The sequence below is a fragment of the Lissotriton helveticus genome, chromosome 3_1 (assembly GCF_964261635.1).
Source record: "Lissotriton helveticus chromosome 3_1, aLisHel1.1, whole genome shotgun sequence".
In the NCBI taxonomy this organism is placed as follows: domain Eukaryota; kingdom Metazoa; phylum Chordata; class Amphibia; order Caudata; family Salamandridae; genus Lissotriton; species Lissotriton helveticus.
Genome location: NC_136061.1, coordinates 750,302,157 through 750,374,245, shown reverse-complemented (window position 1 = coordinate 750,374,245; position 72,089 = coordinate 750,302,157).

Genomic DNA, 72,089 nt, shown 5'->3' with positions numbered 1-72,089 from the left:
TTTGATTCTGTAGCATGCTGTACTGAACCCATTTTAGCTTTCACCTTTTTTTGTTGTTTCTTCAAATTCTTCTTTGCTCTCCTCAACAGCGGGCTACTGACAAAACTGGGTCAAGCCCTTCTACAGAGCTTCGGGAAGGCTTCATGGCCAGCTGCCCTCCACCTATTCTGGTCCCCTTGTTGGGGCTGGAGCTCTTCGGTTCTTGCCGGATTATGTCATTTGAACCCAACCTTATCTTCAGGCTTGGCTTAGACTTGTCTTTTCCACCTACATCTGTTTGAGTAAGAGTCGATGTGGTTGGGCTAACTGTTTTCCCTGCATCTAGCAAAATGTCCGACTTGCTCTTTGATGTCTCAAATAACTCTTCTAGAATCTTGGGGATCTCTGCTCATTTATCAATGATTTCTGCACATCCACAAGTGCACTTACCTTCGGCTAGGTTGCTAGATAGATTTGCCTCCATTGTCTCCACCCTAGCACTTTGGTTCAGTATGCATTGTGTTATAGCTTGTAGTAAATCTATTTAGACAGCCATTTTAGTTGACTGCCATACTAGTGCTTTTGTGCGTCTCTTGTTGCTATCAAATGGGAGTCTCCCAACTCGTTCTTTAATGAGTCCGCCGATTGTATGTCTTTTGCCTCCTTTATTTTTTCAAATAGTTTGGTTGTGAGCTTCAATGTTCTTTCAATTTTCATCTCCAGATTTAAGAGGAATGGGGCAGGAAGATCGTCCGCCTCCATACTGCCGGGCCTCTGTATGGGAGCTAATCTAGGGGTGAATGTCATACTCTCCAGTAATTCTTTCAGGTCAGGATCACTTTGCCAGTGGGCTACCGCTTCGACCATATGAGGGACATTTTCTGAGTGTTGAGCCTCTTGTGAAACATTAAATCTTGTATGGTCCTATTCTCTGTCGTCTCATGGACATTACTTTGGAAGGTGGATGTGTTGGTGCACTCCGTGGTTCCTTCTGAGACCAGGAACATGCGCTCTTCTAGTGCTCCAGACTCCCCTGCTCTCCAGGGCTAGAATTAATTCTACATTCTTGAGTGGATTTACTGAATTTGCTGGGTGTATGGTTGGTGTCCTTGCTTGGGATTGCCTCTTGTGGAGACTTTTTTAACTCTTCCTTTCCTCTCTCCATTGGGTTGGCAGCTGTTACAACTTGACTACATGGCGTATGAAAATATTGGGTAATGAGTCACTGTGTGGGGCAAAGCCCCTTGGCATTCTCTAACAGGAGTGACTGAGTGATACTTCTTGTAATCATTGCCTGTGATGCTAGAGGGTTGTTTTGTATTACTTCAACTGCTTCAGGGCTTTGTGAGCTCTTCTTTCTAGCTGCCACGTTTTGTTGGTATATTTTCCTAGGTTGGAATATAAGGGCTGCTTGGGCTGGACTGGGTAGGCGCTTAAGGTGGCTGAAGCAATGTGAGGCAACTGGCTACAGGAGAGGCGCAAACTGCCCTGATCTACTTCTATGCCACGCCGGCCTCCTGCCACTGCCAGCCAGCCAGCCAGCCACCTGAAGCCTCACTAAAACCTCAGTAGCCAGTGCCACCTTCCACAAGTATCTGGCGGGGACGCCCAGCCCTGTGCTGATAGAGGCACTAAAAGAGGCCCCTGCACAACAGCAATTAGTTCAGTCTTAAAGAAGTCGGAGAGGAAAAGAAATTTCCAAACTCACCAAAAGCAGTGCTGTAATGATACAGCAGTCCCACTGGCAATCCTCTTGCTCCACCTGCACCTGCCCCCAAACTTGGTTCTGCAACGTTGGTCAGTTGAGAAATTCCACTGCGACCAAAACTGGAGAAAACTCTGCCAAACTCTCAAGACACAGCTACGTGGCTCGCCCTCTAAATTGCACCTCACACCTGGCGCAAGAGGCAGCAGTGTAGATGCCGTTAATAATGGGCGACCAGCACCAGGGGGAGCACCCAAGCCTGTAGGGGCTTGTGTAGCCTGCTGCCTCACCCACAGGGGGCCCACTCTGGTTGCAGTGGCATCCGCATCCGCAAGGTCTGTGGAGACGGTCGGCCCAGTGGTGTGGGCGCCCAAAACGGAGGTCCTGGTTGGCCGCATTGAACTCCAATCTGTCACCAATCCACTTGCGGGTGGCAACTGGCGATCAGGCAGTGCCAGGCAGGGCCACGGAACTGGCTGAGCCCACAGCAACTTTGCCTGCCTTGCAAACACTGGAAAACAGCGTGTGACATTACTGGAAGAGAACTGGCCTGGAAGCGAAAGGAACGGTGACCAACCTTTGGGACATGCACTATGAACCATGGGCAGGTGCGTAGGTCGGTGATCTCCAAGGTGCTTATACAAAGCTAAGACCAATATAATATGACTGTGTAGTATTCTGTGAAGTATAATGTGACTGTGTCATGTAAGAAACCAGGAGAGATAGTATCTCTTGGCTCAGAGCGTAACGAGTTGAGTTAATGTAAATCCTGGTGTTATGGAACATGTAATCAATTATGTTTTCAAGCTGTAAAGAGGAGGGCGAAGGCAGATGACAAACACAACACGAGGGAGGGATTATGTAGATTATACCGGCGCTAGAGTAATGTCTGGATTGCATAAACTGCATTTTAACCAATGCAAGTTTTAGTCAACATTTCCTACATCTGATAATTCTACATCTGACATTTACATTTTAGTGACAACAAAAGGGGGTACAGTTTGCCGTGAGTAGTATATATAAATGTTGGTGCAACACTGAACTTGCACCAGTGTATCTAATGTGGAAATGCTGGTGCGAAATTATACGACTCAATCAAAGTAATTCACTTCACCTGGTTTAAACCTCACGTTGCGAACTTATGTTTCTAAATGTATGTTCTCAACGCCCATTTCAATGAAGCATATCACTCCATGGTAAAATGCTGCTACGGTGAGAATTTACTCCTACACAAATGTGACAATAACAAGCCAAAGCTTCGTATTAACATTTGAGGAATATGTCCTGCTTATTTTTTTTTTAACTTTTTGACGATTTAGAGATCCACATAAGCCATTTTGCAATCTGCATAGAATCCTGCTTTTTTCTACATGAAAAGGTTAAGACTTCTCTCTGGATGTACTCATTTGTTCTTACATTTGAAGATTTAAACTGCTGCGACCCTAGAACTGTTCTCTGTAATTACATGCTGCCAGCAGCCTTTCCTTTAAATAGAGTATTATGGAACTCGGTGTGCAATACAGAACATAATTATGAAGCTGATGCTGTGCCTTTTATCTCATAAGAGTCTCGTTTATGTTCAGCTTCAACACCCACTGCCCTGAAATAATACAGAGAAAAACACTAACACTGCATGACAAGACAGATGAAAGCTCCCACAATCTTTAGAAAACTGCCCTTGATCTCTACTGTCATGTAGCTATTAATTTGTTATCGGGTGTGTTCTTCCCCTTTCAGACATCATGTGTCCCCGTACACTAACTGCACGTTTTAAAATGCCACTTTCCTAAAGATAACTGCACCAGAACCATCAATTGGAGGAACAAATTATGCTTTTCTCTGTTTGACGTCATCGGAAAAAAGGCTCCCTAACAATGGCTCCTTGCTCATTAAAAAGTTTTTAAAACTGACAATTCGTTCGTTCGTTCATTTCTTTATTCATCTATCAATAGATAGTCATAAAAGTACATCATAGTAAGAAAAAACATTTTGTTATATGGGTACATCAAATTAATAATAACATCATGTATTTCTTAAATTAGAACCGTAACCTTCGAATTCATAATAATACATCACCTAAGGGTCAAATCTTAAAAATTACACATAAGGATATAAAACTAATATTTTACGTTCCATAGTCATGTGATTTCCTTTTGCTAAATACTCAAAGTTTTTCTCATTTGGATTGCTTGTAGGATAAATAGGGCAACACTAATACAAGTCAAGGGGTCACACAGTGTCATCAGGAATTTCATTGCTACTTTATATGAACTGATATGATGGGTGTTAAAAAGTGGCTTCAGATAAAATCATCTAAAATTCTTATAAAAATTACAAAATGGCAAGAAATGCATTGTACTTACTCCTGTTGTCACATGGACATAACATCTCTTCAAACGAATAAAAACCGCATTGTAGGGAAAGCTACAAGATGATGAACAATGCCACATCTAATCTAATTAACACATACATTAGGTCTCAGTTACAGCCGAAGTTCTAGAAAGGGGTTTTTAATATCTTTCTTTGTATGTATCAGTGTTTTAGATTTTTCTGACCATATTGTTTCCTTATACACGTCCTTCAATGCGGAATTAATATATGACAACCATGGTATTTTTAGTACATATGCAGTTTAAGACATTCTAAAAGAATTTATTTTGTAAAAGCAGTATCTTCCCTTGTCCATACTGAGTCCCAGAATACTAATGGTTGTACCAATATTAGGTGTTCAATAAACTGAAGGACCACCTCATGATGTGCAATGGTATTTGATGCAGATGATGGTAAATAAAGCAGGCGTTTCAGGAAGAGGTTTTATTGTATTTGCAAGACCTTGTTATTTGTGTAGCCCCATAGTCCTGCCCCATAAAGGGCTGTACTTGCGGCTTTGACTTTAAATAAAGCTACCATCCCATAGATCGGCCGGTTCCCTAGTTTGGTAGAAAATTTAAAAATAGCCTGGGTTGCCATTTTCATTTTGGCTCTAATAATAATAACATGCTGAGACCAAGAGCCAGTATCATTAAAAAGAATACCTAGATAGCAAAAGGATGTGACTGTTTGGATAGTGCTTTTTTCAATGAAGAAAGAATTGGGTAGTTTAGGTTTGGGCCCACAGATCATGGTGTATGTTTTGGACTTATTTATAACCATTTTCGTCTGTACCATAAAGGTAGAGAATGCGTCCATTAGTCTCTGTAGGCCTATCCCAGTTCTTGCTGGCAATATGACATCGTCCGCATATAAAAGAAGGCCCACTTTAAATTTGGGTGTACATTCTCCTTGGGGGCCAAAGCGGATCTGACAAAATAATTTCTCATACAGCCGGGAAAGAAACCCTACAATTGCCCTTGGTGCTCCCATTGAAATTAGTGTTGTCCAAAGCAAATTGTGGTCCACCAAGTCAAAAGCGCTGCTTAAATCGGCAAAGCACAGGTATAGAGAACCTGCCTTTGCTTTGGTATATTTGCCGATAAGCAGCACTAAATTTGTACATTGCTCTGTGGTCCCTATTCGCTTTCTGAATCCATACTGCACTGGCGTTAAAATTGAGTGTTCGGTTGCCCATTCTTCTAGCCGCGTCAATAGTACCCTACTCATCACTTTCATAGATGTGTCAAGGAGTGAGATTGGTCGATAGTTTTTTGGGTCCTCTTTATCCCCCTTTTTGAATATCGGTATGATGGTTGATTCTCCCCATGTCTCTGGGATTCTATCTTTGACAGCTATGTTGAATAACCTAGTTAGGATGGGTCCCCAGAAGGTAGGTGCTGATTTACGTACATCTACTGGGACACCATCCGGCCCGGGGCCCCGACCCCGGCACTTGCATGGATTGCCTGGATGACTTCCTCATTGGAAATATTCATGGGGAGGTTTTTTCCATTACTTGACAGACCATCCTGTAGCGTCCTCTGCTCCATGTTACTATTAAAAATTCCGGAAAATGATTTACCTATTTGTCTGCAGAGACAAAGGAACACAAATCCAGAGTGCTCTCATTCTTTAAAAATGGGGCATTAACTATGTCCCAAAAGAGTTTGTTATTTTTTGTTTTAGCCGCTATGGTAAAATTTTCCCATGCTTCTTCCTTTAAAATCTTTTTCCGGGCAGGGACAGCTATCTTATACTCCCGGCGTAAGGTTTGAATGGTAGACAATACTCTTGGTGATTTAGAGAGAGCATGCTTCAAACCCCATCAAACCATCCCTTTTTTTTACTACATGAAGGTCCAGGGGTTTTGGTGAGGATTGCCTTAATCGATTGTGTAATGGCACAGTCATTTTCTACCAATAACACCGGTATAGTTTCTTCCTGTAGAGAGTATGTGATTTCCCTTCAATTAGAATTCACTATTTTCCACATTATTAAACATGGGACGCCATGCTCATTAAAAAGTTTTTAAAACTGACAATTAATTTGGGATCTTTGCCGTAATACCAAGGTCAGGCTTAATAATCTGTTCAAATATCGACATCACATCACAATATCAGCTTCCAATATCTTGTCAATGTACACATATACAGCGAAGTATGGATGCACATCTCTTAACTCCACATCTACTTACATTTATTACATTGTGGAAAGCCAGGCCGAGGTAGGTGTCTTGGCCCAATGCAGCACTTTCACAGAATACACAACCGGACCAATACTAGTTCTCGGCTGAAGGTTATGTGCGAGCTGGGGCCCATTGATTTATACCCTCGGACCGAGCCCGGTCAGAAGGAGTGCTGCGATGAAACATTGTAGTATAGTGGCTGGAGGGCTCTCTACATCTCTCCTTTCTTTTAGACAGATATACTCAACTGGGGAGAAGGGGAAATAGTGGAAAAGAAGAAAGAAAGAAAAACAACAGAATAATGCACAACTATCACTGTGATAGTTTATAGTCTCTGATCACTAACATGGCTTCAACAGGTGCAGGAGTTGCATAACACATAAAGTCTCTCAATCTTTGGCTGGATACTGGATTGGGTCACAGCCGATAATGTTGGCTTTGGTGATTTGCTTCCTCGAAGTCGTTTGCTGCACCCTCGGGACACCCGCTGATTCATCCCGGGACACTCTTTCCCCTGCGTTGCTTCCGGATGTACTAGACTCGAATTGTGGCGCAGAGGGTGTGGGATTTTGGGGTCTCTCAGGAACGGGCATCACGGTGATGCCCACAGGACCTTCGTCCTCCTCTCGAGATGCACTGTGGAGTATAGGACGACCGGTCAGCTCCTTGAACCAGGACACGTTTCGTAGCACTGTGTGCTCGCTCTTTGTGCCATGATCATGGTGCCATCCATGCATGTTACAGTCCACATCTTGGGATCATATGGCGTGCAAAATTTCCAACCTGGGTGTTGGTCTTTGAGGATTACTTCGGACCCTACCTGCAGTGTTGGAGCCTTTGCTCTGCGACTCTCAATGGCTTTCTTGAAAGTACTCTACCGTTTTTGCTGAGCCATGTCAACATCCAGGCAGGGCGTCACCCATTCTGGGTCCTCTGGGATTAGGTGACCATTTGAGCAGGAGTGAGGCTGGTGCGCTCCCTGTCGTTGAGTGGGGTGTTTGTCGGTAGGCCAGCAGGAACTGATGCAGGCATACTTCCAGGACTTGGTGCTGATCCACTCCAATTCTGAGGGCTCTGCTGAGCATCCTCATAAATCGCTCCACCTCGCCCTAGGCTTGAGGCCATTGAGGTGTGATCCGGGGATGTTTGACGCTCTTTCCGCCAGGAAGTCATGGAATTCCTGACCTTGGAAAGGTGGCGCATTGTCTGACTTGATTTCTTCTGGAAACCAGAACATGGCAAAAGTTTTCTCCAAGGATGGTCAAACGTGGCTGATTTTTGTGGTTGGCACCAGTTCGACAACAGGAAACTTTGAAAATGAGTCCAGAATTACCAGGGTGTGCCGCCCCATCTGGGAAACTTCCAAAGTCAACACTAACCTTTGTCCAAGGTGTGAGGCAGCGGTATTCGGACAGTATTGGCACCGGAGTTTGGTCGGCACCGGTGATGGCACATGGGTGGCAGTGCTTGACCTCTTCGCCCACCATCTTGTTCATATTGGGGAACCACACCTTTGTGCACAATCTCGCCTTTGTCTTGGTGGTCCCTTGATGGCCTTGCTGGGCGAGCGTGTCCATTCGCTGACATAGACTTTTGGGAACGAAGATCCAATGTCCCTGTAGCACCAGTCCCGATCCACTGACACTGAGTTTGTGTCATACCTTCCAGAGCTGTCATCGGGCATTCTGTTCCGCTGCTGTAAGCAACTTGGCTCCTTTGAGGAACTGATGCTACTGCCCTCTCTCCAGGGCTTCCTTCACCTTTCCTAGGGTGTCATCTGTGTTGGTTGCATCTTGAAGATCTTACTTTGTCATGGCCAAGGGGTAGGCGCCGGCTTTAACTATATTCACAAATGCTTCTGTGCTCTCTATGTCATCCTGTACTGTTACGTTGTCCTTTTGACTTCGGTGTCTGGACAGGAAGGCAGCCGGGTTGTCTGGTCTATGGAGCAGCTGGAACAAGTATGCCTGTAACTGGACTGCCCACCTCTCTATTCTTGGGGTTGCTAGGCGTGATGAATCATTAAACAGTGGCAGGAGGGGTTTGTGGTCCGTTATCACTCAGAATGGTTGAACGCAGAGGTACAGGTCTAAGTGTTTGGGCTGGACTGTTCCCATGAGGCACAGGGTCAGACTGATTTGCATATGGCCGTGTCTGAACTGGGGTGGCAGAGTGGGCTAAAGAATGGTGATGGATTAAACCCAGATCAGTTGACTGGGGGTGAGTGCTTGTATTGTCATTGCTCCGTCCATCATTTCCTTTGGTTTTGCTAAGTGTTGGAATGCCCGCCGAAAAGCCAGAGCATCGCGCTCTATCTGCGCGTATATTGTTTCTGTCGGGGATAGTGCTCAACTCAGGTGTAGGCGACGGGGATGCAGATTCCCTTGGTGTATTTCTGCTGAAGGACCACCACTAGCCCATTGGGACTGGGGTCCACCATTAGCTCTGTCCTCCTCTTTGGGTGGAAGTATGCCTTTGTTGTCTGGTCCAGGAGAGCCTTCTGATGCTCTGGAATGCCAATTCTTCTCTGCTTTCCCATTCCCAGGGTGCGGTGGTCTTTGTCAGCTGCTGCAGGGGTTCTGAGATCATGGCGAGGTTTTGAATAAACCTCCCAGAGTATGTCCCCATCCTGAGGAAACTCCTGATTTCAGTTGGATTCTTGGGGACCGGGGTGTTTCTGATAGCCTGTGCTTTGCGTGGGTCAACACGGAGTCCGTCTTGCGAGAAGACGCACATTTTTTGTGTAGGGTAAGCCCACAGTCGGCCAATCTTTGTAGGGTCGCTCTCAGCCGGACATGATGTTCCTCCAAGCTCTGTGAGTATATTAAGATATCATCACTTAGATTGATCACTCCGACCATCCCTGAGAGTGTTTCCTTGATGGCGTTTTGAAACACCTTGGCGGCGAAGGGCAAGCTAAAGCTGAGCCAAGTATAACCTAGGAGGCCGATGTGTGTGGAGAACGTGGTTATGTAGTGGCTTTCTGGCGCCAACTCCAACTGATGATACCCAGAGTTTAAGTCCAGCTTTGAGAACCATTGGGCCTCGTTGAGGTCAGCCACAATGTTATCAATCATCTGGGTCACGTGTCTCTCTCTCCTGATGGCTTGATTTGGGAGCCTCATGTTGACACAAAGCTGAGGTTGCTTCAGTTTTGGTGTGACTACCAGCGGGGACACTCAAGGGATGGGTGCTGACACCATTACAATCATCCCTGAGTCCTCTAGGTCTTGCAGCTCATTCTCCACCAGCGGATGGAGATGGAAAGGAATTCGCCAGTGTTGGAGTGCTCTTGGCTGTATTTTTTTGTCTATATGCAGTTTTAGCTGGTGTCCTTTAAATTTGCCCAACCCCTGGAAGAGCTGTGGAAACTCACTCAAAATGTCCTACGCGTGGGTGTCATGAACTTGCTTGGTGAAAAACAATAACTCGAGATCTTCCACAGTGTGACACCACAGCAGCGTTCCCTTCTTCCCCTCAGTCACATGGAACTTGGTCTTTACGGAGTGCTTGGAGCTTGAGACTTCGACCTCGATCATTCCCCATAGGGGTGTGGGTTCCGTACCTCCATAGGTGTAGATTTTAGCCACACTGGGTGCCAAGAGCCGTTTGGGTGACAGTCTTTCAAATTGGTCTGAGTCCATCACATTTACAGATGCACCCGTGTCTATTCGCACATGCATGGAGGTCCCGTTGACCAATATGTCGCACATTGGAGGGGTATCAACAAAAGGAGGGGAACCGAGGTGGGCTATTTTTAACGGGGTCCAATGTATAAGCCCTGATACTATGTTAAACCAAGAAGATACAGTTCCCCTAAGGAAGGATGGGGTGGTGGTTTAAGCAAACCAAGCGGAAGAGGGGAAATTCCCCTTTCGGAACTAAAACCCTCACACACCCAGCAAGCTAGGTGTCATGCTTCATCATCTGGGTTTTGCTCCTCGTCAGACTGGCGCTGCAATGTCTGACGGGCACCCATGAAGGGGCTCTTTATCGGAGATCTTTTGTTCCTGCCAGTTGGTGCATGTGGGTATGAGGGTTCTAGGTGAGGTGTAGACGTGCAAAGTGAGTGAAGGTTAAAAAAGGTTAGGTAATCCACGAGGCATTTTAATGGTGTGGTTAACTACCTCAGTAAAAACAATGAAGGTGAAAATTACACACTGGTGCAGTGATCCAGTGGTGTATTTTCTTCCTAGTGGTCAACATGTTTCATGCTCTAATCGCAATTCATCAGGACCTAGAAAATCAGAACTGTGCTACACAAAGCGGAAGGGGCAATATTACCTTCCACTGGAAACTTATGGGCAGGCCACAGGGTTCTGCTTTTTCTAGTGAGACCCTACTAAGGTCACTAGCGGGCTTCGACAGTCTTCTCCCGTGTAATGGCACCTTAGTGGTAGGTACCTGTCCGCTGAGTGGGCTACACCAAACACACCGACCCACACGAGGTTCGGCCACCACCCCATCCTTCCTTTGGGGAACTGTGTAACTTCTTGGTTTAGCACATGGGAGGGGGACACTTCTTACGGCCAGGCCTTCCTGCGAACAAGATGACAAAAGTGTTTTTGTCATCCTCATAGTAGGCGGTGGCACCTTGTTCCTTTGTTGTGTATGTGGTGTCTCCCTCTTCGAGCTTGAGGTACCGAAGGGTCGTCGGGCATCCTCTGGCTGTGGCTCCTCTACTTTGGCAGATGCTGGCGTAGTGACTGGCTTAGCTCCATGTCGAGCAGGTTTGTCCTCCCGCTGGACATCGGTCTTATGCCTTGTGGTCAACCCCACAATGTCCACACTTTACACATAGCCGACCCCTGGCGCCCCACCCTGGACCCGGTCTGGGTTGCCTCTGCATGACTTCCACCGTCTCTTCCTTGACGTGGACCATTTTCTGCGCCAGAGCAGCTGGGGTGTTGCGCACTCGAATGGCCTCCATCTCTACTGCCCGCTTGTCACATAGCTTGTGGGAGCGGGCAAGGATGAGCATCTCGTCCAGGGATATTCCAGGCTGGCAAAGCATCTGGCGCCTCAGCGCAACGGATTTGCATCCCTGGGTGATCTGCACCCTGATTTCCTCCTCCTGGTTGATGTTAGTGCACTGGCGCGCCAACTTCCTAAGCCGGGGCGGAGAACATGTCTGCCATTTCTGCATCAGTTTACCGGGTCTGGTGCAGCTTGAACTGCTCGTAATATGGGTTCATTTGCGGATCGAAGTACCTGTTGAGTGCTGCGATATACGCATCATGTTCGTGGGGCGCCCCAGTGTCCGGCAGTGTCTCGAAAAGCTCATAAAGTTCGGCACCCCCGAAGTGCATCAACAGGGAACATTTAACCATCCCATCTGTCTCTCTTGACCCTGTAAGGTCTCAGGTGACCTACCCAGAGCTTCCATCTGGACACGACAGTGGCAGGGTCGGAAAGCTTGCTGAACGGGGGTATTGGCGTCACAGCCGCATAGGATCATGGCGCTGTTGGAGCTTGTGCCTGCTGCTCTGGCAGCGGTGGAAGTCCCATGGTGCACAGGAACCAGTTCCTTCCTCAGATGAGTGTGGCGAGATGTACAGTGAGTGAGGTGTCATTGTAAACCTATGTCCTCCTTCTGTGTCTTGTCGCACTGCTTCTAGTGCTTAGTGGCACGTTCTCTTGTGACCTTGCGTCTGACCTGTGGGTTGCTGGAGTATGACTTCCTGTGAGTGCTCCCTTCTCCTGGCTGTGTGTCTGGTCGTGGTGCACAGTATGGGTGTCTGGCAAGGGTTGCTGCTGGGTGTCCTGCCCCTCTTTCCTTTTTTTTCCTTTTTTTTTCTTTTGTGTTGTTTATTGTCTTATTTTTTGTATGCAGGTTTCACCATGTTTGGTGTGACTTGTGCCTTTTCTTTATTTATATATTTTGTTGTCTTCTTGCACTGACCTTTGCACTGCAGTGAGGCTGGCAGGGGGAGCCCCCGTGTACCTGGGGGCCTTCGCCCGCTCCGAAGCCAGGCCATTTCACTGTGACTTTAGGCCCCACCCTCGCACCACGCGACTTGCACAGGCTGGACCTCAGGAGCACACTCTGCGCATTGTGGAGATCTTACGCTCCGATATATGGGTACGCCAGCACAGATCTTAGCCATGAGTGCTGGCACGGTATACCTCCAGGGTGTGGGCTTGAGTCAGCGATGCAGGCGGGTTGCTCTGTGGCCGCTGAACAGTTGGTGGCTGTGCCGATGATATCACCCACCAGATCAATGCTGTAGCAGAGCAGGGGAGAGAGAGCCAAGGTCCGTACTCCCCTCATCGCCAGTGTGGAAAGCCAGGGCGAGGTAGGTGTCTAGGCTCAAAGCAGCACGTTCATGGCATACACAACTGGACAGATACTAGTTCTCAGTCGAAGGTTACGTGTGACCTGGGGCCCATTTATTTATACCCTCGGACCAAGCCCGGTCATGAGAAGTGCTGCGATGAAACATTGCAGTGTAGTGGCTGGAGGGCTCTCTACAAATGTAGGACCTCATTATGAGGTGCTTTAAGCAGTATCCCCATGGGGATTCCGCTCCAGTCAACTACAAGTGTCCTGGTGTCTTCAGACCGGGAAATGTCATTTTTTGAAAACTCCAGTGCCTATAATTTCAGACCTGCAGGCAACAGGTTTGGGCTTATCATCAGAGCTGGAGGCTGCAGGCAACTACTATACAGAGCCCCTCCCACCTCCTGACATCATCATGGGAGGAGTTGAACATGCTCTTTCAGTGGAAACTAAACCCGCCCTGTCTCCTATCGCCCTATCCCCACCCCCTGAACCATGCCTCAGAAAAAGGCCCCAAACACATTACGACCTGTATCAAGCATGTGTCCAGATTTCTACCAGGAGTGGGTGAAATACACAGAATTGGACCCATTATGCCCAAGTACATGTATATCCATTCTCAATGCAGGGATGCCAGACGAGAACGAGATATGACATTCTGTTCCTTTCGGAATCCACGTTCTTGTATTCTGGGAACTATGTAATACGATTTTAAACACAAAGAGAGACAGGGTTATAGCAATAAGGGATATTCCCTTTCCCCTTGAAAATGATAATATAAACACTAGAAGAAGTATACCTCAGAGAAATCAACAATTAAAACTACAAGATATGACGAGAGTGAAAACAAAAAGGAAAGAAATCTTCCTTTTTTTAAATGAATCCTCACTCCCCAACCTAGTTGGTGACGTGCTTCATCATAGGGGTCCCACCCGAGTAACCGAATGTTACCCGGGTGTGCTTCAACACCTGATTTACAGTGGAGCTGGTTCTTTTGCAACAGTGGTGCTGGTGAATGGAAAGGTGAGTTTAAAATTGTCTTTATTGTAATCCCTAAAAGTTTAATGCGGAGCAATAAGACAAGGTTAAAAAACAGTGTGTGATACCTAAGTATGCTTAACTGACGCGAGGCATCTACAAAGAAGAATGATCATGGTGGTCTACATTTTTCAACCTGTAGGTGGTAATACATGGTTTTCATCAGGACCTATGTGATGGCGAGAGCGGTATGCACACACTAAGGTGCACCACGACTCTGGGTCATACAAAGACCATACCGTGTACTCACAGTATGGTTACCTCTCAGCCTTCTGTGAGAGGAAAGTAATAATACGGTCACCTCTCAGCCTTCTGTGAAAGGGAATGCCATCTGAAAAAGAAAAAAACAGTCATGCATAATATAACTCATTACTGTATGAGGATCAGTATATCTCTCAAGTATTTCGTTTTAGTGTGTTCTATAACTCTGTAGGTGCTCAGTCCCGCATACGCCATGCACCATAGACCATTCGTGCACTAACAAGCCCCATAATAAGGGTGATCGTGTTCAACTAACCAGCAGGAGTGAAAATCACCCCTGATCGTGCATACAGACCCACAGTGAGTTATTTTCAAGTGGGTGTTTTCCTGCTAATCAAGACGTGAGCGTGTTTTTGTTACATCAGAGCTATTCAAAAGCTTCTCTGCACAATTAGTGCAAATGTAATTCGACTTTCATAAAGATTAACAAAGAGAATCAAGGTTGAAACTTACTGGGGGCTAGTGTTAATCTCGCCTCATGGAAACCGTCAAACTCTGCAAGTATTTAAAAACACAAAGTATTACGAATATTACAAGTAATTACCATCGTAAGGGGGGATAAGTGAAAGCGGAGCCCACCCGCGGAGCCCACCCGCGTTAGCCCATTGTACTTACTACATCAAACATTTTATTTACAATAAAAGATGTAAAGTATGTAAATGGAAGACAACAAATAGCTTATGAACTGATCTGACCATGTTAAAGGCAAAATATAAACCCATATCCATTATTGAGAAACAAAATGCATCAATTATATTCATTCACACACATATATATATATATATACATTTATATATATATATATATATTCACTGGCCTTATATAGTTAGGAATTAGCATATAAAAAACATTGAAATTGCTCCTATATAGTTAGTTGTACTAACTATATTTGGCGCACTCGCAATCCACTGCTGATGATGTCACATATTACATCAGGTTTTTTAAATGCTAATTCCTAACTATATAAGGACTGAAACCTATGTTTTTTTCAGTGAATTTGCAAGGTTTTTTAAATGCTAATACCTAACTATATAAGGCCTGAAACCTATGGTTTTTTCACTGAATTTCAAAGGTTTTTCAAATGCTAATTCCTAACTATATAAGGCCTGAAACCTATGGTTTTTGCAGTGAATTTGCAAGGTTTTTTAAATGCTAATTCCTAATTTAGGGGCTCATTAGGATGGAGGATTTTCCGCATCCTCCAGGCCGGCGGAAGCCAACGCCGGCCCGGCGGATGCGGAAAATCCTCTGTGGACCCACCAAAGACCTACCGCCAAATTAGGATGGCTGGTGGGTCCTGGTTTCAGTCCACCGCTTTTCCGCCGCGGTTGGCTTACAACCGCGGCGGAAAAGCTCTAACATGGCTGGCGGTGTCTATCAGACATCGCCAGCCATATTAGGATGGTGTAAAATGTATGCTTTTCCGCGGCGGCTTTTCCGCCGTGGAAAAGCATACGGACCTTCACTTCGGGGGCCCGTTGCGGGCCCCCTGGGTGAAGGGGGGTGGGGGGTGCACATGGGGGGTATCTATGGTACCCCCCTGCATATGCATGAACAAAGCAGCAGGCACCGCGCGGTGCCTGCCGCTTTGTGCACGCACATGCGGTGCATGCATTTTTAACATTGCGGCGGGTGCAGCTTGAAGCTGCACCCGCAGCAATGTTAAAGATAGAGGATGTGGCCACCACCCTGGCGGTCACATCCTAATTGCACTGGAGGGACCGCCGCGGCCCCTGCGGACGGTCCCTCCCCCTCTAGGGTGGCGGACGGACGCAAGTCCGTACGCCATCCTAATGAGCCCCTAAATAAGGCCTGAAACCTATGTTTTTTTCAGTGAATTTGCAAGGTTTTTAAAATGCTAAATCTATTAGCGGATAAAGTTTAAATATGTTAACATCCTTGTTGGACCACCTGAGCAGCCCTAGGGATCCGATTTTTGGACAGAGGCAAGATGCTCTCTGATTGTGCCGTATTTCTTGCCTTCTGCCCCCCTGATTGTGCCGTATTTCTTGCTTCTGCCACCCTGATTGTGTCATATTTCTTGGCTTTTACCCTCCTGATTGTGCCGTATTTCTTGCCTTCTGCACCCTGATTGTGCCATAGTTCTTGCCTTCTGCACCCTGATTGTGCCGTATTTCTTGCCTTCTGCTCCCTGATTGTGCCGTATTTCTTGCCTTCTGCCCACTAATTGTGCCGTTTTTTCTTGCCTTCTGCCCCCTGATTGTGCCGTTTGTCGGGCCTTCTGTCCCCTGATTGTGCCGTTTTTCGTGCCCCTGCCCCCTGATTGTATTATCTTTGCCAGCTGGTATTGCCTTTGCCTGTGTTTCTTTGCTGCCGTTATTGTCTTTGCCAGTGTTTCTTTGCTGCCCTTATTGTCTTTGCCAGTGTATGTTTGCTGCCGTTATTGTCTTTGCCAGTGCTTGTTTGCTGCTGGTATTATCTTTGCCAGAGCTGTGTGGGCTGTGAGAGCTGTGTGGGCTGTGAGAGTGTGAGCTGTGTGGGCTGTGAGAGCTGTGAGAGCTGTGTGGGCTGTGAGAGCTGTGTGGGCTGTGAGAGCTTTGTGGGCTGTGTGGGCTGTGAGAGCTGTGTGGGCTGTGAGAGCTGTGTGGATTGTGAGGGCTATGAGGGCTGTTTGAGCTGTGAGGGCTGTGAGGCGTGTGAGAGCTGTGTGGGCTGTGAGAGCTGTGTGGGCTGTGAGATCTGTATGGGCTGTGAGAGCTGTGAGAGCTGTGTGGGGTGTGAGCTGTGTGGGCTGTGAGGGCTGCGTGAGCTGTGAGAGCTGTGTGGGCTTTGAGAGCTGTGTGGGCAGTGTGGGCTTTGAGAGCTAAGAGAGCTGTGTGGGCTGTGAGAGCTGTATGGCTGTGAGAGCTGTATGGGCTGTGAGAGCTGTGAGAGCTGTGTGGGATGTGAGCTGTATGGGCTGTCTGTGAGGGCTGTGTGAGCTGTGAGAGCTGTGTGGGCTGTGAGAGCTGTGTGGGCTGTGAGAGCTGTGAGAGCTGTGTGGGCTGTGAGAGCTGTGTGGGCTGTGTGGGCTGTGAGAGCTGTGTGGCTGTGAGAGTGTGGGCTGTGTGGGCTGTGAGAGCTGTGAGAGCTGTGTGGGCTGTGAGAGCTGTGTGGGCTGCGAGAGCTGTGTGGGCTGTGAGCTCTGCTTCTTTTGTGTCTCGGTCTACCTAGCACAAGATGAATGCCAACACTTCCTGGTTAGAAGTGTTCACAGCCAATGAGCATGCTGCTTTCCTGTGAAATGCATGCTGATTGGCTGCCACTGTCTGTCAACACTCCAAACCAGGAAGTGTTGGCAGCCATCTTGTGCCTCGGTAGAACCAAGGCACAAGAAAGCAGTGAAACAATGGTGCAAAACATGCAAAGGGGGCAGGGTAGAAGCACCCTGACCCCCTAGGCCTGCTCAGGGGTTCCCACAAGGCCCCCCCGGGCCATTTATTTTTTTTTTAAAATTGAAAAATCGAGAGGGTACGCGCACCGTAAGCGCACCGTACGCGCACCGTACGCGGACGGTACGCGCACGGTGCGTGTACGGTGCGCGTACCCTCGCAATTTGTTTTTTGACCTGGGGCGGGCCTTGTGGGGCCCCCTGAGCAGGCCTAGGGGGTCAGGGTGCTTCTACCCTGCCCCCTTTTTGAGTTCTACACGTTTGTTTTTCTGCTTTCCTGTGCCTCAGTCTACCGAGGCACAAGATGGCTGCAAACAATTTCTGTTTTGGAATGTTTACAGACAGTAGCAGCCAATCAGCATGCAGCTCGTACTTGGGAATGTACAGAGTACAGTAAGCTTACAGTGCATTCACATGTGCCATCTATAGATATATAATTTGAACAAATTCGATTTTCTCAACAACTACTGGAGGGATTTTCACCAAATATACAAAAGGCACTTCTGCATACCAGGCTCTACCATTTTGCCAAGTTTGGTGTTATTCCATTCAGCCGTTCGGGCTGTAGCCGTGCCTAAAGGTCCTATGGAAAATTGCATTGGACTCAATTTCAAAATTCAATTTTCTCAAAAACTACTGGAGGGATTTACACCAAACATACAAAAGGCACTGCTGCATACCACTCCCTACCATTTTGCCAAATCTGGTGTAATTCCGTTCAGCCGTTCGAGCTGTAGCCTTGTCAGAATGTCCCTATGGAAATTTACATGGGGAAAACACGTTTTGGGACCCCCCTTTTTTCTCCGCCCCCGCATGACGAATCCCTCCGAAACTTTCAGGAAAATTACAGGCAGATACCTCAATCGGCGCCAAAGTTATTCCCAATAGAATGTTCAGAATTTCCTATGGTAACTAGGTCCTAACTATATATACCTACTGGCGACCGCCAGTAGGTAATATATAAAATATCCAAAGCATTATCAATCGTCAATAGTTTAGAACAAACCACTTTTATATATAACTACTTTGGGCCCGATTCACAGAACTAATTTAAGAAAAAATCCTAAACTTACTACCATTTTGGTATTCACAGAAAGTACTTACTACTTTTGGCATTCACAGAAGGCACTTACTACTTTCGGTATTCACACAATACACTTACTACTTTTGGTATTCACAGAATGGATTTATGACTACTAAATTTACGTCCGCAATCGGGCCGGATTTTCCGCACTCGGAGCGGGAATACCCGATTCTGTGCAGGAATACCCCCATTTTAGCCTGATGATTGTTTAATGTGCCTACCATCCCCCACCACGCTCCAGCTGAAGCCAATTAACAATAACTGCAAGACCAGCACCACAAAACATATAAAAGCAGCATACATTGAAGGAACAGGTTTGGCCACAGAGAGTTTGTGTTTCCAATCGCTGTACATCGCCAGAGGAAAATGGAACAAATGAGAAAGAAGAAGAACTTTACGACTGAGAAGACCACTATGCTTGTGGAGTTCATGGTGAGGCACCACAAATGCCTATATGGTCTCCCACTCCACTGCACCAGTGGCATACAGAAGGCAGCTCTGTGGCAGCAATTGGCCACTGCTGAACAGGATTCTCCCTGCCCCACACTCCGGAACTCGCCTCCGTTTCACCCAACAAGAGGAAGATATCCTCACCACAATCCACCCCCACATGCTCCATGGGCTGCCTGTGAGTGATGTCCACAACATGGTACCAGGTAAAAGAGATGACAAGAAAAAGTATATCAAAAGATTGTCTGTGTTGCACTGCCATTGTGAGTAAGGAAGTTGTCCAAAGTGTATATAAAAATATAGTCAGTCAGAGACTCATGTGTTACCATCTGTATGTTTCACCCCAAGTCCCAGAATCCTTTATAATAGAAATGGCAAATCCCTCTCTAACTATTGAAAACATGGCCCAGTACTGCTTCAAGCAGGCATAAGGTTTCATCCCAGCGGTGTGTGAGAAGTGACTCAGTAAAATCTCGTAGATTTCACTGCATCACTTTTACGAGGCTATTCCCGACGGAACGCCCACCCTGCTTACATTAAACCTGACGCAGGTTTAATGTTGTGCAGGGCTTTACAATATGACACATCTCCTTGACGCGTCACATTGTAAATAAGTCACGTCGTAGCGCATGGTTTACGCTGCCGCTGCATCACAGAAGTGACGCAACAGCAGCATAAATGTGTCACAAGAATATTGTAAATCAGCCCAAATTATCCAAAAAGTAACTCACCCTGTGCCAGCCAAAATCACAAAGCAGAAGGTGGGAGAATCCTCAGATCAAAATATGTCATTCACATATTCCGTTGTTAATTTCCCACCCTGCCACGCTATTACATCCCAAACGTCCCACTGCTCCTACCTAACACTGTTAGCATGCAGAAGATATGGGGAAATGCCTGAAAAGTTCCACATGTACATTTCCCATTTGGTTACTTATCTCTCTTCTCACCTATTGATCCTTTCAGCCAGAGCGCAGACAACTGCAGTAGCAGAGGTCCCTGAATCTTCTGGGAAGAAACAACATCATCCAGAGCAAGGCACACCACCCTCACTAACTGATAAGTCAAACTGGTCAGGAGATGGTCAAAATGCATACATTGTCAGGAGACAACAGAGGGACATATAGTGCCCAAATATGAAAGGTAGCCAGAGATGAAAAACTAGCTTAATAACTATTGGAGTTGTCAATGGACATTCACCTTTAGCAAATGACATTTGTGAATAGCGGAAGACAAAACATAATATGTCTTGGCTCATCACACCTTTGTAATTGGGGAACGTAACATGTATTCCACCAACAATCCCAGACCTGGGAACTCAATCCTTGGAATCGAGTGCCACAACAAGTCAAAAGTGGGTCCCCACTATATTGTAATAGTTTCTAAAGACCTCATCAAGAAATCCAATGTTAAAAAATATGACAGTGATGAACAAGAAGTGAGATAGAATTGTCAATAGTATTGACAATGCATCACTGTCCAACTTAGAATGTTTTCACTGTACATGAAATCGCCCAGTCCACCCAGCTGGTCATGTACTTTTTTCATTGGATGGCTTGGTTGTTGGCCATCAACAAAACATGATAGTGGACCTTACTTCAGGATTGGTAGTCGTGTCATTTTGATAGACGTCGCTTCTAGGTAGTGGGCCCATTATAAGTTACATGTGGGATTACTCAGGATAATAAGTGCTACACACGTCTGCAACAGTGGTGCCCACAACTGCTTGTGCTTATCCTTTGGCCCTGAAATTGAGTGCATCACATGTGGAAGCAGAAATGTAAAGTTGCAAACACACTTCTCATTGTAGGTACAATGAGGTCCTCCTAGAATCAAAGACTCACACTGACTTCTGCTACAAGGTTGGCTGTGACATCTGGTCAGGGACCACACACTGGGCAGGTGCTGGGCCATGGTAAGTAAACCCAAGAATAATGTACCTGAATGCTCATGAAATGTGCCTTTAATCTCCACCGTATGTTGTATGTGTTGTACTACACTGTTGTCCAGCATCGCAATATGTTCACATATGGCATTTCACCACATACCAGATCAGATCTTGGTGGCTAATGAAAGGATGACACAAAATGTATTCAAAGTGAGTGCAGAATGGACATAAATAGTTCAATGTGTCATATGAAGTGTCCAAAACACAAATGGCATGCAATTCTATGATATGAAAACTCCCTAGTAAAATATAAATGCAAAATCATATTAAAATCGGTATGGATGAGGCTCACACTGATGCCAGTTGTGTTCCTTTGAGCAGGGTGTATGGGCTGCTAAGGTGAATGTTCATGCAGTTACATTCTCAAATCACTTGGCTGAAAAGCAACACGCTAACCAAGTGTAGGCGGAAAGCATCAAAGCTTCTTAACTTAGCCACAATGTGGTATTATAGCAAAATGTTGCATTTTGCTTGCCTCCTCTTCTACTGTATTCACATATATAGGTGTGTAGTTGACATATGAGGTTAGGATGTCTGCTGTACAAGACACCATCCGTTGTCAGCTAAGTTCTCCCCTTCAAAAATGAGCTTTGTGACTTCATGGGCAGGGAAGCACAAATGAGCCACATTATGTACCTGACTATTTCACATCTCACAGATGAACTCCTTTTGAGTCCTGGTCATTTATCCCCTTCCTTGAAATAAGTAACCTTCTCATACAAGTTTGTCTGTTGATGTGTCTACATATTAATATCAGTGCTGTGTGGAGGTAACACCTGGCAACTGTTGCATGTAAGCAGGGGCCCACATGCAAAGTCCATGAGGTACACATGATGCACATTGTCCTGGATTAACCGGTCAATGGTCATTGAGAATGACATGTTAGCTCATAGCTACCATATGTTGTACTGAAATATGGACATGTATGTCTCATCACAGCTGCTGACAGAATGACACCAGTGTAGCATACACCATCCTGTGAAATGCATGATATCCTGGCTGCAGCAGTGAAACCCTCTTGCACCTGTCCATCAGGTAATTGTGGCATCAAGTGTGTCACTAGCTTAGATTACTAAGCCATGCATAAGATCAAGATCCCCTTCTGTATAGAATCAGCAGTTGTTGTTTACAAAGTGACATACATATTATGAGTGTCACATGTGCCCAGGTCAATTAGTAATGCAGATCATTGAGAATGTTTTCACTTCCCTCTATAGCTGCTGGATCGGGGACAGCTATGTCAATGACATCTATGAGGAGCCAGGTTCAGCAGTTGACATCAGGGGGGATCGCAAAGGGACAGAAACTTGTGGCTGGAGCTTGTGAGTTTGCTTCTATAATGCGCATCTCAGTTTAACACCTCAGTGCTATGGTGTGAGTTGTCATTTGTGGTGGTACCCTAACCAGGTAACATGATCGTCATCTGTTGATGCAAAAGTACAGTGAATCCAACCCTTGTGGTGCACCACATGTAATACCAGGTCAGTTACTAACACGGTTGCAACCTCGGTGTTCCAGGGGATGATGACGATGAGGATGATGCACCTTCAACCAGTGTTGGGCGACGGGCAATCAGTGGGGAAAATCCACTGCTCTTCCATGCAGTTATACCGGCAGCAAGTTATGCGCAAGAGGAGGAAGTTCCTGAGGATGAAGACTTGGAAGATGAAGGTAACTATATGTCCATCCACTCTGGGGATGACGATTCAGATGTCATGGACAGCAATCTTACAACTTTGCAAAAATCTGTCATGGCATCAGATCCTACGTCCAGCAACGTTCATCAGCCTCCTCCAAAACAAACAATTGACTGTCCCCGGCATAGAGCTAACCAGCCACAGCTCTCAAGCATCCCAACACAGACATCACTCCCTCACAGCCCTCATATCCAAGACCAACATGGTGGTTCCCCTACACGCTCTTCCCTATACAATGTATCCTGGCATCCTCTCCACCATCTGGGGGAAGTACCAACCCTGATGTGGGGCAGGTATCCCCTGGGCACCATTCTCCTGCCCAAAGGCTTCTACCTGCCACCCACCCCGCTGTTTGACCTGATCGTCTCATCCATGGCCGACACCTGCAGAGAGGGCCTGCACCTGGCTAAGATGGCCAGTGGGAGCAGGACTTATTCCAACAGTAGACAGATGTGAGGCAGGACATTCGTTCCATAGGGGCTACCCTGTCAGACATGTCTGAGTCCCTGCAGAACATGCTCCAATTCCCTCAGATGGTGGACAGACTGAACCATGTGTTGGATATGATGGATAGAACTTGGCAGAACATGTCCAGGCACATGAGAGACATGATATCCATCCAAAGGAAAGAGAGTGGGGGGGGGGAGGGTCAGTGCTCAAAAAGCTGCCTTCTGAAGGAGAGGTGGTCCTGTGTGGCGCGTAGGTGGCTGGGAAGAGAGTTCCAGGTCTTCGCTGCCAGGTAGGAGAAGGACCTGCCCCCGGCGGTGGCCCTGCGGATGCGGGGCACGGCTGCCAGGGCTTGTCCTGTCGAGCGTAGTGTGCGAGGAGGACAGTAGAAGGAGAGGCGGTGGTTGATGAGTTTTGGTCCGAGGTTGTGAAGGGCTTTGTGTGCGTGGGTGAGGAGCCTGAAGGTGATCCTTTTGTTGACTGGGAGCCAGTGAAGTTTCTTCAGGTGTCCGGAGATGTGGTGGTGGCGGGGGATGTTCAGGATGAGGCGTGCGGCTGCGTTCTAGATTCATTGAAGTTTCTTCTGTAGCTTGGTAGTGATGCCGGTGTACAGAGTATTCCCATAGTCCATGCGGCTGGTGACGAGGGCGTGGGTGACGGTCTTTCTGGTGTCGGTGGGGATCCAGCGGAAGGTTTTTCGGAGCATGCGGAGGGTGTTGAAGCATGCCGATGTCACCGCGTTGACCTGTCTGTTCATGGAGAGGGACGAGTCCAGGATGAAGCCGAGGTTGCGGGCGTGGTCGGTGGGTTGGGGGGTGCTGCCCAGGGCGGGGGGCCACCAGTAGTCGTCCCAGGCGGTGGGAGTAGGGCCGAGGATTAGGACCTCCATCTTATCGGTGTTGAGTTTAAGCCGGTTGTCTGTCATCCAGTCCGCTACTTCCTTCATGCCTTCATGTAGTCTGGTTCTTGCTGAGGTGGGGTTGTTGGTGAGGGAGAGGATGAGCTGAGTGTCGTCGGCGTAGGATATGATGTTGAGTCCGTGTTTGCGTGCGATGTTCGCCAGAGGGGTCATGTAAATGTTGAAGAGGGTGGGGCTGAGGGAGGATCCTTGTGGGACGCCGCAGATGACTTCGGTAGCTGTAGATCTGAAGGGGGGGAGACGGACTCTCTGTGTTCTTCCGGAGAGGAAGGAGGTGATCCATTCCAGGGCCTTGCCTCGGATGCCGGCGTTGATGAGGCGCCGTATTAGAGTACGGTGGCATACCGTGTCGAAGGCTGCGGAGAGGTCCAGGAGTATGAGGGCCACGGTCTCTCCCTTGTCTGTCAGGGATCTGATGTCGTCTGTGGCTGCGAAGAGGGCGGTCTCGGTGCTGTGGTTAGCTCTGAAACCGAACTGTGTGGGGTCGAGTGAGTTGTTGGATTCTAGGGCGGTGGTGAGTTGAGTGTTGATGATCTTCTCAATCACTTTGGCAGGGAATGGGAGGAGCGAGATGGGTCAGAAGTTTTTGAGTTCGGTGGGGTCTGCTGTAGGTTTCTTTAGGAGGGCGTTTGAGTTCGGCGTGTTTCCAGTTTTCGGGGAAAGTGGCGGTGGTGAGTGATGCGTTGATGACGTCTCGTAGGTGGGGTGCGATGATGTTGTTGGCTTTATTGAATATGTGGTGCGGGCATGGGTCGGACGGGGATCCTGAGTGGATGGAGTTCATGATGCGGGTGGTTTCCTCGGTGGTGGTTGGGTTCCAGGTGTGGATGGTGGTGTTGTCAGTGTTGTATTCCGGTGGTGGGTTTGTGTTGGGTGTGGAGAGGCTGTTGTAGATATCGGTGACCTTGTGGTGAAAGAAAGCCGCAAGGGAGTCGCAGAGATCCTGAGAGGGGGGGATGGCGTTGTTTTCAGCATCGGGGTTAGAGAGTTCCCTGCCGATACCGAATAGTTCCTTGCTATTGTGGGCGTTGTTTTCGAGCCTGTCTTTGAAGGATGATTTTCTTGCTGCGCGGAGGAGTTGGTGGTGTTTGCGGGTGGCGTTCTTGAGAGCAGACATGTTCTCATCGGTCTGGTTGAGGTGCCAGGTTTTTTCGTGGGTACGTCATTCTTTTTTGGAGTCCTTGAGGGTGGGGGTGAACCAGGAGTTTTTCTTGTGGTTGTCTTTGTGTACCTGGGTCTTCAGGGGGGCCAGGAGGTTGGCGCAGTCTGAGATCCAGTTTGTGAGGTTGGTGGCCGCTTCGTTGGGGTCTGCGGTGCTGGTGGGTGGGTTCTGAGAGAGGGCTGTAGTGAGTTGTTCGGTGGTGACTCGGTTCCATTGTCTTCTTGGTGGTTGTTGGGCATGGTGGTGTACGGTGTGTTTTTTTAAGCTGAAGTGGACACAGCTGTGGTCCGTCCAGGATAGTTTGGTGGTGTGGCTGAAGGAGATGTGTTTGCTGGAGGAGAAGATTGGGTCGAGAGTGTGTCCGGCGTAGTGGGTGGGGGTGTTGACCAGCTGTTTCAGTCCGAGGTTGGCGAGGTTGTCCAGTAGGGTGGTGGTATTGTTGTCGGCGTGGTTCTCCAGGTGGAAGTTGAGGTCCCCTAGGAGTATGTAGTTGGTGGAGGGGAGTGCGTGTGGGCTGATGAAGTCTGCGATGTCTTGGCTGAATTTTGTGCGAGGTCCCGGTGGTCTGTAGATGAGGGTGCCTCTGAGGGTGGTCTTGGGGTCGCTGTGGATTGAGAAGTGGAGGTGTTCGGCGTCGGGGAGAGTGTTGTCGGTGTTGGTCGTTATGCGGATGGAGCTCTTGTGGACGATGGCGATGCCTCCTCCGGTGTGGTTAGTGCGGTCTCTCCTGATGATTTTGTAGGCGTCGGGGATGGCTATGGCGATGTCGGGTGCCGAGGAGGGGTTCACCCAGGTCTCGGTTAGGAAGGCGATGTCCGGGGTTGTGGAGTCGATGTGGTACCATATTTCGATGGTGTGCCTGTGGACTGATCGGGTGTTGATCAGGATGCATTCAAGTCTGTTTCCGGGGGAGTTGTTCTTGTTGGGTGTTCGAAGGCAGGTGAAACGGCATTTGCGGCAGGAAAAAGGTCAGTGAGCTCGCTTTGGGGTGGCGCGGCAGCAACCCGGTGTGCGTCCGCGGTTGAGGGCGGTGAGGGTGGTGGTGTCGTAGGTCCGGCGGGGGGGTGGGGGTCACGGGGGCCAGGGGTTGTGGCGCTGGGCGCGGTCCAGGCGCGGACGGGCGAAGACGGGCTTGCCTTAGGCGCGCCTTCGCCTCGCAGCGGCCGCCATTTATGGGGTAGCTGGGGGAGGAGGGGTCAGCTGGGAGGTGGGCGGCGGGAGGGTAGGCGGGGAAGAAGGCCGATTTGCGGGAAGAAACGGCAGGAGAGGGGTGGCGGGAGAGGGGTGGCGGGAGGGGGGGATGGAAAAAATGAAGGGGAATCTGTGGAGAGAAGAGGAGTGAGCAGGCACACAAAGGGCAAAAAATAACGAAGGGGAATCTGTGGAGAGAAGAGGGGTGAGCAGGCACACAAAGGGCCAAAAATAACGAAGGGGAATCTGTGGAGAGAAGAGGGGTGAGCAGGCACACAAAGGGGCCAAAAAAAACGAAGGGGAATCTGTGGAGAGAAGAGGGGTGAGCAGGCACACAAAGGGCCAAAAATAACGAAGGGGAATCTGTGGAGAGAAGAGGGGTGAGCAGGCACCAAAAGGGCAAAACATAACGAAGGGGAATCTGTGGAGAGAAGAGGGGTGAGCAGGCACACAAAGGGGCCAAAAATAACGAAGGGGAATCTGTGGAGAGAAGAGGGGTGAGCAGGCACACAAAGGGGCCAAAAAAAACGAAGGGGAATCTGTGGAGAGAAGAGGGGTGAGCAGGCACACAAAGGGCAAAAAATAACGAAGGGGAATCTGTGGAGAGAAGAGGGGTGAGCAGGCACACAAAGGGCCAAAAATAACGAAGGGGAATCTGTGGAGAGAAGAGGGGTGAGCAGGCACACAAAGGGCCAAAAATAACGAAGGGGAATCTGTGGAGAGAAGAGGGGTGAGCAGGCACACAAAGGGCCAAAAATAACGAAAGGGAATCTGTGGAGAGAAGAGGGGTGAGCAGGCACACAAAGGGGCCAAAAAACGAAGGGGAATCTGTGGAGAGAAGAGGGGTGAGCAGGCACACAAAGGGGCCAAAAAACGAAGGGGAATCTGTGGAGAGAAGAGGGGTGAGCAGGCACACAAGGGGCCAAAAAAACGAGGGGGAATCTGTGGAGAGAGAAACGAGTGAGAAAGAAAAAGAGACTGGGGGCAGATGGCGGAGAGCACTGGTGGCGCTGCACGAGGCAGGGGGAGAGACCTACCCTTGGGTCAAGGGACGCTACCTCAGCCTCGCAGCGGCCGTCATTTATGGGGTAGCTGGGGGAGGAGGGGTCAGCTGGGAGGTGGGCGGCGGGAGGGTAGGCGGGGAAGAAGGCCGATTTGCGGGAAGAAACGGTGGGAGAGGGGTGGCGGGACAGGGGTGGCGGGAAGGGGGGACGGAAAAAAACGAAGGGGAATCTGTGGAGCGAAGAGGGGTGAGCAGGCACACAAAGGGCAAAAAATAACGAAGGGGAATCTGTGGAGAGAAGAGGGGTGAGCAGGCACACAAAGGGCCAAAAATAACGAAGGGGAATCTGTGGAGAGAAGAGGGGTGAGCAGGCACACAAGGGGCCAAAAAAACGAGGGGGAATATGTGGAGAGAGAAAAGAGTGAGAAAGAAAAAGAGACTGGGGGCAGATGGCGGAGAGCACTGGTGGCACTGCACGAGGCAGGGGGAGCGACCTACCCTTGGGTCAAGGGTCGCTACCTCAGCCTCGCAGCGGCCGCCATTTATGGGATAGCTGGGGGAGGAGGGGTCAGCTGGGAAGTGGGCGGCGGGAGGGTAGGCGGGGCCAAAACCGAGGTCCAAGGGGGTACAGAGGATACAACCGTCAGGAACCCCAGAGGAACCATCAACCTCTAAATGGGGGGCAGGAATATCTTTCCACACGAAACAAACAGTACTGGAGGTAGATGAGATCCCGATAGTAAATCTCTGGCAAAGAATTCTAAGTGTCAAAGAAAAGGAGTTGTTAAAGAGAGGTTTTAGCATTGGCCCCACAGACTCACATAATATGTTTGAGCTAGAGAGTGACCTGAGAAACTTCTTCAGGAAGATAAGATTAAACAGGTTTTTGAGAACAAAACTTATACACCCATGTCGAGTGTGACGGGGTTGAAACCCAAATCAACATTTACTCCCTGTCTAGCCCAAGTTGATAAGAATGTTGAAACATTTGAAAAAATAGTTGAAATTGAAATTAAAAATTTAACAAATACAGTTCATAAAAATGTTAATATCAATATGTCTACAGATCAAAGGAAAGAATTAAAACCCTACAGAACAGTGACAACTTGACCATAAAACCCGCAGACAAGGGCGGGGGTGTAGTCATATTTGATACACCAATGTATGAAAACAAAATAAGGGAACTCCTTAATGTAAAGGAACATTATCAATTAGCAAAATATACTAAGATAGAGGAATTGAAAAAAGAAGTATCCACACTCTTAAATAGGGGAACAAATGTAAAGGAACATTATCAATTAGCAAAATATACTAAGATAGAGGAATTGAAAAAAGAAGTATTCACACTCTTAAATAGGGGTCAAGAAGAGGGTTGGATTTGTGAAAGCGTATATAATTTTCTACTAAACTCACAGCCAATAATTCGAGCAATTTATGGGTTGCCTAAAATCCATGAGAATGTATCCAAACCCCCATGCGGCCCATAGTCAGCAGTATAGGGTCCATATTGAAGTCACTGAGTAGATATGTGGATTTTTTCCTTAAACCAATAGTACAGAGACAGAGATCATACCTTAAGGACACTGCCCACGCAATTTCCATCTTCGAGGGACAGGGCTTCTACGGGGTGACCCAACTTTTGGTCACCCTAGATATTGAAGCCCGGTACACCAATATCCCCCAGGATAACACCATAGAGGTTATCTCAAACATTTTAGATGGGGAAAGACCTGAATGGGGGTAATAAAGGTTGTATTATGTCCTGTATTAGAATGGAACTGAAGAATACTATATTCCTATTAAAAATGAGTTGTACCTTCAGACCATGGGGACCAGCATGAATCTAGGAGACCCGAATCTGAGATTTACAGCTCATTTCAGTGATACTAGTGTGGAATTCTTAGATATCAAAAACGTGGATAATGAATTATGAGTAGAACTCTATATTAAGCCCACAGACAAGAACACCCTCCTGCAGTACTCTAGTAATCACCCCCACTCCCAAAAGGATAATATTCCTTTTGAGGAGTTTCTAAGATTACGCAGGAATTGCACCACAGTGACAGACTTTTATCATCATGCGGAAGGCCTCAAAAAGAGACTAATAGCAAGAGGTTATCCAAATAAACTCATCAAGTACTCATTTAAGAGAGTGAGATTCTATGATAGAGACAGTTTACTAAACCCCAAGAAAGAAAAGAACAATGTCACTATGGGAAGAGTGGTCCTTGTGACCCAATATTCCCACATAAGCAACCAGATCAAAAACATTATCAACAGGAACTGGAAAATCATCAATTATGGTAATGTAGTAAAACTGCAGAAACCGTTGTTTTCCTTTAGGCGCAATAAAATCACCCGGAATGCGCTAGTAAAAACCTACAAAATGACTGGTGAAAAACAAAATACCCTAAGGGGGGAGGTAGCCACAGGAAATAATAAATGTGGAACCTGTTCCCGATCCGAAGCCACCGAAATCATCTGCGGCGTCCCCCAGGGCTCATCCCTCAGCCCGACGCTGTTCAACATCTACATGGCCCCCCTCCCACAAGTGGCCCACCATCACGACCTCAACATCATCTCCTATGCCGACGACACCCAGCTCATCCACTCCCTCACCAAGGACCCACACTCTGCCTAAACCAACCTCCACGAGGGAATGAAGTCCGTCGCCGACTGGATGAGGAGCAGCCGTCTGAAACTGAACTCGAACAAGACGGAGGTTGTCATCCTCGGACCCACCCCCTCAGCCTGGGACGACTCCTGGTGGCCGACCACACTGGGAACTGCACCAACACCCACCGACCATGCACGCAACCTAGGATTCATCCTCGACTCCTCCCTCTCCATGTCTAAACAGGTCAACGCCGTCTCCTCCTCCTGCTACAACACCCTCCGCATGCTCCGCAGGATCTACAAGTGGATCCCGACCGAAACAAGAAGAGCGGTGACACAGGCTCTCGTTAGCAGCAGACTGGACTACGGCAACAAACTCTACGCAGGAATCCCAGCCAAACACCTATGACAACTACAACGCATCCAAAACGCCTCCGCCCAACTGATCGTCAACGTTCCCTGCCGCAGCCACATCACCCCCCACCTGAGAGACATACACTGGCTCCCCGTTGACAAGAGGATCACCTTCAAGCTCCTCACCCACGCACACAAAGCACTCCACAACGCCGGACTAGCCTACCTGAACAGCAGACTCAGCTTCTACATCTCCGCTCCGCCAGCCTCGCCCTCGCCGCTGTCCCTCGCATCCAATGAACGACCTCTGGCAGCAGATCCTTCTACTACCTCGCCGCCAAGACCTGGAACACCCTCCCTACCCAGATACGGCCGACCCAAGACCTACTCTCCTTCAGAAGACTCCTCAAGACATGGCTCTTCGAGCAGTAGCAGCACCCCCTCCCCTGCGCGCTCTACAAGTACTATAATTGATTGATTGATTGATTCATTGAGCACCACGTTTAGTTAGCAAGAGTATTACTTTTGCTGGAAAGAATTTGACTGCATCATCTCTTAATAATTGCTGCAGTAAAAATGTGGTTTACCTGCTAATCTGCCCATGCCAACAGGGGTATGTGGGGGGAAACAAGTAGAGAGCTACCCACCCGTGTACTGGAACACAAGTCATCCATTAGAACCAACAACTAGAATGAACCCCTCACAGATCATTTTCGAGAAAAGAACCATGATTGTAGTGATTTCAAATGGTTCATTCTCGAAAAGATTAGGATTAATAGAAGAGGGGGAGATGTAGACCAAAGAAGAAAGAGGAGGCAACAGTGGTTCATGTATTACCTCAATACAGTAGAAAGAGGACTCAACTCAAGAGAGGATCGGCTACAGATCTTACAAATATAGGTCTACCAATCCGATCAGCAGATGCAGTAATTAGAGGCAATAAAAGGTAGCACCGAACCGCATACTCAATCACTTATTGCTAAATGTGTAAGTAATATTAGAGGTAGGTGATTGATAGGTTTTCGTGTAATCTCTGTGAAGCTTGCTAAAAAGAAATACTGGCACAGGGGACAATCCAATAGAGACCCCATTAAATAGCGACCCGATACATAATTATATAAATAGAAAAATATAGTTATGTTATGTTATGTTATTCGGAATTTGTCAAGCGCACGGTCACCCAGAGGTTTCATGGCGCTGAGAGGAGATAGATGGTGAGGAAATAGTCTAACCGTGCGCTTGCTTGAATAACCAGGTCTTCAAAGCACCCCTAAATTTCACCAGGTTAGTACAAGACCGAAGAGACAGGGGGAAGCTGTTCCAAGTCTTAGGGGAAAGGTAAGCAAATCGACATCCGCCAAGTCATTTTCTCTTGTACAGTGGCAGCTTGAGGAGGGACTGATGGGCAGAGCGAAGGTTGCGAGTCGGTTCATATTTATTTATTAGATGATTAATGAACCGTGGGCTTTTGCCATGGAGGGCGTTGTAAACTAAGCATCCTACTTTAAATGTAATCCGGTACCCAATAGGAAGCCAATGAAGAGAGGCTAGCAAGGGTTTCGCCGAAGTCCTATGATTGCTTTTGAATATTAACCTGGCAACTTGGTTGTGGACGATCTGTAGTCGTTTGGATAGAGTGAGGGGGAGGCCCAGATATATCGAGTTAGAGAAATCTAGGCGAGAAAGAACCAAGGCAATTACCACTTGGATGAGTGCAGAATGTGTCAGGAGATGGGCGATTTTCTTGATCTTTCGAAGTTGAAAGAGACTGGAAGAAATCACTGTTCCGACCTGGTTTTTCAAAGAAAGGTCGGCGTTAAGGGTAACTCCAAGGCTCTTCACCGATTGGGAAGGCTTAGGAGGGGATCCCATCGAGGGTGGCCAGAAGTGAGGGCCCCAACTAGTCGCGCTCTTACCAGGGAGTACCAGCTCAGTCTTTCCGGGGTTGAGCTTTAAGTGATTCTCGTCCATCCAGCCCTGAATATGCATCATCGTGGACTGAAATTCTTCAGCCGCGTCCGCAGAATTTAAAGGGAAGACCAGTTGCAGGTCGTCTGCGTAATTGTAGATGGTGACTTTCCTATTTTTTAGGGACTGCAGCAATGGTTTCAAGTATAGGTTGAATAATAGGGGGGACAATGACGAGCCCTGCGGGACACCGCATGTAGTGGGGAGTTTAGGTGCCATAAAGTTTTCCAGTTTGACTGCCTGGGATCGGTCCTTTAAGAAAGATTTGACCCAGGCGAGAGCCGACCCGCCAAGGCCGGCTTGTTCGACACGGTGTAATAAGATGGTGTGATCCACTGTGTCAAACGCGGCCGATAGATCCAGGAGTACAAGGGCCTGATGATCGTCATTGTCGGCATTAAACCTTAACGTGTCGAGGGCCGCAAGAATAACCGCCTCGGTGGAGTGTGCCTGGCGGAACCCGGCTTGATTTGGCTCAAGGTAGTCGGATGTCTCGATAAAATTAGAGATACAACTGGCCACACGAGCTTCAAGCAGCTTGGCCCCAAACGGAAGAAGAGATATGGGCCGATAGTTAGAGAGCACAGATACATCTGCGCCTGGCTTTTTAATTAATGGGACCAGAATGGCATTTTTGAATGAGTTTGGAGCTATTCCAAGTGATAACGATTTATTCAGAAGTGGAAGGATTCCCTGAGGTAATATGGAATAAACTTCCTTCAGAATATGCGGGGGGCAAGGAACCAGACTTTACCCGATTCATAAGCTCCACCAGTTTGGGAAAATCAATATGGGGGATAGACTGAAGTTTGTGTGGGTTTTCACAAATTTCCTTGCTTATTGCCCTGGTATGAGTCGTCTGGATGCTAGCTTTTATAATATCAATCTTCTCCCTGAAGAAATCGTTGAGTTGATCGCACAGTGATTGAGTCGGGGATTGGGAGGGGGAGGTGCGGGTATCATTACATAGATCGTTGACTACTTTAAAAATTTCTCTCGATTTATTAAGAGCCGTAGAGATTTTATCAGAGAAAAAGGCTGCCTTAGCGGCTAGGATGGAACTATTATAATTCCTCCGGGCTGTCGTGAATGAACGTCTGTCTTTTTAATGATAGCCCTACCTCCATTTTCTTTCTGATTGACGGAGTGCTAATTTTTGAGTTTTTAAATCTGTGGAAAACCACCTATGGGCGTCCGTTTGACAAGCGCGAGAGAACTTTGTTAGGGGGACATGTGCCTCACAAGCAGATAAAAGCCACTCATTGAGTGCTTTATCCATCAGGTTAATGTCCTGGTCCTGAACCGGGAACGAGTCTGTCAAGGTGGAAAAGAACTCCGGGAGGCTAAGCGATCTCCATTTCCTGGCCAACCCTCCCCGGGGCGCAGGAGTAAAGTGATGGAAAATTGCAACAGATGGTGGTCAGACCATATACAGGGTGATACCGTAGGACTGGAGAGGGGGATATTGTGTGACCAGATTTGGTCTAAGATATGACCTTTATCATGGGTGGGAATTTGGACATGTTGATAAAAATTTAAGTTGGAAAGAAGCTCAAAAAGTTCTGAGGCATGAGGTCCTGCCTCCAGGTGGTTATACCAATAATTAAGATCTCCTATCATAATGACTTTGTCAAAGTCAACGGTCAGGCCAGCCAGTTGCTCAGAAAGAGAGATAGAAAAGGACGGCATAGGTATGGGAGGGCGATAAATTGAAACTAGTACCATAGTTCCTATGTCGTTGTCCGATTTAATTACCAGGTTATCAGTATCTGGCAGGTCTAGAGAGGATAAGGTATATCGGGATGTCCATTGGATGTGATTAAATCTATAGAATTTGCCATGTTTTTAATTAGTAGCACCAGGGGGAGTATTTCGAAACATGGCACTCAGAATCTCAGGATTACTAGACTCCCAGTGGTATCTGAACCAGCCAGAGCACAATATAAAGTACTACCATATTATACATGTGCTAACTCCTTGTTATGTAATCGTGCCAAGAAGTCACCAGTCACCAGTATGATAATGTTTATTTAGGTAACATCGATAAAGTTGCATACACGCCGACAAAAAAAAGGTAGTAAATGGCGGATATGTATCACGTGAGTACAGGGACTAATGATCTATGATGTCTCATGTGGATCTTCGCGGATGCGAGCACGTGACTTTTAGAACCAATGACAAGAGTTATCACATAGTACATAAGGAAGTAACTCTCATGGGACGGCAATTGACAATTGCCGCGTACCCGATACCAGGAACAACAAGGCTTTCCCCAAGAAAAAAGGTATGAAATACGATGCAGCTTTTGATTAGAACGAGTAGGACAGAGAGAGTCAAATCTCCTGTAGTACATTTTTGATTTGTTCCTAGGGCGTATAGCTGGAATACGGCCAAAGTGTAAAAGCCGCGCAGCAAGACACTCCAGATACCGGTAGCGCATTTTAATTCAAGCGCACGGGACACGACTCTAGGTAACACACTATTAGCCTTTAATAGTAGGCATGAGCTGCTTAAAAACAAATTCTATGGCAGGACGGAGGCTCCGATTATGTTATCTCATTTCTTTACTGAAAAAACAGCAGCCAATAAGAACACAATAAAGAAATAAAACACTACATTTCCCATGACTACCTTAGAGACCATAGAGAGTAGACAGTATAAAAGGTACCATAGAGGACAACACTTCCTCTTTCTTTGCTGCTTCGCAGCCAGTTAAGTGCACTTTTCTCTTCTATTAATGCTGTTGTGCATGAATACTTGCTAATTACCTGTTGTTCTTATGGTTTGCGCTGTTGCTCAATGTTAATTGGCTTTGTTTGGCGGTTTCCGTATCGCCGCTCGCTCTTCCGCATTCCTGCGGGGGCGTGTGTTCACCCCCAGGTGGCAGACTCGCACTCTCTGCGCCTGCTTTGTGCAGTCTCTCTTTTTCGACCGGCTTGTTCGTCTCCGCGTATGCGTGGTGTCATTGCTGTCATTCCGGAGACGGCCAGCGTTGACAGCGCATTGCAGCATTCTTCTGAGGAGACTTTGAATTCGGCTATTCAGCCTACGCCCACCATCCAGGTCGTCAGGCCCCTCACGCCCCTCACACCCCTGTTCACGATAGGACGGGGGTTGTAAAATGTTTGCATAGGCTTTGCCTAGAGTGTTTCCAGCAAGCCCTCCCTCTACACTTAATTTCTGACAGGCTTGTTCCTGCTTTGCTTGGCTTGCTTTGGGGTGTACACTCCCCCTTCATTGCCCTTTGGGTACTTTAATTTTACTTCACCTCTGTGGGCATATTACCTTTTCAAAAGGAATAATGGGAGATTATTATGAGGATGAAGAGTATTATAATGATGGGGATGAGCCTGCTGGCTCCGTGGATGCCGAGTCTGTGGGTCAGGCGCTCTTTCATGCAATTGCTCCCTGAAAAGGCATTTGTCTGAGTATGCTACTCAGCAAGGATGGTTGCCTCCTTCTGGACGTTCCAGCAAGTCTCCCAAAAATCCTCACATGGCAAGATTTGCTAAATTGGCGAAGACTTAGTCCACTTCACGTACTTCTAAACACTCTTCAAGGCCTGTGTTGGCACCACAGGATTCCTCCACCACTAATGATTCCTCCTCTTCTGACCCTGTGGTTCCTCCGCCCAAGAAGAAGGCTCGTAAGGAGCACTTTGTGGATGCCCCTTCTAAACCCCAGGTACGGACCTTTGACCCTACAGATATTGTTCATCCCAATTCTACTGCCTGGCTTCCCTCCCCTGAGGTGGCTGACTATGTGCAGACGCACATTCGCCGCCCATTTCACAAGGAAGTTCGTGCTCGCTTAAGATCGGAGTGTCCCCGTCCAGATCTTTCTGACAAACTGGCGGATACGCCGGAGGTTGATCCAACCATGGTGACCTACATGAGGAAATATTCAAAGGATCCGAAGAAGGGTTTGGACAGATCCTGGAGGTCCTGTCAGGACAAGCTGTTAGACCTTCTTGGTCCCCTAACAAAATTTTGGGATCTGGCATATCGCGCAAAAAATTCTGATGCTCTAATCGACCCTGAGGACTTGGTGGGGTGGTCTCAGAGGGCCATCTGCATTTTAGGAAATGCCAATTGTTCCATATCTTCTGAGCGCCGTCACTCCATCCTCATGAAATTGGATCCAAAATTGACTGATTTAGCCCCGTCAGAATCTGGTTCCCTGGCTCAGGGCTTACTTTTTGGCCATCCTATTCTTAAGGAACTTACTAATTTTGTGGCCACGTTCAGTGGCCTGGATAGAGTGCAGTCCAGTCTCCGTCGGGCTGTCCGCCCGGTTTTTGAGCGGGCCGGACAAAAGGGGCGTTCGTCCGGCCGTGGAGCCAATCAACCTAACCAATGTGGTGGTCAGTCCCAAAGAGGCGGCGGACAAGACAACTACAGTTCTGGCAAATCCAATTTCTACCATTCCCGTAAAGGACAGGGCCAGTATGCCAAAGGCGGATACGGTGGAGCCCAAGGTGGACATCCAGATTCCTCAAACTCAGTTGAGCTTGATTCTGGCTTCCGAGGTTGTTTTGGGGGGCAGGTTGAAGTATTTTCCCAACAATTGGTGTCTAATCTCAAGCGATGCTTGGGTGTTGGAGACGGTGCAAGGCTACAAACTCGAGTTTTACGAACGTCCTCTCCAACACCATCTTCCTCTGCCCCATGTTTTTTCCCAACGAGATCAGGCATTCGTCTCCGAGGAAATCGAATCTCTTCTGGCAAAAGGGGCCATCATTCCTTCTTTCCGTCATCCCGACGGCTTCGTCAGCACCGTTTTTCTGGTGGAGAAAAAGGGAGGAGGTTCCCGTCTGGTCCTCAATCTGAAGGACTTCAACGGCGGTGTGGTGTACCGTCACTTCAAGATGGAGGGTATCCATCTTCTCAGGGACCTACTTCAGGAAGGGGACTGGATGGTCAGTCTCGACCTGAAGGACACTTACCTGTCTGTTCTGATCTATGCTCCTCATCGCCGCTTCCTCCAGTTTCAGTGGCTGGGAAGGTGGTTCGAGTACACTGTCCTCCCGTTGGGTCTCTCTTCAGCTCCATGGTGCTTCACGAAGCTGCTGCGTCCGGTGGTGGAATCTTTGCGAGCCCGTGGGGTCTGCTTGATTGTTTACCTCGACGACATTCTTTTGATTGCTCAATGCCCTCTCCTTTTGCGACTTCATTTACAGTGGTCCATCGATCTCTTACAATCTCTAGGATTTCTTGTAAATCCTCTGAAGTCGGACTTTCAGCCCTCTCAGACGATGGATTTTCTCGGGTTCCACATCGATTCGGTGGCCTGTCAACTTTTTCTACCCGGTCAGAAGATCAGAGCGATCAAACGAGAGTTGCGTATGGTGCTGTCCAAACAGCTGGTCTCGTTGCGGTCAGTGGCTCGGATTGTAGGTCTTTTGTCCACTTCCATCCAAGCCATTTTCCCGGGTCCCTTGCATTATCGAGCTCTTCGGCGCCTGAAGATCAGGTACCTTCAGAAGGGCCTTCGTTACTCCGACCTCATTCCTCTTTCGGAGGATGCTCGCTGGGAGATGTTGTTGTGGCTGGACCACATGGAGTCTTGGAACGGTCGAGCGCTGTTCGGGAAAACTCCAGATGTGGTAATCAAGTCGGATGCGAGTCTTTGGGGTTGGGGAGCCCGGTGCGGGTCCCTGGCAACGGGGGGCCGTTGGTCCCAGGAGGAGTTATCCCTTCACATCAACTGCTTGGAGCTCCTTGCGGGCTCGTTCGCGATTCGTTGTCTTTCCCCCAGGCGTCGAAATGTTGCATTCTCCTCCGCATGGACAATATCTCAGCAGTGAGGTATGTCAACAAGTTCGGGGGCACCAAGTCCAAACTCCTGGCGGAGATTGCAAAGGACTTTTGGCATCTGTGTCTGCAACGTCAGATCACAGTTATTGCCGAATATCTCCCGGGTCGGGATAATCGAATTGCGGATTGGAACTCTCGCCATCTGCGGGATTTCAGCGATTGGCGGCTTCACCCTCGGGTGTTTCGGTCTTTGTCCCGGATTTGGGGACGGTGTCACATGGACCTTTTTGCCTCTCGTCTGAACAAACAGCTTCCCCTGTTTTACGGTTGGCGCCCGGATCCGGAGGCTCTGGCCATGGATGCGTTTCTCCAGTCTTGGCCTACTCTCCTGTGCTATGCATTTCCTCCCTTCGTGATGATTCCCAGAGTTCTGGCCCGCACGAGACTCTTTCTTTCGGAGCTCATTTTCATCACTCCTCTTTGAAGAGCTCAGGCGTGGTTTCCGATTCTTCTGGAGATGAGCTGCTCCCCACCGCTCCTTCTCCCCAGCAAGTGGAACCTGTTGCTGGACCCTCTGCTGGAACCTCACCCCCTCATTCTTTCAGATCACCTCCGTCTTGTGGTGTGGCGGATTTCGGGGGACGCTGGCAAATCCCAGGCCTTTCTTTGGACGCTGCCCAATTTATCGGTGAAGCTTGGGCCCACAACACACACAAACGTTATGCGTCAGCTTGGAAACGATGGTGTGATTGGTGTACACAACGTCAGTGGATCCCTCTTCTGCAGATGTCTCTTTAGTTCTGAATTTTCTAGCATTTATTGCTTCTTCTGGTTTGGCATACAGAACGGTAAATAACTTTCGTTCAGCAATTTCAGCTGGCCATGTTCCTGTTGATCATAAACCTATTGGGGAACATCCTTTGGTTTCCAAATTACTCAGAGGCATTCGGATGGTAATACCTCCTTGTCCTAAGTATGTCACTTTGTGGGATGTCTCAGTGGTTTTGCGTTTCTTGAATTCATGGCCTTCTAATACTTTGCTCTCTCGCAAGCAATTGTCTGCCAAGTTGACTATGTTGCTATGCCTGTTGTCCTGCAAACGCATTTCAGATGTTCGAGCTTTGGATCTTGCTGGTCGCACGTTCTCTCCGGAGGGCGTTTCTCGCCGTACTAAATGTAACACGTCTTCTGAGTCTTATCCTTCTTTTCCACACAATCCAAAGCTTTGTGTGGTTCAATGCATCAAGGATTACTAGGTGAGTACTGCACATTTTGGACATAATTTACAGGGTCAACTGCTTATAGCCTTACAGAAGCCTTTTAAGCCTGTCACTCCTGCTACATTGGCGCGCTGGGTGCGCTGGCTCATGTTGGAGGCGGGCATTGACGTCTCCGTCTTTGGAGCTCATTCTGCTCGGGGAGCCATGGCTTCTAAGGCTTTTCCCTTGGGGGTCGGCCTTCAGGATATCATGAAAGCCGCTGATTGGTCTTCGGAGTCAGTCTTTAAAACATTTTATTTTAAACCTATTGTGGATGTTGCTTCTGTTGTGGTGGCTAAGCTTTGAACAAGCATAATCGGAGCCTCCGTCCGGCCATAGAATTTCAAATTTGCTAACATTAGTGTCAAGAATTTTCAATTCTATTAAGGACAGGAGGTGAGGATTATCCCACCCTTGTTTATATCTGCATTGCAGTGTTATTAATACTGTTTGGATGTACTGGTCTTTTCTATGCATAATACTGTTCTATGCCTTGTTCCCCCCCCCCTTTTGTATACTATGATTCATACATTAGTGGGTTTGAATATTACGGCTCTGTTTTACTTTTCAGGTTCAGACCCTAAATGAGTTCCTGATCTCGTGTTCCACGTGCCAGGAGTCGCTGCTCTGCGCAGACGATCGTCTTCTTCTGTTTCATCGTTCTGCATTCCGCGGGCCTGTGCTTTCTGTTCTCTTCATCTGTCATTTGGATTTTTGAGACTTTTCTTTATTGTTGATCTGTTCTGGACAAAGAAAGAGGAAGTGTTGTCCTCTATGGTACCTTTTATACTGTCTACTCTCTATGGTCTCTAAGGTACGCATGGGAAATGTAGTGTTTTATTTCTTTACTGTGTTCTTATTGGCTACTGTTTTTTCAGTAAAGAAATGAGATAGATAAATCCTCGCCTCCTGTCCTTAATAGAATTGAAAATTCTTGGCACGAATGTTAGCAAATTTTAAATTTGTTTTTACATCTGAAGCAGACTGGAATCCTGTGACACATTTTTTGTATTCCTTTTTAATAGTTCGGGGACAAGAACCAGCTATACATTTTAAACTGGGTGCCGATACAAAAGTGACATTCCCCGCAGTTTAACCATAGGGGACACCGATTAAGCAAACAGGTAATCGATAAAGAGATGTAATAAGAAGAGTTGTTTGGTAATAATAGTAAAATTGCAGGAGGGATTTAATCAGAGATCATTCTTTTTATATATTTTCCTCCAGATATGTTTTTAAATATGTAACTGACGATGGTGCGCTGAGCGAAACGATCTAATATCGAAACCACGCCGAGAATAAAACTCACAATAAGGTGAGAATAGGGTGCATGTAGTTAGATGCTCATTGATGGCAATACTAAAATAGCCGCTAACATAGTGAAAAAACAAAAGAGGCACAACTCAGGTGGAATTGTTCCTATAGCAGAGGGAAAGGAGGAAGTATGAATTGTGGCAGGTCCATTGAAAAGTCTAGGAAATAACCAGCCATGCCTCCCCTAATAAAACTGAGCAAAATATATTATAGAATATATCAGAGAGAACTATAGCTTGTTTCTTCTTTGTATCGAACCAAATATCAAAGTAACTTGTACAGGTGCAGATTGATTGATAAAACCATTTGTCATAACATGATGTGACTTTTGATTATATATGTTTGTTTTGTGTAGGGCTACAGACATAACACTGTGGAACATGAGAATAAGAGAAACGCGTCGACGCTGTTGGGAACACAATTCAAGGATTAACCCAATCTAGTGAAATAACGATTGGATCAAAATATCAACTAGGGTTTTAGAATCCCTTTGAATGTGTATGAGTATTTGATAAGGGTTATGTCATACATTTGTTTTGTCTCTTTTTATGCTGGTCATAATTAGCAATCAATTGTCACAAAAAATTGTTTACTTTTCTGTGTTGTATTAGTAGCATTTGTAGGAAGGGAAAATTGATTTTTATTACAAGTGTATAACTTGATGTGTTTTTAACTGTTTTATACCATGGAATGAAGACTCAAGGAATATGTTTTTAAATAAAATGTAATGATCATACATCATATGAAGATTGAATATTTTAATGTGTATGTTTGACTATTGTATTTGAATTAATTTGGGCCAAGGGAATTGTTTCTTGCCTAGGTAGTAGTACCTCATTTACCTTGACATTACTAAGGGTCCCTCTCTTAATTTTTAGAGTACAGCAGGAGAACCTCATTGATGAAAATAGTGCTCACAGTCTAAATAACACGTACCCTGCAACAACTGGCATAAAGGGGCCAGTCGCATTGGGAGGTAACAAATGAAGAGGAGGCGGTACTAAGGAGGGTCTAACAAGCCTATAAACAAATCCGAAGCCAGCATTTAGCACAGACAATGACACAAGCCAATAGCAAATATGGGTGTGAGAGTGGGCGGAGCTTCTCTTTACCTACTCGCAGAACAGCGCATGCACGCTGGCTCTAGGCACGCCCTAAAAATTATACACAACTCTTACCTTTTAATGAAAAGCCCAAAAAAAAAAATTGAGGGGAGAGACCCTTTAAAAAAAAGTGTAAAAAGCAATATTGCTTTGGGGACAGATCATGGGAAGGGCAACTAACCACACATTAGGCGCAATTAGGAACTTGAGGGACCATTTATCACATCACACGTCTAGCAGCTATGCTACCCCTCGTGACATTTAAACCCCACTCTCATACCATGCCCTTCTACCTTCTCACAATCTAGAAAAATTATAGACCTACTGATTTTTTTTAAATTGTTGTAATTAACAAAGCTGTAGCTGGCCACAACCTGGTGACTGCCAAATAGAATAAAGAAACATAAATTGTGTGCCAGGCGGCAATAAATATTGCACATACATTTCATAATAAAAGGTTTCCTAAATTCCTTGTTCTTATAAACTATGGAACCCAGCTAACATAAATTGTATATTTCTTACTGTGGGTTTTGCAGCACTTTCTGTGGCTTAACGAGCGTGTCACTCACACTGACCCTTGTTCAACACGCTTTTTACATTAATGGGCATGGATCCCAGCAGTTGATATTTGAAACAAACTTGAAAGCTTGATTGTAAAAAATTTAACATTCTGTGTATTTGCATAAAGCTTTCAGCGAGGAATAATGATGCCTGTGCAATTAGCAACAGCCGACAAAGTTCCTAAAAACAATTCAGTCAAGCCTAACTGTTGAATTAGTATGTGATCCATCACCTGTTGTTTCAAAAATGCATAAAGGTTCTCAAGTTAATTATACACAGATTTGCATTCCAAATGAAAGCCGTCCTGCTAATTTATTAATCACCTCTTTAATGTATTTTATTATGTCCCTCTCAGTAAGGACACGGCTGGAATTATTCGATTAAGCACAATAACCTTGAGAATGGCACGAATGACCTGAGTCGTCTTTCAGGAAAGATGGCAAACAATAGCAAATATTATTCCTCACTAAACTAGCATGACAGTAATTCATATATGAAATTAGTGTTTTCCAAAGGCTAGGCCACAATATAATTAATATAAAGTGCCAAAAGTAAGAAAATATGTTTGTTCATAACTTATGCTGCCATATTAACTGAGCTACATGGGCATTTTTATTTATTGATTTATTTATTGAGGAGTTTCATAAATCGCAACTTATCTCCTGAAAGGAAAAGGAATTCCATCTTGTAGGTGGAAGGGAGGCCAATTGGGTGGGATCGATAACTGAGCCGTTGCACTTCGGGGCATATTTACAGGCACCGTTCACGCTACACTTAGCGTGAAAGGGGAGGGCAATGGGTGTTGCGGTGGGCGTTCCTCCGGAACCACCATTGATTTTGACACTGCCCCCTATTTAAAAGGGTGTCAGCTCCACCCTCCTAAATATTTGGCATTTACTGTACCAAGTGGAGCATGATATGTGTTACAATTTGATCTATTGGATTGATCATTCGTTTTGTCTGTTTTGACTAAAATTACACAATATAGTAAGGCTGTTTAGCCGTGTTTTATGTCACTGACTTCTACCCACACTTCCCATCACGCTATCACTTCCTTTCCTCCCCTGGGGCACTTAATAAATGTTCTGTATAAATGCAAATTGCTGCTATTTAATACGTATTTACATTGTGATTAAACAACAATGTATTATTTTTTCTTGTAGTTATAATTTATATCTCCTCTTGCTGGGACCCCCTCTCTCAGTATTGTAAATAGGAGGCAGCAGCAGAATTCAGACCAGGGACAACCTGGTATTGAACAGGCGAAGCAAGGAGAAATACTTTATTTGTCCTCGTTTTTGCTGTTGCTGTTTCCGTTGTTGCTATGTGTGCTGCATAACGCAGAACACATAGAAACAGCAAAATGCCATTAATTCTTTATATACAGAAACAATCATTGAAAGGTAATGACGTTTTGCAACTTCTAAGTGTTCTGCATCCTGCAGCACAGATAGAAATGACAAACTGCCATTACTGATTGTTTATATGCAGGATGGGGCACCTTCCTGCACATAAACAATCTTAACCTGCAACGCAGGCACCCTTGCACTATGGAGTACCATGCTCCGCCGCCACTTCTCTCTTAAATATGCCCCATTCGTTTTCAACCCCTCGTTCGTGCAATGACTTTAATGTAGGCTTGAAAAGATTCATTTGAGTACTTCTCCGAACTTCATGTAGTTAGGTTCAGTTCTCAGTCTCAGGTGGAGTTATGATTGTTTGAGAGTCTCTGCATTATGCCTCCGATTACCTAGCTTTCAGTTTCATCCTCTAGGAGGATCATTAGTTGACCAGAAGGGCAGGCATACTAGCATGGATCAAGTGAGGTTTTCGGGTAGTTTGCTGCAGTAAGCTTTGATGGCAGTGCATACAACATTGAATGTATTTACTGTCATCCACTAGGAACGTGCGGATTGCTTTGAGGGTGGGTCTGATGTAGTTTGATCTAGGGTAGTGAGGTACATTCTGACTTTCTGATTCTGAAGACTTGGAGCCTGTCGCCGAGTTTCATAGAGATCAGATTCAATAAGGTTACATACAGCTGGCTGGTGAGACCTGCCTGTACAAGGATGCTTGTGATTTCAATTTTGTAGACCGTGCAAATAATTGAAAAGATTTTCTGATAAAAAATGTACTTGTTCACACCTTTTACCGCCTTGTTAATTTGAAAGAGAATAAGCTCGATTAATGACAAACAAACTCTTACATTTCTCAACTTTGGTGAGGTGAATGTGGGTCAAAAACTTTTGTGGGCCACTCAAAATGAGGTAATTTTGTCGCGGAGTCTGTGATTATTAGGCTCTCTGAGTTGGCATTGTTCTTGCAAAGAAAGCTAACCTTCTCACATGTAGTGATATAACTGAGATACTTTGGACCATTTTCCAAGGATAAAGTGGATGTGTTCATCATTAGTTCACCTGTTACTGCATAGAAAGGTGCCCCAGGAGGGTAGGCACATAGGGCCAGATGTATCAAACAGTTTTACCCATTCTGTGTTTATGGGAAAATGTGTTCGTACATCTGGCCCATAGACATTGAACAGAAGGGACAAGAGAGATCGTCCTCGAGGAAAGTCACAGATGACGCAGTTTGTGTATGGTTCATTCGATCTAATTCTCACTTTTTGTCTACTGCTCGTGATAAAAGATTAAGGGCCAGCTGTACCAAAAGACTGGTTGCAAAAGGTGGGTACAAATTACACACTAAGCTTTTGTGACTAGTCTTTAAGTTTATAATGTAACCTATGTATTATTAGGACACATTACAAATTCATAGTGTTAGGGAATCACAGAATGACCTGCCTAATGAATATTAAGTTGGCTGGTCACAATCTGCGACCCTCTGGAATTGGTTATAAACAACGGGATAGTGATTAGCAAGGAACAGGAACCACCATCCAAGTGTTTGCATTCCCAAAAGGAATACCTTTTTTGTTCAAAGTAGCCCGTCTTGTTCATTAAAGAAACCTGTGCTAGTTTAAAAAAATAATCCTGTTTAGGAAACCTTTGGGGCATGAGGGAGTGGTGTTCTGGACCACTGGCTATTCCCCTGAGGTCACCTGACACCATTCACAAAACGGAAGAAATCCCAAGGTAACGCCTTCACCTTTACAAAACTGTTACTATCTCATTTGAGGTGTTGGTAACTGATCAATGGTTTCCAACCATAATTGCTTGGTTGCCGAGTCACAGTTAGAATGGGATGCTCCTTTCACGCCCTTCCTAGTGGCAAATTGGTATATGTTGCTAAACAGGATTAATACATACCTAAAAGATCTTTTGCTAAGGCAAAAGCTGTGATTTTGTTATTCACAGGGTTTGTGATTGCAAAATGGCTTTGTACGTTGCTTTGCAATGCTTGTCCAGATTCCTGCCTAATATTAAAGCTTTTCCATACATACTACATGGTCAACAGTGTCGTAGGCAATGGACAGATGATTGAGGGTGAGGGCAATTTTGTTAACCTCACTCGGAGAGTGAAGAATCTCTTCACTAATGTCACCTCAAGTGGTTTTGGTTTTACCTCAGAGACCACAATCCAACAGAGAATACACATTCTCTTGAAGTTGACTCATCACTTTACTTAACATGATTTTTCTAGAAAAGAGAGGTTAGAGGTTAACTGGAAGTTGGTCAACCCCTTTGCATGTGGCGATGTTTCAAGAGGCTGTACTGATGGCATGTATCCGTGGACCAGGGATGCTACCTGAAAAAAGGAGCCATTGATTATATCATTTTTGTCTCATGCCAAATTATTTGGGGTAGGTGGGTAGTTGAAGAACTTAAGAGCAATGGACGCTTTTGTTTTGGGGGCCACACTTAGGGCCTCTCTAGTTCCATAGGTTTGAAAGAGCCCAAAGTAGAGTGTGGTTTCGGAGATGAGTTGGGTGGTCAACATCCTAGTATTAGTGGAATTCTAGGTTGACTAAATGATCCCTGTTTGTATGATTTTGAAGAGCCTGGTGTAAAGGGAAATGATATTTCTATTCTGAGAGGCTACTGCAGACAAATGAGTGGTCCAAACATAAATGATGATGTACTGCTAGGTTAGATGTTTTGAGACCAAGTAAAAACAGGGTGCAGTATGTGCCCAGCTATGTGCATATGGTATGTAAATATCGGTGCATACCACTTGAACAAAGCTAGGGTGGTGGTGCAGGTTAGTGGAGTTTGAGGAACGTCAGACTGAGGCGGGAAAACTCTACATTTTATGAGACACCAGCTGCCCTTAGAACACCTAGACTCCTACACATACTGACACTCATAAACCAGTTCTCAAGAGGCTTAATTCAAATATTGACAATCCATGGCACAGAACACCGATAATCATGCTCGCACAGGAATGCCACAGACACGGATTACAAGGGACAATACACTTATAGATTCTCAGAGACACAGAACACCATGGATAGAGATACAGACCGGGCAAGGACACAGAGTATGAGTCTCATGCATACTCGGGGACACACATTTACATAGCAATAACACAGAAGCAGTCTTGGCAGTCTCGGAGACCAACATCTGGGATTCACATACACACAACAATAACATAGAAGCATAGGACCAAATGCTTCCAGACACAGAAAGAGATCTAAATACAGACGCAAACAGGCACTGACAGCAACAATGCACATCATATAACTAAAGACATATGATGCACATTATTCATCTAGAATAGATATACAGTCACAATATGGTACAGAAAACCATCTTTATGTACGTGGCACACTAACGTCCTGTGGTACGAGTAAGGCAGGCCAGGCATATCGGCACACTGGAGCCAGGGCAGTAGTTTTCAGACTCTTACAAACTCTCAAGGGTTACAACATCACGGAGAGCAAATAGTGTTATTTAAAATGGAGGGATGTGTCCCCAAATCTGGTAGGCATTTAACAAGGTAAACATAGATTCAATGTATTAAAACAACTACCAAAAGCAACATAAGAGACTTGAGATTGTCTTTGTCAAGGGACTACAAGAAGCCGCCTTTTTGTATAAGAAGGGGTTCACTCTTTTCATTCTCAAAATAAATACATACATATACGCCAGTGGGCGCTCACACACTCTCCCACACACATAGTCCCACATTTTTTGAAGAAAATATCTCTTTTTTTTAGGACGCAAATAGTATGTAAATTGGGCGAAATAATATGATTTTAATGAGAGGCTACTAACCTCTACTGAAAACAACAATCGCGTTTTCAAAGGCATCAGCTCAATCTAAAATCTTGTCAAAGATGAAAGGAGGAGAATATTAAGATCTTAATTAGAAAAGGGACGCTTGCATTGATGCAAATGCTGACATTTCTTCTTTAATCAAAGCAAGCTATATATTGTTTGCAATCTTGTATGCTAATTAAATGTACATAACTATGTGACATTTTAAGGAGAACGTTCACTTGGAAAACTTTGAAATAATCAAAGAGGCCTGTGATGAACTTGAAAATGATGTATTTTTTTCTCAGAAACTATTACTCCATCAATTATAGTGCTCCTTAAGAAGCAAGTATGTCCTATTTGTGCATACCAGTGGCTGTGGTTTCATAGTCTTAGGGCCATATGTAGGTGGCCAAATACCGGTCGGTAAAGCCGAAATTCGGTAAATTTCGGCTTTACCGACCGGTGTTTGGCCCTGTGAGATGTACATATTACCGAATGGCATCGGTAATAACGAATCGGTAAATAATTAGCGATTCCTTATTTACCGATCGGTGAACACCGAAACAATGAATACCGAATCGGTAAATAACAAATTGGTGAAAATCCCAAAATGCGATGTAGCAAAAATCGGTATTACCGATTTTGATCAAATTCGGTATTAACGATTCGGTACTTACCACTGATCCTGAGCAGGTGGTAATCAGGTGCAGTGCATAAAAACAGCCCCAAAATGCAACAGTGTGAACACAATGGCGGGTCTCTACCTTATTGCAAGGCGGCTACGCTTGAGAGCAGCAGGAGTGAGGATCTGGAGACGGGAAGAGCTGGTGTACAGACTGCGCATCACATTGTTTCAATTGACTGAACCAGAAATCCATGAAAGGTACAGGCTGCACCCACACACCATCCTTGACCTAATACGGGACCTCAAACCATATCTTGAGCATCAGACACCAAGGGCGCATGCAATACCCACCCATGTCCAGGTACTCTGTTGCCTGCACCTCCTGGCATCAGGAAGTTACCAGGGTGTGATAGCCGCAGTAGGTGGTGTGTCACAGAGCTGTCTATCCCGTTTTTTCAACACCTTCCTGGATGCCATGATGGACAGAATGGATCATTTCATAACCTTCCCCAGTACACAGGCAGAGCTGCAGAAGACCAAGCTGGATTTCTACCAACTGGCGCAGTTCCCACACGTCATTGGCTGCGTCGATGGTACCCATATACCAATCTGCCCACCTGCAGCAACTGAATAAATTTACCGCAACCGCAAATCCACCCACTCCATTAATGTGCAGGTGATATGTGATGCCAAGTTCATCATAACTGACATCGTGGCCAAATTCCCTGGGAGTACCCACGACTCGTACATATTCTGGAACAGTGACATCCATACATGTCTGGCCGCTGGTGACTTTGGAGAAGGATACCTACTAGGTAAATCAATGTGACACACCCTGATGTATACCTTTTCTCAAGCTATTGGTGACTCAAATTAATGGCACTTCCTTTTTCATTTAGGTGACAGCGCATATGCCCTCATGCCTTACCTACTCACACCATATCTCAACCCATCCACCCCAAGGGATAGGAGATACAATGTGGCACATAAGAGCACACACAACGTGGTGGAGCGCACCTTTGGACTGTTTAAAAGCAGATTCCGTTGCCTACACAAAAGTGGAGGTGCACGTCAGTACAGCCCCATCAAATGTTGCAAAATAATTGCTACATGTGCAATGCTACACAATCTGGCCACAAAAAAAGGAACAGCAGTGGAACTAACTGACTCTGAGGACGAGGACAACCCCCAGCCAGAGCCCTGCTCAGCTGGTGTTGCAGTTGTACATGGTGTGAGACAGAAACGGGCAGAGATAACGTCAAACTATTTCTGAGTGAGTAACGAGACAGAGCCAGTAACAGTTTTTTGTAATTGTGTTTAATAAGCACACCACCAATATTGTAAGCAGTGTCCATTTGGACATGGGTTACATCACCCATCTAATGTTTGCCAATTGGCAGTAGTACCTATTTCCTGAGTCCACACGCTGCATGTGCACGTTCCCTGCCAACACTATCTGTAGTGTCAGACTGTTCTTGTGCAGCGCTGTGGCGTTCGCTGCACCTCCTGCCCTCGGTGGGAGAGGGCGTAATGCTACCACGGCTGGTAGCCTCCTCACTGCCCCCCCCCTTCTGTTGTGGCCGCCTTCGCATTCTACAGCAGTTCTAATGCAGAGGTCATTGATACCAGGCCCCTGGCCACATCCCTGCTACAATGCGCCATCTCCTCCTGCATGGTGATGGACCTTCGACACATTAGGGAGGTTGCAGTGGCCAGCCGGTTCACTGCCTTGGTATAGGCCTGGAGTCTCTGCCTCTCCCTGCGCGTGCCAAGACGGTCCTGCTCCAACTGGCTGCAGAGGTTGTCCACAGAGGTTGCAACTCTCTGCATTTCCTGGCACATGTTGTCTCCCATTGCACTGATGCCCTTTTCCATCCTGTGCATGTGTTTGTTAATGTGGGCCACCTCCCTACGCAGTGCTCGCATCTCTCTCCATTGCAGGCGCTGGACCTTGAGCATGTTGCCTTCCAGTCCAGCAAACACACTTTCACCCTGTTCGGATGCTTCAGGACTGGCCGGCCTTGCCCTGTGGCGTCTGGATGAACTGTGGGCGCCCTCAGTTGGAGTACCAGCCCTCTCTCTGTTGCCCTCCTCATGGACTGGAGACTGTTGGCCCCCTGTGCCCTCCTCCGACGACTCCTCCATCTGCTGGAGGGTGGCCACGGCATGCCTCCTGCCTGACTGTGGTGGTGGTGGTGTTGGTGATCAGTGCAGTGGGGACTGGGTATGAGGGGATGGCGGTGTTCCCTGGTGCTGTGGTAATGCCTGTGATGGAGTAGTTGGTGGTGGTGGTTGTGCGGAGCTTGTGGTCCCTGCAGGCATACTCTCTTCCTCATGTTGCCTCCCCTCTGGCCTGGCTGTCTTTGCTCTGCTGCCCTTTGCAGCACTGCGAGATGTCTCGCCTGTAATGACACAATGTAGATATACTCACTGCTCTGTCTGCATTTGAATTGCATTAAACATCATGCCTACAGATCACAGTGACTGTCCTGAGATTGCCAATTACTTTCACATGCTATTGTGTTTGCTACCCTGACTGTCCTATACATCAGTTCCCTCGAACTACATCTCCCACAATGCATAGCAGGTAATGAGTAAGATATGGAGTGGAGTGGGAGCCCCTATGCCACTATGGGGATTAGGGTTGGGGAGGGTGTAGCACAGCATGCTGGGCATGCATCTTACCTTGTTTCCTTGCTGCTCTGGCAGAGCTGTCTGCGTCTCCCACACCACTCACACTCTCCGGCTGGAGGGTGGACTCTACCATCAGTTCCAGTGGTGTTGGTGCTGGTGCTCTGTTCTTTCCTCCGCCAGTTTTGGCAGCCTGCCTCTGCCTCTCTGCCATCCTTGCCTTTGCCGTCTTCCTGAGGTCGTACCACCTCTTCTTGATGTCCTCAATGGTACACTGGGTCACACCAATGGCATTAATTTTGTCCTGTATCCCAATCCAGATCTGTCTCTTTTGAGACTCGGGCACATGGTGGGACTGCTTACCAAAAAGCCTGTCATGGTCCTGACTCACATCCTGAATCAGTACCTCCAGCTCCTTTTCGCTGAACTTCAGCTTTCTATTCCTTTCACTTCCCTCCTTCTCTCTGTCCTGGCTTGCCATTTCCAAACAGTTTGTTTTTTTGGTTGTAGCTGTGAGGCTCTATTGCTCCTAGCTCCTCAGCTCACCTGCCTGCCTCACAGTAAGCTCCAGGTCCTGTGCAGCTGCCCGGGTGTGGGCACTTCCTATTTGGGAGGTGATTGAGTGACACAGGATTGGCTGATTCATCAATTTATGATTTTTTGAATTACCGATTCGGTATTTACCGATTCGGTAAGGAATTCGGTAATTCCGAATCGGTATTGGTGTTTCGGTATTTTGTTTTTTACCGATCGATTTTTTACGAATCGGTAAACTATATCGATTTTTTTATCTACATCACATTTTCCGATACCGAATCGGTAAAATTCGGTATTAAGTAATCGGTATTCAAGTTTTAGCTACATATGGCCCTTAGTGTTTTGCTTTGGTACCTTTGTTTCCAGAACCCTTAAATGGCCCTATGTTTGCTTCTATCTGTTCACAACACAATCTCTAACTATTGACAGACCTAGACATCACTGTAGAAAGAAAAACTAATTCTGAAGGAAATGTACCACTGTTAGAATCAAACTAGCAATGGCAAGTTAAGAGGTATTTCACCAAGCAACAGATTCTCAAGGTATTATCAGATGTTCTTCTCGAAACAGTTATCAGTTGCTTCAAATGTCATTGACAAAGTTTCAGTAGCTCAATCTGCTGAATACATGTGCTTGGAAAATCCTTCTTAAAGTTGCTGCACTGCAAGGCATTACTTGGTGTCCCTCTGAAATCAGATACAGTTCTTTCATAACATTACAGCAGCACAGTGCTTTTTTGGATGCCACTCTGGAGTCACACAAGTGATTGAAAAGCCTTTACAAGGGTGCGGTAGTACAAGTTCTTACAAATAAGATATACGTGCTTGAACATTGTTCCACAAAGCTACAGTACTACAAGGCATTACTACATGTCCATCTGGGGTCAGCCACAAGTGTTTGAAACCAAGCACATGCAGTAAAAGTTGGCCCCCTGAACTCAGATGCACGTCCTTGAACAATCTTGAACAAAGATGTAGGAGCGGAAGTGGTTACTAGATGTCCCTCTCAAGAGATACCTGTGCTTGTGCGATGCTGCAAAGCCTATGGCCCTTACTAGAAGTTGTAGAGCTATCCACCACTGCCACTCTAAGGAATCTATAAACGCAAACTCCATTGAATGTCTTCTTTTGTTGAATCAGTGACAGAATAATTACAAAAATTCTCAGCTGCGTTTGTTTTTTAGCAACGCTACCCATAGAGAGGGTCTGGCTTCAACATATATATTTGCATATTCACCTTTGCTACTCTAATCCATTATGTTTATTTTCTGCAGCCTAAACAAATATGCCAGTGTTGGCTTGGGATGATGGGGTTATTATTGCAGATTTCACTACATCTTGTATGATATGGATGAAGAAGATGACACATTACCAAATATTGATATTTATAGTCACTGGTGAATAAAAATGGCCTACAGTTTGCACAGCAACTGTCTCTGTAGCTGTTTGAGTTTGTTAGCTTTCAGTAGATGTAAAAAGTGAAAATGTGAAATGTGATGGAGTCAGATACATGCCATTAGTATAACAAAGTGCAGCTACTTGGATCAGTATTTGAGATTCTAGGGCATGCAGCACACATAGAAAGAGGAATATGCTTCTCAGGACTGTTTTTGAGAGGAATGGTGTCCCAAACTACACAATAACAGTCCTGCAAGAAACGCAGGGACCCTTGCTCCATGGTGTGGGTCTGCCTGGATTGGCACCCGGCTGGAAAACGGGCACCAGTGCAGCTGAAAAAGGCAGGAATTTACCATATTGCCTGAAATACGGCGCATTCATGCCATTTCCCTGTCATACAGTGTAGCGCAGCAAGGTGACTTGCTGCATTGCATGGCATGACATTCTCGAAAATAGGGCCCTTAATACAAAAAAAAGTTGATTAATAATTGAGTGAGATGGCAGCCCATCACAAGTAATAAGGTAATTATCTTGTTAAACACAAGGGGAATGGGAGCACACTGCTTAACCTCCCAGCACAGTTCACCCCTTAGCATTATTGTAAATGCAGTTCACTTTAAACACTTACATGAGTTTTTGCTGAAGTATTTCACTAAAGTTGGTACAGGTTAGTGTTGTGAATCTCCAGACACATGTTTTTGGATATTATCCTTCACCAGTAGAGATAAAAAAGGAAATGAATCTGGGGTTGCTGAGAAAGTTGCCACAATACTCTTCATTCTCAGTACCTCTGTTTGGCCACGTGATGCTTGAGGAGCCAGTCTGTTGGTTAAATTTCGCCTGGGATAACGTTTACCCAAATGTTTGCGGAAGCAAAAAGCCGGCATTTGTTATGAGGACACGTTTGCATTAATAGCATACGAGCGCTTTAAATAGGATAGCTTGCAGCGTCGGCTTCAGGCGCTGGAGGCAGCAGTATTGATTTAGGACATGCTGCTGCTTGCCCAGACATGATTCATAAAAGCTGGGGATACTGACACACAAAAGATACGCAAGAGGGTCACTTCCCCTGAAGATTAAAGAGTCTTTTTTTGGTCCTGAGGAGAACCCGTTAATTATCGGGTTCGAAACGCGTCGACCTGGTCCCAGGTCACAATATATGTCTAAATATGATGTGTAGTGCCATTGGGTTGAGATTTTGATCATTTTGTTAACCACACAAAACTAAGGAAACTGTTGTTTAGTTAAATTTGAGTTTTTTTCTCTTTTGGTCCTGAATTGGGACCGTTGTCTGACCCATACTGGGTTTGTTTGGATGGATGTGGTATGGCGTATGAATGAGGATTGTCTGTATTGGCCAAAGTAGTGAAGAGGTGTGAGGTGTTAGTGTGTATACATAGGTTGATTGTATTGTATTAATTGTATATATTGTTGTTTCGAGTGTTTTCTTATAATCTCTATGCACACAAAATGATGTTTTTTGCAAAATTAATAAATGCAAAAAAGTGGAATAAACCATTGAATGGTGCAATTCAAAAAGCAGACTGTTATGTTTCATTCATAAAGTCTTTATGAAAAGGATTCTTGGGAGTGAAGCTCAGTACAGGCATTTGTTCAGTTCATTTGTTATATTGACTCAGCCTTACTGAGTTCGAGTCAAGGCCCTTTGCTGTTTTCTTGCTGCATTGCATGGCATGAAATTCTCGAAAATAGGGCCCTTAGTACGAAAAAAAAGTTGATTAATAATTGAGTGACATGGCAGCCCATCACAAGTAATAAGGTAATTATCTTGTTAAACACAAGGGGAATGGGAGCACACTGCTTAACCTTCTAGCACAGTTCACCCCTTAGCATTATTGTAAATGCAGTTCACTTTAAACACTTACATGAGTTTTTGCTGAAGTATTTCAATAAAGTTGGTATAGGTTAGTGCTGTGAATCTCTAGACACATGTTTTTGGATATTCTCCTTCACCAGTAGAGATAAAAAAAGGAGATGGATCTGGGGTTGCTGAGAAAGTTGCCACAATCCTCTCCGATCGCAGTATCTCTCTCTGGCACACAGGTGCATTCAGGTACTTGGTGCAGTCTTAGAGTTAGACCAAAGTGGACCATTTATAGAAGAAGAGGTTAATGCCCCTCAAGTGCCGCTCCTTAGTGACACAGGAGCTACCCGTTCAACTGTTAGAACAGAGGACGTCCAAGACCTACAGCTCTTGGGAAAGAAGGTCCAAGTTGTAGGCGTTATAAATAAACAAATTACAAATCCTGTTTCAAAGATAGTGCCCTTAAATATACGACAATTTGAGGAAGATTATGAGTTTGTGGATTGTGATTCAAGGCCTGTATATTTGTTAGGAAGGGATTGTTGTGCAAGTTTAATTTCACCATTTATTGCACACTGGATGGTGTTAAATTTCAAACGCATGACGAAGATGTTGAATTTAAAATGGCCAGACAAGAAATAGCTGTAGGTTTATATCCTGTGAGAAAGGTGGCAGAATTACCACCCGATTTGAAAAACAGAAGTACAGGAGTTTTCAGGGAAAGATATCAAACACATTAAAGGTGTAGAACCAGTCTGCATAATGATAAAACAAAATGCTGTGTTCCCAAGAACAACACCTTATAATTTAACTCCGAAAATGGTGTCTAGAATAACACCAGTGATTGAGAATGTATTAAAACAGGAGAATTGGAAAACAAATTGTCGAAAGTCCTTGCAATTCACCCATAATGGGTTTACAGAAACCAAATTATAAATACTGGATTGCACAGGACCTTCGAAAGACTAACAAAATAGTTGTCCCATGGTACCAAATCCAGCAACAATATTATTTCAGATTCCATGCACTGCCGAGGGGTTTAACTTTGTGGATCTCTGTTAGGCCTTCTTCTCTATTCTATTACATGAGGGCAGCCAATTTCTGCTCTCATTTGTGTTCAGAGATAGAGTTTTGGCATGGTGCTGAGTTCCACAACGTTACACAAAAAGATCCCACACCAGACTTAGAAAAATAGTGTAATAATTAACAACAAAACAAGACCAAAATAACAAAAATGCAATCAGGGAAACCAGAGATATTCAATTTTTAAGTTTTACGGTAAAATAGCATCAAAGAGCACAAAGCGCAAGCAAGGGATATCTGGTCACACTGGACCAGGACAAAGTGACAAGTTTAGGCTGATGGCGGTTGTGCACTGAACAAAGTACCTTAAATCCTAGTTACGGAACGTTTTGTGATCCGAGGTGAAGAAGCGTTGCACCGTCAAAGCGATGCACCAGTTCCAAGATGCGGCTAGACTGCAGGGTGAGGTCCTGCTGCATCATTGTCAAGGATACCATCGACGGGGCTCACAATGCAAACTCTGGGCATCGAGGATGCGGTGCACAGAAGGCGATGTGTCAGTTACAGGGAGATTCGAGGCTGCGATCTGGGGGCCAGTGACATCATTGTCAAGCTGACATCGATGTGGGGTGCTATGACCTGGGTCAGAGATGGAGCGCACATTTGGCTATTCATTGGTTCCGAGGACTATGAGGGTGATGGGAACCTTCTGCACCAGGTCCAATCCACACAGCAGTGGTAATGCATTGATTCTGCTTGAGAATGCACCGCTCAGCAGAGAGGATGCATCAGTTCCACTGGTAAACCAATGATCCAGGAATGGGATGGCACCATTTGGCAGGGTAGACTCACAGATGGTAGAGTCCAGGTGCAGATGCAAACTTGTTGGAACCTGTTATGTTCCTGAGGCATCAAATGAGGAGATTAGCCTTCTAGCCTTGAGAACAATATTAGAAGAGAAAATTACAAATTCAGATCAATGGCAATGCATAAAAGAGTGGAAAGGCGAAGAGACAAAAGGTTCAGAGACAAAAAACATTTGCAAATAATTATGCAAATTCAGATTTCATTCTATACTTACCCAAATCAGAATAAGAAATCTACTCTCTGGTCATGAGAGCAGCAAGGGCCCTCAAGAAGATTTGAAGAGGCAAAGACTAAGGGGCCTATTACGATTGCGGTTTTTCCGCATCCTCCGGGCCGGCGGAAGCCACCGCCGGCCTGGAGGATGCGGAAAAACGGCAGCGGACCCACCAAAGACCCACCGCCACATTAGGATGGCTGATGGGTCCTGGTTTCCGTCCGCAGCTTTTCCGCCGCGGTTGGCTTACAACCGTGGCGGAAAAGCTCTAATATGGTGGCGGTGTCTCTCAGACACCGCCAGCCATATTAGGATGGGCTTTAATAAATGCTTTTCCGCGGTGGGTTTTCTGCAGTGGAAAAGCATGTGGAGCTTCACTGCGGGGGCCCGTTGCGGGCCCCCTGGGTGAAGGGGATGTGGGGGTGCACATGGGGGTTACCAATGGTACCCCCCCGCATTTGTATGCAGAAATCGGCAGGCACCGCACGGTGCCTGCCGCTTCTTGCATACAAATGCAATGTATGCATTTTTACCATTGCGGCGGGTGCAGCTTGAAGCATCACCCGCTGCAATGGTAAAAATAGAGGATGTGACCGCCAGGGTGGCGGTCACATCCTTATTGGAAAGGAGGGAACTCCGCAGGCCATGCGGAGGTTCCCTCCTCCTCTATGGTCGTGGACGGACTCAAGTCCGTCCGCGATCATAATGGGCCCCTTAGTCAGAAATCAGTAGACAGGAAATAGAACAGCAAAACCGATGACAGCTACGATCTCCCAACAGTCTCACAAATCAGACTCCTAACCCCTCTCACCAGACTCCTCAATTATACCCTAAAACCCAAATGTCCAACCCACACATGTATCCAGCTGAAGGTTTTCTTCCCATTTGATTGGTTAAGGAAGGGGGCGCATAGTCACACCATTCTCAGCATGTCCACCACACTAAATGTCCCATTGTTTTTATTTAATCAATGACATACCCAGGAAATAATACAAATACGAGCCACCGTCATTCTCTTCCTCTACTCTGGCAGATGTTGAAAACTTTTTACATTTTTCTCACTGAGCACCTCTCTACAGAGGACGCTTCCCTCTGTTTCTCGCATTGTTCTTTCATACAGATCTTGGCAGGCACTCGGGACGCGGAGGTCAGAATAATGTTCCACCTCCTTAGTCAGTCTCGATTTTTCATCTTTTAAACGTTTTTATTTTCTGACGACTCCTTGACCCATTATTTGCCATACAGAATAGAATACCATACCTCTACAAGACAAACACAGACATTATTATTCAGTAATAATGCTTTTTCTCCACGCACCAACCCAATGCTGCATTTATCCCTGCACAACCCGTATTAATTACTACCAAATCCCGAGCAAACGTTAATAACTTGCATAAAAGCAGCATTCGTTTTTTTATTTTCGTAAGTCAAAAAGCATTTGCAGCTTGCTATTATTACTTTAGTACGCACAGTAGCAGTTTCCCTCATGTTAGGCCTTTTCTGCATAATTTTCCCAGCACACACTTAGTAGATGTTACTGACCGTTCAATCCGAGCAGGTTTTATTTTTCACGAAGACCCTGCTCCATCACCTTTGAAGTAAGGGAGACATCTGAGAGATGCCATTGAAGTGCAGAGATGTCATCCTTTCAGGCTCTGGCTCCAGACTCACTACAGGGGGGTATGTAGCCATGCTTTGCTCCTCCCTCCCATTCTGTCAGAATGGCCCATCAAGTCACACCACTGTTTGTGGCTGTCTCAGTGGAATACATAAAGCCCAACTGTCAACTACACCCAGACATGTGATCAGAGCCAGTCTGCTGGTACAAAATGAAATGGCTGAGGGACGAAATTGCCAATTATTAAACACCATTAATGAATAGATGATAAATGACAGCAGGGATAAGTCAAGTAGTGTGGAGGATATGCAAGCCTGCCTTCTCTCCCTATTCGCAGAACTGTACCAGGAAGAGATTGTGGCCAATACTGAAATGCTTCAAAGTTGGCCGAAGAGTAAATCTCTACCAACGTTGACCAACGAAGGCTGTGGTTGTTTAGATGCCCAATCAGTGAGACGGAAATTAGAGATCAAATAAAAAAATGTAAAAACAACAAGGCGGCTGGTACGGATGCGCTTCCGAGTGAGATTTACAAACTACTCATTGAGGAAATGGTCCTGATAATGTCTATCATATTTAACACCGTGCATAAAGTGGGAGGTCCGGTCCCGAATTCCTGGTAAGAAGAAACTTTTGTTTTAATTTTAAAACCTGGGAAAGATCCCCTAAAAGCAGATTCCTACCAATCTCTCTGCTAAATGCAGATTATAAAATCTTTATGAGCGTTCTTGCAGGGAGCTTGGTCAAGTTGTCACCTCAGTTGATAAAAAGGGTTGACACAGGGAGATATATTCAGGAGCAGACCCAGCAGCTAATTGGTAATATCGATCTGGCAATAAACCGAGCGGATCCCTTGGCCGTAGTGGCATTTGATGTGGCCAAGGCATTTGATAGTGTCTGTTGGGTATACCTATGGGAGGTACTTAGGGCGATGGGTTTCAGCACTATTTTTGTTCACACTTTAAAAAACTGTTATCAAGGTGCCTCCGCTAAAATTTTGTTAAATGGTATGCTAACTTCTAGTTTTAACATTTATAGAGGAACCAGACAGGGCTGCCCTATCTCTCCGTGGCTCTTTGACATCTATATAGAGCCATTAGCACAAGCTATAATATTAGATGATGCGATCTCCCCTTTCAAATCTCAGCAGTACTGTAGTAAGTTGGCTTTGTACGCTGATGATTTGTTGCTATACACGGATAACCCCGGGGCGGTTATTCCAAGGACTGAGGCCCTGTTAGCAGAATTTGGCTCACTATCGGGCTATATGGCCAACACCTCCAAAACCGAGGTGATGTGCAGGAACATCGATGGTTGGGATGGCATTACGAGTAAAGAGTTTGAATATCTGGGTATCACCATTGTTAAGGATCTTGATAAAATCCCCCAGATTAAAAGAAGTGGATCGTACATTTGCAAAAAGGAAAAATCTCCAACTGACTGACTCGGTTGCTTTTCAATTTAAAAACATCAGGGTTCTACTTGTAAAATCAGTAGAGACATCTTGGGGGAGATTACTGGGAGAAATGGCGAGGTCAGAGGGGGCGGAGGAGCGGAAGCCTTTTTGTATAAATTTGTGGCACCTAGGTTCTTCAGAAAGGCTCGTGTGAAAGTTCTTAGGTTAGCCCCTATTGTTTGGCACAAGGTTAGACGCAGTTGGGGTATAGGTTATTACTCAGACTTAGTTCAAATCTGGGATTCCCCAGGGACTCTGATGTGTTTGAGGAATATCCGCGCAACCTCAATTAAAAAGGCGGGCATTACTATCTGGTCTGAGCTTGTGTCGGCCAAAGGTGTGCACCCATGGGAGGTCTTAAGAGCTAAGGTCGGTAGCGGCTTTTCTAGATTTAAATATTTACAATTGGTCTCCTGGTATGCATCAGAAAAGGAGGATATACAAGGAAATTGGGAGATAGAGCAATTACTACAACAACTGTGTACCAAAATAAAGGAGGTTTCCTTGTGGTATAAGAAGTGTATGGTGATGGAAAATTTGGAGCTTCCCCCGCAGTATACAGTGTAGAATCAGTCGGCCTTTGAGCCGGTGTCTGAAGATTTGTATGAACCATCCTTGAAGCTTTTGTATAAATTTGTAAAACCGGCTAGTCTAAAAAATAATAATTTCTTTGCCATCAATAGGCTTTATTACACCCCAGCAAAGATTGCTAAGTTTGCACCACTATCTGCCCCCAAATGGTCGAGGTGTCATTTTCTCAATGCTGATGACATCCACATCTTTTATGACTGTGCTGTTCTTAGACCTTTTTGGAGGAAGGTGGAGGATGTTTTAAGGGCCATTTTTAAACTTGAATTGAAGGTCAATCCCTCATTGGTAATATTTGGGGATGATGGAACCCTTGTGAAGAATTTTCAGCAGGTACATAGAGGCCTTTTGTTATATTTGATATTAATAGCTGGAAGAGAAGTCTGTAAGAAGTGGAAAGACCTGCTGCCCCCATCGTGTGATGATTGGTTAAAAACTGCATTTGCTATGGCACGCACAGACCAGGAGGGAGAAACTGAGATCAGGGAGAACATCTGGCAGGCCTTAATCTCTTGGGGTAAGGAGCTGCGTTTGGTATAGAACCAGAATAACCTGGTCTTATGATTACACCATGCCTCCAATGAAGGGGGTGGGCCTGGTGTGGCCTAAGCGTATACAGCAGCCGTTGGGCACCTAGGTTCGAATGTACAGCTTCTCTTTGAGAATTCCAGATGTTTATTGGTGAGATGAGGATCAATAAAAAAAAGAAATTGCAAATTATCTAAATTAGCATTTTCTGAATTGTAAACTGATTTCACCATAACATAGGATTTCAAATTAGGATTACAGATACACCAAACTTAATGTAGGTACATCTTTGCATTTAGAAAGTACACTTACAAAATATAATAAGGTAACCCCAATGTTATCCTATGGGAGGTACAGGCTTTGCAGTAGTTGTGGTAAATAAAATATTACCCTGGCAGAATTTCTAGGCATTAACCAAATATCATGCATCAAATGAGAGACAGGATCCGTGGTGTCCAAGTTAAAATGGGCTTTATTCCAATAACTCGAGTCAAAGGGAGAATATGTTCCATCACCACTGAGGTTCAGGAAGAGTAATCTAACATTTCATAACAAAACATTATATTATAAACTTTTCACTCCTTGTACATAGGAGCAGGCGCAAGACAGAAAATGAGATAAGAGCATGTGGGCGTACACTTGATGAGTCATAGGTAGATGATAGGTAGATGTCATAGGTGGGTGGGTACTTAGGGGAGGTGTTTGCATGACCAGCTGGAACTCTGCCCTAATTGTGCAACTTTGAGCATGGCGTGCAATTGACGTGTAAATGGGAGGAGAGCTGACTTTTGGCTTAGCAGAGTAATCTCTTGTGTCAGGGCGACTTGAGCACGTCTGGTACAACTGATGTCTGGAGTCAGGGGATGTTTTATCTGAAACAAAGGTTCATCGCTAGAAATAAAGAAAAAGCATATATTTCTCCGTTCATTGCATGGGGGCTGAGACAGAGAGCTAGGCCTTATCTGTCGCGAACGGGTTCTGTTTACATTTCCTCACCGGGCAAGGATGCCACTCTGTACAGCAAAACAGATAACTGTTATTCATAACACTGTCTTGGCAGAAGTTCAGAAAGTGGTTCAACCACAATAAAATAAAGGGCTCAGTACGATATTTATTTAAAATGCACAATGCAGAATGCAAAATACATGGGCCTTTATTTTAGCTTAACGTTTGGGAGACTTTGATGACTTGACTTGCAGGACATGTTTGCAGAGGCCTAGTGATTCAGGCCACTACGAGAAATATGCATGGGTGCCATGCACATGAATGTAACATAGGGTGTATGTAGTGGACATTTTTTTTGGTCAGGCAAAATATCATTTTCCTCATTCCCTCCTTGTCAACTACATAACCCTTCAGGATACATCTATATTCATGAGACCGTATAGCTGATCATACAGAATCATTTCGCCAGGCCACACTGCAGACAGTGATAGTATCATGGCAAACTGCTCCTGGATCAAGTCGCCAGGGCAGACGCAGTCACATTCACTACTGCTTCAAGGGTTCTTGTTAATTTGCGTATCAGTTTACTATTTTGGACGGGGCCAACAAAGAAAAAAGAAACCTTTGTTGAAATCTGTATATTGCTCCCACGCTGTTTCTGTCTGCTATATAACAAGTTCCACCCCAGTCTAAGGGCAGATGTACATAAGCTGTCTGACCGCAAATGAAATAGGTATGGCGTGACGTTTTGAAAGAAGAAAGTCCTTCTGAGAGTGAAGTTCCTTGTAAATAGCTCCTTGTAAATATGGTTTATGAAGAGCATGTCATTATTATAACTTGCTGAGTTTCTTGTAAATATGGCTTGTGAATAGCGCCATGTGGTCATGGTTTGTGCAGAGTATGTTTGTCAATACAATATCTTGTATTGAGAAGGCAGTATTTGTTTTAACATGCTGTATAACAAGGTGTTGAGGGATTTTTGGCGTTTTCGGGGGGGGCGTGTTTTTGAGCGGAAATCCGTACCCGTTCCAGTGGAGGGATTCGGCTGAGGTTGTAGGGCATCGCTTGGACTACTGTGATGCCAAATTTGAAAAGATTCTGAGCTGTGGAAGTGGGGAAAAAAGCATGTCTTGTGCGGAGGTGTGATTTGCCATGTTATCCAATGGGCGTGTTTTCCTAAATCTATTTCGGCAGAACTCCCTTTGTTTTCTGATAAGGGGGTAGTTGGCCACATACCAAGCACTCAGTTGCATTGCTGGTCTGGCTGGTCACGTATGCATACTGGATGAATGTATATGTGAGGAAATGAAAAAGAAAACATGTAGCAATAAACTAACACCGATTATAACAATGCACAGAATAAAATAATGATCAAGGTAACAATCCATCTGCTGCGTAATGTCTTGCAGTATTATTCCTTTTTATCTCTCATCTTGCTATTCTCATATGTGATCTTATACATGTCAGAAACTGGTCTAACCGATTCACCACCGGGTGGGCTTAAACAATTAAACTACGTCTGACTTACTAGATCTAAGTTTAGACCTATACTCTTGCTGAGGGGTCTTTTCAAGCAAAGGCGGCACAAAGTCTGTTGTGTCATTAAAGTCAATGTTCTTTTCGAATGTTCCACAGTGTCCAAAATAGCGCTTAACGTGATGGGCATGGATCCAGCCCTTGCGTCCCTCCACTTTCAGTGCGGTCCTCGTGGTAAGAAGCACCATCTTCGGGGTCTTCCAGCGCGGCTCGAGGGGGCTGGAACGATCAAAATTCCGGATGCACACATAGTCCCCTGGGACTATGGCGTGTTCCTTGACCTGGGTGTTGTCAGGGAAGGCGGCAGCAACCTGTGAACGACAAGAGAGTAGTGCAGACATCAAGGAAGCCAGGTAATCTGTCAGCATGTTACTGTCAACATCAGTTATCTTTCTGGGCATAGGCGTACCCCACATATTTGGCGGTCTACCGAAGACCACTTCATACGGAGATAGGCCTGTTCTGGAATGTGCTACCATACGCATGTAAAAAAGGGCAACCGGCAAGGCTACCATCCAATCCACGCCTTTCTCTGCACAGACCTTTGCTAATTTTGTCTTGAGGGTCTGATTATGTCTTTCTACAAGGCCAGCTGCTTCTGGGTGTCTGACACAATGGAACTTCCATGTGTAACCTAACAGAAGGGACACTTGTTTCATTAATTCAGAGGAGAATGGCTGGCCGTTATCTGAATAGACCACCCGAGGTAATCCATACCTGGGGAAATACTCGCGCACTAACTGTCTGGCTGTTGTTACAGCAGTATAATCTGGAACTGGATAAGCTTCTGTCCATCTAGATAGTGCACACACTACCACCAAGACATACTTGTAACCTCTACATCTGTCCATTTGGATATAATCCATCTGGAGAACCTCAAAAGGGTGGTCAGGAGGATGGATTCCGCCTTGTTCCACCGGGATGCCTTTACCTGGATTGAACTGACAACAGATCATACATGTTCGTACTTTCTGCTTCGCTGCGGCACGCATGTGCTTGTTAAACCAGATGTTCTGTAAGCTGTCTAACATTGCTTTTTCTCCCAAGTGTGCTGGACTGTGTGCTGTGTTGATGATTACTTGTACCATAGAATCTGGTAGAAACCATGTGCCTTTTCCCTTAGTCATCCAACCTTGGTCAGTCTGGACCCCTCCTTGTTCAGTCCATTTCTTTATCTCATCTGCAGTGGCATGTGTCTGTATGTCGAGTACGTCTTGAGTGGGATCCCTGACTGTCATACATGTTGTCAGTAATGGTACCTCTGTCCTTGTCGTGTCTGTTGGTGTCTGGGCTGTGAGTCTAGCTGTTCGATCTGCCAGGTCATTACCCTGGGAAATGGTGTCTGTAACTTTGGTGTGAGCTTTGCACTTCAGGATAGCAATGGCTGTAGGTAAATGTATGGCTTCTAACAGGGCTTGAATAAGCTGGCCATGCTGAATCTTGGTCCCATGGGAGGTCAGGAAACCTCTCTCCCTCCATAGTACCCCGAAATCATGAACAACGCCAAAGGCATATTGCGAATCAGTATAAATGTTTACTTTCAAGTGCTTAGCTCTTATGCAGGCTTGTGTCAGAGCGATGAGCTCTGCTGCTTGTGCTGACAATGTGTCTATTTTCTGTGTCTCTATGACTTCTTTATCAGTGGTCACAGCATAGGCCGCTACTAACTCTCCTGCACTCGTTCTCATGCATGATCCATCTACATAGAGCGTTAAGTCAGGGTCTGAAAGTGCAATATCTGTCAGGTCTTGTCTTGGCTTTGTCACTATATTCATTAGTTCCACACAGTCATGTGATGGTGCATTTACTGTACTTGAGGGCAAAAGTGTTGCAGGATTCAGAATATTACAACGTCTGATCTCTATGTGTGGTTGAAATAATGTCAGTTCATATCCTGTCAGTCTTGCTACAGTCAAGTGTTGTGTTTGTGTTCTGTTTAAGAGTACCTCCACTGCATGTGGGACCTGTACTGTCAGAGGGTGACCCAGCATTATGGAGTCACTTTGTCTTATGGCTAGGGCTGTTGCTGCAACTGATTTCAGGCATGCAGGCAGAGCCTGGGCCACTGGGTCTAGTGTGCTAGAAAAATAAGCACAAGGCTTGTGTTTTCCTGCTTGATCTTGTGTGAGAACAGATAACGCTGTTCCTTCTCTTTCAGTTACAAAAAGCATGAAAGGTTTGCTGTAACATGGAGTCGCTAACACTGGCGCTTGACATAAAGCTCTTTTTAATTCCTCAAATGCCAAGGTGTGTTCTTGTGTCCAAGGGAGGACAGTCCCCCCTGCCTCCTGTGTAGTTAACTGTATGAGTGGTTTGGCTAGAAAGGCATACTGGGGAATCCATTGCCTACAGTATGAAGTGAGGCCAATAAAGGCACGTACTTCCTTTTGTGTCTTGGGCTGTGAAAGGTTAGCAATGAGCTGTATACGTGCTTGTGTTAGCTGTTTCCCCTCCTTGGAAAGCAAGTGTCCTAGGTACACTACTTGCTTTTCACAGAATTGCAACTTCGAAGGGGACACCTTGTGCCCCTTGTCAGCCAGAAAATGTAAGACTGTCAGTGATGCATTTTCACATTCTTTTTCTGAGCGTGCCGTAATCAGGATATCGTCCACATACGTAGTAACGCAGTGTTGGAAGGCATGTGAATGCTGTCTAGCTGTCTTATTAGTGCCTGACTGTAAATACTAGGGCTTTCTGTAAAACCTTGAGGAGCTCGTGTAAAGACAAAGCTACGACCTCTTAATGAAAATCCAAACAGGTACTGGCTGTCTGGGTGAATGGGAACACTAAAGAAAGCGTTCTTCAAGTCGATAACAGTAAAGTAAGTAGCCTCTGAATCAATAGCAGTCAACAATGAAGAAATGTCTGGCACCACTGGATATTGTGGTACTACACATTTGTTCAATTCTCGCAGGTCAATAATCAATCGGTACACTGGCAGTACACTAGGATCAGATCTTTTAAGGAGAGGAATGACAGGCGAGTTACATACATTTGAGACTGTCTCTACCACTACCCCCCGTGCAATAAATTCGTCAACTATTTTCAGTAATGCTGTTTCGGCGTCTGGTGGTAACTTGTATTGTCTAATACGTGGAAGTACTACTCCTGCTTTGAGTGTGACATGGTGAGGCGTAATGTCCATGTAACCTACGTCAGTCGGTCCTTGTGCCCACAGGATCTGTGGCACGTTCTTGAGTCTGTGGTCAAAATCAGTCAGTACATAATGTCCCTTAAAATCACGTAAGAACAGGCGTACTCCTTCTGGAGAACAGCAGATAACTGCTCCTAGATCTTTTAATGTCTTCATACCAAGTAAGTTTTCTGGACATGACTTAGTAAGTAGCAAGTCAGTGGTACGTGACAGTGGACCAACCCCTAGGGAGACTGGTTTTGATACTTCATTAACAATAGGCTTTCCTGAAAATCCCAGGGAAACATTCTGTGAGCCTGAGAGAGGTGCCCCTGGAACCTCGTCATGACTGATGGTAGTTCTGCTCGCCCCTGTGTCAATCAGAAACGTTCGATCCTGACCTAGAACACGACTATGTACATACGGACCCTCTTGATCTACAGGAACCTCAATAAGGGGCAAGCCTACTTCCCTCTCGAGGCTGTTTCATGAGAACTGTTGATATTCTGGATAGTCAGACTGTGTGTGCTGATACATTTGTGGTGTGGCATGAACAGGCGGTGGTGGAGGATAATTCGCTACTGTCTGTTGCGTTTTCTGTTGCGTGTTATTCTGTCTAGGAGTGTACTGTCGCTCTTTTGTCTTGCCTGTAGCAATGTTGTGTTTCAGAACAGTGCAGTCCTTTACAAAGTGACCTGGTTGTTTGCAATAATTACAGTTCCCTTTGACAGGTGTCGTGTTATGTTTGTTTGAAGTCGCCGGTACCGTCTGGGCAACCAGCACCTTCATTTTTGTCTCTTTCATGCGTCTCTTTTCATGATCCTGCTCTTCTCTAATCCTATTCTGATGGTACTGTAGCATCTGTAACATTTGTGAAGGGCTGTTTGCTTGCCAAGTACTCTCAACCTTCAGTACTCTATTCTTGATCTGGGGTAAGGAATTCTCTACTAATTTGCTCACAAAAAGATGTGGAAATGACTCGCTACCAGGCTTAAGGCCACTATTAATAGTAAAACATTTCTCAAATCTAGAATAGAAATCACTAGTGTCCTCGTCTTGCTTTTGTTTACATGCTGAAATAGCATCCCAATCTTCCTTTTTAGTAATCAATAATCTTGGCAAAACTTGTATCAGAAATTCAGGTAGTTCTCTAGCTCTATCTCCAAGACCAACTCCTGGGGCCTGCCCTTCTCTTCTGTTTCCAATGCATCCCAACTTAACTTTTTCTCACCCACTTCCCAGTCTTTTTCCTTAAGCTTTTCATAAATCCCTGCAGGTAACAGTACTTTTAATAGCTTCAGAATGTCAGCGTATGTATAATCTCCTATGCGGAGGATGTCTTTTAATTCACGGTGAAATCCCCCTGGGTCTTTATCATGACAAGGCAACATCTTTTTCATTTCAAGAATCTCTAATTTCGTTAAGGGGGTGTAAACATACACTCGTTGTAACTCATTGGCCGCATTCTTAACGGGATGAACCTCTCGTAGGGGGTTCTGTCTGTCTATGTGTACGTTATGTCTGTCATGGTGTAAGACTGGAGGCATGTATGTAGTCAGAGAATCTATGTACTTATGTCGTTGATCCAGGATTACATTAATTAATTCAGTACCTAAACCTGTCCATCTATCTAGTAAAATGTCGTCAAGTATTTTATGCAAGTGACCAGGATCAGAATGCTGACTTTTATACAACGTTATCAAGTGTTGAACCATGTAAATACCAGCCAAACGCTGTTCGTTCGGTGGAAGGCTTAAGAAAGTCTGAGCCACTATATCACTGCTATATATATTGGCATTGGACACCCACTGGGTGGCTGACCGGGCCAACTCTATTTCGTGTTGTGTGGGAGGTCTCTCACTCCCTATCCATTGTTTCAGTGCTTTTTCAGTAGCCTGGAATAATGCTTCAAGGGAATACCTTTCTTTTATAGCTGGCCCCTGTTTACGGTAATCAAGGCACTTGGGTCTGTCAAACTGTCGCGCTTTTCCTACATAATTAATCTTGTCTTTTGGTTCATCTACTTCTTCTGTTGATAACTCACCATTTTCCTCAGACTCTTTTCTGTGTCTTTCTATTATTTCCTTTCGTATTTTCTTGTACATGGCATCTATCTGTCCCTGTTTCTCATGTCTACCGGCATCTATGTGATCACTCCATTCTATCAATCCTGCTTTTACATCTCCGTCCCCTTCGTCCTGTTCCCTGATCAGGCAGTTAATAATAAAACGTAAGACATGGTTCTCAACCCCTACTTTTCTCTGTGCCATGGCTTGTGCTATACTATCTGGTCCCTCCCCCATTCTAATAAAACGATACATGCTATCTAGGTGATCTTTCATGTCTGGTAATGTCTCTAGATATGCAACAGCTTGTCTTAGTCTACGTGAAATCACGACCATTGAACCCTTTCCTGGTTCTGTATCATATACACAAAATGGAATGGCTGCATCTACAGTAGGCACCCCTCCCACTGCCCCTGGACCTACGTCATCTTTTGCTAGCTGCTGCTGAAGTTGCTGGAGCTGATCTGCTGCTGGGGGTGGAGGAAAACCTGCATTAACGTAGTCTGGAAGGGACTCGTCTAGATACGAGGAAATGAATGCTTCAGATGCTGTCGGCTTTATTCTATGTACTCTATATGGTACAGGTGGTGGCGTTCGAGACCTACTGGATCTTTCTGAGGTGGTCACTTTAGCTAGTTCTTCTGACAGAACGGGATAAATACCATTAACAACGGCGTTTCTTTTCCTATCAGTCTGTTCTGTTTTGACACGTTCCCCCTCCTCCCGCAGTTCCTTTTCTCTGGCTTTTTCCCCAGCTTGTCTAGTTCTATCTGCTTTATTCAATTCTTTCTCTGTTCTCCTATGTGACTCTTTGCGCCACAATTCGATGGCATCTTTCTGAGAGGGTCTTGACTTCTTTTTCCATAGCGCTTCCTCCACCCTCATAATACATTCAGGATTCCATGTACCCGAGATTGGCCATCTATACTTTTCCTCCAGGTCCTTGGTGTAGTCTACCCATAAATCTAAAAACAAAATGGCGTCTAGCCCATGCTTATTATACATATAATGACCAGGTGTGTCTCTAGGCGGGATGTTAACTGGTTCTTCTAGTATACCTTTTCTGGTCCCTATCTGACGTAACTTTGAAAACAGTGGCATGTTTGAAACCAATATTCACAAAAATAGACTGAAACAATCAACAATCATTCACACACAAACAAATATTAAACACTAAAACAGTTACAACCTAAACTGATACAGAGAGCTAAACATGTACTTGAAAAACTTTATGCACTGAAATACAGTACAACCATACCGGTCTCAGAAATGAGACACGTCTTGACCGTTCTCACGTTTAACCGTGGGCCCGTCTTTACCGGTCTCACGTGAATGAGACACGTCTTTACCGCACCCACGTTTACCATGGACACGTCTTTAATCTTGATGCATTCCCCATAGTGGTACTCACCGGGAAGCAGAATCTTGAAACTTGAAGGCCTCGGACTTCTACGCATGCGCCTTGGAACAGGTGGACCTCAGGAGACCTCGGACCTTGCTCTCTCATGGGCTGGGCTCTGGGTTGAGATGATCCGCTTTCCTCACCGCCTCACATGGATGCCTGGTCGCAGTTCGTCCTCCTCCTGGGCCTGAGGGAGTAGCGGGTAATCCCAATGGCGTGTACACTTTAAAGTCCGTCACGGCTGTGGAAGGGGGCAAAGACTAGACCTACAAACTCCGGCGAGTGGGGAAAGGGACATGTCCCTGTTCAAGGGCGCCAATTAATGTGGTAAATAAAATATTACCCTGGCAGAATTTCTAGGCATTAACCAAATATCATGCATCAAATGAGAGACAGGATCCGTGGTGTCCAAGTTAAAATGGGCTTTATTCCAATAACTCGAGTCAAAGGGAGAATATGTTCCATCACCACTGAGGTTCAGGAAGAGTAATCTAACATTTCATAACAAAACATTATATTATATACTTTTCACTCCTTGTACATAGGAGCAGGCGCAAGACAGAAAATGAGATAAGAGCATGTGGGCGTACACTTGATGAGTCATAGGTAGATGATAGGTAGATGTCATAGGTGGGTGGGTACTTAGGGGAGGTGTTTGCATGACCAGCTGGAACTCTGCCCTAATTGTGCAACTTTGAGCATGGCGTGCAATTGACGTGTAAATGGGAGGAGAGCTGACTTTTGGCTTAGCAGAGTAATCTCTTGTGTCAGGGCGACTTGAGCACGTCTGGTACAACTGATGTCTGGAGTCAGGGGATGTTTTATCTGAAACAAAGGTTCATCGCTAGAAATAAAGAAAAAGCATATATTTCTCCGTTCATTGCATGGGGGCTGAGACAGAGAGCTAGGCCTTATCTGTCGCGAACGGGTTCTGTTTACATTTCCTCACCGGGCAAGGATGCCACTCTGTACAGCAAAACAGATAACTGTTATTCATAACACTGTCTTGGCAGAAGTTCAGAAAGTGGTTCAACCACAATAAAATAAAGGGCTCAGTACGATATTTATTTAAAATGCACAATGCAGAATGCAAAATACATGGGCCTTTATTTTAGCTTAACGTTTGGGAGACTTTGATGACTTGACTTGCAGGACATGTTTGCAGAGGCCTAGTGATTCAGGCCACTACGAGAAATATGCATGGGTGCCATGCACATGAATGTAACATAGGGTGTATGTAGTGGACATTTTTTTTTGGTCAGGCAAAATATCATTTTCCTCATAGTGAAAAACAAATTTAAGAGTTTTTCACTACCAGGATATGTAAAACGTAAGAGTACATGTCCAACTTTTTAAATACACTACACCTTTCCCATGGGGCTGACCAGGGCCTACCTTAGGAGTGACTTATATGTATTAAAATGGAAGGTTTGGGCCTGGAAAAAGTTTTATTTTGCCAGGTCAAAATGGCAGTGTAAACTGCACACCGCGGCTCTACAATTGCAGTCCTAATGCATTGTTAAATGGCTTCTTTAGTGGGAGCACAATCGGCACTGCAGGCCCTTTAGTAGCTTTTAATTTACAGACCCTGGTGCTATATGAGGGACCTATAGGTAAATTAAATATGTAAAATGTGTATAAGGTAGTTCCACAATGTTTTAAGGCGAGAGCATAAGCACTTTAGAACTGGTTAGGAGTGGTAAAGTACAAAGAGTTCCAGAGCCAACAACAACAAATGCAGCAAAAAGGGGAAGAGGAAGGCAAAATGTCTGAGGTGACCCTGCAGAAAGAGCCATTTTCAACAAAAGGAGACTTTCGAAGACCTGTGGCATATTTTTCAATAACACTTAACCCTTTGCTGCAGGACTGCTCGGCTGACTTACAGCAGTTGCAGCAGTTGGTGTCAGTATTGAGAGATGTGAGAGAATAGTGATGGTGCTCCTATGCCTATAGTCATGGTCCATCACTGGGTGGAGTTTTGCCTATACTCATCGCTATATTTGACAAACAGCAGACTTACAAAGTATGAACAACAAATATGTGCAGGAGAGAACGTTGTATTGAAATTATGTCAGACTCTAAAATCAGCTATATTAATACAATTAACTGGGAAAGATATTGATGAGGATGAAATTGAACATGACTGTTTGGATGTTAAAAATGTATGTGACAAACAAAGACCAGACAGGAAGGATCAATCTCTTGATGAGCCCGATTATGTAATCTTTGTGGATGGCTCATGTTTGGGAGACAATGAAGGAACTGCAAGAGCAGCTTATGCAGTTTACACAATTCAAGAAGTGGTAGGAGCTTCCTGGTTACAAGGTGTTACCTCTGCACATGTAGCAGACTTATTTGTCCTTATAAGAGCTTGTTGTCTTCAGCTCATTTGAGAGTGACTATGTTTACAGAATATCAATGTGGCTTTGGTGTGGTCTATAACTGAGATATATCCTGGTTATAGTGTACGTTTTCTCCAGTTGGGTGGAATCCTA